The sequence below is a fragment of the Helianthus annuus genome, chromosome 1 (assembly GCF_002127325.2).
Source record: "Helianthus annuus cultivar XRQ/B chromosome 1, HanXRQr2.0-SUNRISE, whole genome shotgun sequence".
Classification (NCBI taxonomy): Eukaryota; Viridiplantae; Streptophyta; class Magnoliopsida; order Asterales; family Asteraceae; genus Helianthus; species Helianthus annuus.
Window position 1 is genome coordinate 98,632,187 of NC_035433.2, and position 72,089 is coordinate 98,704,275.

At 37.6% G+C, this 72,089-nt stretch overlaps 1 protein-coding gene and 1 long non-coding RNA gene across 2 annotated transcripts; one reads left to right on the top strand and one right to left on the bottom strand.

Moving 5' to 3' along the window:
• Positions 1 to 38,290: 38,290 nt before the first annotated feature.
• On the bottom strand, positions 38,291 to 41,906 carry LOC110927385. Its single transcript, XM_035988542.1, has 2 exons — positions 41,853 to 41,906; positions 38,291 to 39,567 (listed from the first exon to the last, which is right to left on the bottom strand). The coding sequence occupies exons 1-2, from the start codon at positions 41,904 to 41,906 to the stop codon at positions 39,178 to 39,180; spliced, it is 444 nt and encodes a 147-aa protein (XP_035844435.1). The 3' UTR covers positions 38,291 to 39,177.
• Positions 41,907 to 44,365: 2,459 nt separating this feature from the next.
• LOC118492078 lies at positions 44,366 to 53,049 on the top strand. The gene is made up of 2 exons (XR_004892511.1): positions 44,366 to 44,427; positions 52,856 to 53,049. It is a non-coding gene; the product is annotated as an uncharacterized LOC118492078 (long non-coding RNA).
• The last annotated feature ends 19,040 nt before the right edge of the window (positions 53,050 to 72,089 follow it).

The window sequence follows — 72,089 nt, forward strand, 5'->3', positions numbered from 1 at the left end:
TTATACAAGTATTCAAACTTGTCGGGTCTAAATCACATTCTATCCGGTCTTTCGCTTAATCGTGCGTAAACCGTATCATTCTTAAAACTAACCGGTCAAAGCTTAGGCTTAAATAAAAGACCCGTTAGGAATATAATAGGTTAATTATAAACCTTTGTTCCAGATTAGGAGGCCCAGTAAAAGCTACCACACTTACCGATTGTGTTACATACTTGCTCAGGTAAATACATTTTGACTTATTTTCCCTATACGGGCTTGGGGTACGGTATTTAAAATACCGCTTGATCGGGCGCACAAGTCCTGCTCCTTATGGGTGTACAGTCTTGAATAGCTTGTGCGACTTCGTTTAAACAGTCTTGTCTTACTTTAGGCTTTGGGGGGTTATTGACCGTGTCCCGGATATCCTTGGCATTATCTTACGAGATGGCCACGACCAGAGCACGGGGTGTAGGCGTACACTCGGCGTGTATAACTCTTTAATGTGGTGTGTCATTTAATTCTTAGCCCGGACAGCAGATCCCGGGCCACCAAAGATACGAGTGCATGTAAATCGTTCACAAGTTTATATTATGTAATTATCCCAAGTTAATAAAAATATTTATGCCTTGTGCATTTAAATCAATTTTCAATCATTTTCAAAATGAGTCAGTCGATTTGTATTTACCAGTGTAAACTGACGTATTTTTCCCAAAAGGTTAAGTGCAGGTACTATACGAAAATAGGCTGGCTGTTTCCTAAGAGCGTCCACTATAGTCTCGCAAGCTCGGACGACAAATATCTGTTGAACAATATTTTATCTTATTTGTATTTGATCCGCCTGTGGATCCGTTTCAACTACTGTGATATTTATTATTGCAATTTATTTAAAAGTTGAAATGTATCTATTCTGCTTCCGCTGTGCATTATTATACTGTGTTGATTGTCTATGACAATGCCAACTACGTCACTGTACCCCACACCGGGCCCACCGGTGACACGTGGAAATCGGGGTGTGACAGGTTGGTATCAGAGCCAACGCTGAGTGAATTAAACACTATCCTAATGTGTTTAATCTCAGTTACACAATTGCACATTCCTCGATTTTCGAGTCTAGACAAAGAACTTAGGAAATGTTCAACATTTCGTTTATTTTATTTTAATCTCATTATTTGCTTTGTCTTATATAATTGTTGTGCAACTTGTTTAATTTTTGACAGGATCATTATGCTGCCACGAATGAGAGGTCGAGGAGGATTCGCTACATCGCACGACCATGAGGCAGGACCCTCACACAGACGAGCTCCGTCAGCTACGCACCACACTGCAGCCAATGATCTTTGGGGATCATTCGCCGAGCCGGCTAGACACTCGGTGTCTATGAGCACTTCGCCATCACTACCCCAATCATTTGGGCCCCACTCGGAGAATGGGCCCCATGGTTCTCATGGATCTTACATACCGCTCCATCAGTCACCTCACCAGTACCCAGCACCAGTTTACCAGGGTCTGTATAACCCTGATGCTTTTGTGGATGAGCCAGTGGGTCATAACCCACTAGGACCGGAGGACCACTTTCCTGGTGATCACGAGATGGAAGTTGACGAAGACACGGACCCTTCTCTGCCACCGTCAGGTACGCCCAACCATCCCATCGAGATATCGGATGGGTCGCCATTTAGGGGATCACCCTACAATGGTGTGGACAGCTTTCAGGAGAGATTTAAGCAGTACGATTGGTATTACACCCCCAGCCGCCACAACTCTCCGATGCTCCAGTCTCGCCATGGTTCGCCGGTGCACTCGCAGCACCACTCTCAGCAGCAGCAGCTTCAGCAGCAGCCGCCTCTACAGCAGGACCTATCTGAGGCCCTATGGCGTGACGTGATCACTCCGTCACCACCGCCGCCACCAGTTTTACCTCCTCCGCCTCAGAGGCCAAGGAGGAATGCGTGCATGTCTACGCGCGGAGGGATTCGCATAGGCACCCCTCCACATGTTGGTAGCAGCCGCTACACGCCTCTTCCCGAGGAGTCCGAGACGGGGGAGTCTCAGCATCCCGTATCGGAGGTCACTTCAGTACCGATCCCGCCTCTGCCGCCGCAGAACTATGGAGAGCCGATTCCGGCTTATGCCAGCGCAGCTCAGTTTAATCCGTTCGAGCAGGTTTTCCCTCAGGGTTATGATTACACAGGAGACCCTTATTGGCAAGCTGTGAACTACAGCTCACTCCCACCTAGTGGTCCATTTGGAGACACTTGGACTGCTGGGCAGTCTACTTTTGGTTACCCTCCGGGTTACCAGCAGCCACAGCCGCCGCAGCCGCAGCAGTACCAGCCACCGCCGCCGGCGCCTATGATGTCGCCGCCGCAGGTTCAAGAAATCCTGCATGGGATTAACAGCATGCGACGTGAGTTGCAACACGAGATGCGAGCTGATCGCCGACGCAACAGTGGTATGTTCAAGAAGGTGTTTGACTTACTCAAGGGTAAGAGTAAGAAGGATCATTGAATCCTTTGATTGTTATCTCATTACTCATGTCCCTGCGTGGACATCTATTCCTGTACTCTACCCCTGCGTGGGTATATTTCCCTTATTCTACCCCTGCGAGGGTATGTCGTCCTGTTAACCCCTGCGTGGGTTTGTTTTACTTTATTTGTTGTTGTTGTTAGTTGTTTAGCCCCTGCGCGGGCATGCTATTCATGTTATTTGAATTAAAGTCCCGTTTAGGGCCAAGATGTACTAGTACTTTATTTGGGATTTGAAATGGTTAATTGGAATTTCTCATTTTTATTTATATGCATGAATATAATATTTAAATAATGGAAAATATCAATTTTTATTTGATTTGCCATTTTATAAGAATCTTAGTAAGGTATAACCTAGCTTGAATGCCTTATTAACAGGCCTGGCCATGATGGTAAAACCTGGTTGAAAGGATTCAACTCCCTGTTAACATCTGAAAACATGTTAACATTCCTGGCCAAACGTGATCTGTAAAATCACACAAGCCACCCTTTTTAATAAATTATCTACAGATTATATCTGTATACAAGTCTATTAATGACTTGATACCTACGGGTTATGACTATGTCATATAGTGACAGTTGTGGTTTATGACCCCCTGTCTAGTAAAGGATTATTTGTTTAATTATACAATTTATAATCCTGTAAAAATCTAATTTATAAATTTAGTAATTGTCCATGTGACTAGGCCTATGGTGCCAATATATATATTTTCATTCCTTGATTGCTAATAAGAGCCTGAATGAAATTTATTAAATTAACTGTTAAGGTTCTTGATACCATGGTTAATAAATCGTCTAGAACGATAATACTGTTAGGTTCTAAATTAGACCTTGTCCTTTATTGTAGCTTAAAGCTACAATGGCCAAATCGGAGGAGACCAACAGTCATTCTGGGGAACACTCAGATAATGCAAAGATTCACGTCACCGGTGCAGAGTTGCAAGCACTGATAGATAACGCTGTTGCCAAAGCTATGGATAGGCAATTCAGGGAATCTAGTGGTACTCGGAGTAGGACCCGAACAGAACCGCACGCAAAGCCCAAGACTCATTCTGAGGCTCATAGTAAGCCACCTTCTAAAAAGAGTGAGCCGAAGAAAGCTGAGGATGATAATCACTCCTCCAACCACAGCAGCATCCCAAAGCAAGAAGTTAAGATGAACCATGATACGCACAGCAGGTCCTGTACGTACAAATACTTCGTATCTTGCAAGCCCAGAGATTTCACTGGGGAAAAGGGAGCCGTCGATTGTATGACGTGGATTGATGAGATGGATACTGTGGTCGATATCAGCGGGTGTGCTGATAGGGATGTTGTGAAGTACGCGTCCCAGTCGTTCAAGGGAGACGCGTTAGCATGGTGGAAGTCGCTTCTACAAGCTACTGGAAAGACCGCTCTGTATAGCATGACTTGGGATCAGTTTGTAGCACTGATCAAGGAAAATTTCTGTCCGCAGCATGAGGTCGAGAGAATTGAATCGGATTTTGTGTCTCTAGTTATGAAGAATCTCGATTGTCAAGCGTATCTTACTACGTTCAACACCTTATCCCGGTTAGTGCCTTATCTGGTGACCCCGGAGCCGCGTAGGATTGCTCGATTTATTGGGGGTCTGGCACCGGAGATAAAGGCAAGCGTCAAGGCTTCAAGGCCTACTACATTTAGATCAGTAGCTGATCTATCCCTCTCCCTCACTCAAGATGTCATCAGACTAAGAGCTATGAAGAGCTCGGAGGAAAACAAAAGGAAACGTGAGGATGACACCTCACGAAGATCTGAGAAACGACACAAGGGAAACAACGACCATAGGAAAGGGTCGGGGTTCAAGAAAGGGGATCAGTCGGGTGAGAAACCCAAATGCAAGGTTTGTAAGAGGCATCATTTTGGGAGATGCAGGCAGGAGTCTAAGTCCCAGTCTTTCGAGAAACGTTGTGGGATCTGCAAGTCCACAGATCATAAAGCTGTGGATTGCAAGAAGATGAAGGATGCAACGTGTTTTGGTTGCAACGAGAAAGGGCACATTCGGCCCAACTGCCCAAAGAATGCGAAGAAGGCTGATGATGGGAAGAAGACTAATGCGAGAGTCTTCAGAATTGACGCAAAGGAAGCAGTCCTTGACGATAACGTCATTACCGGTACGTTTCTTGTAAATGATGTTTTTGCTAGAGTCTTGTTTGATTCAGGAGCTGATAAGTCGTTTGTAGATGATAAGTTTTGTAAATTGTTGAACCTTCCTGTTAAAACCTTAAGCGTGAAATATGAGGTGGAATTAGCCGATGGAACCATAGAAACCGCCTCGACTATTCTAGATGGATGTGTTATATCCATTAGGAATCATTCCTTCCCGTTATCCTTGCTTCCCTTTAAGCTAGCTGGATTCGATATAGTAATAGGCATGGATTGGTTGTCGAGTAACCAAGCCCAGATTCTGTGCAACAGAAAGCAAGTAATAGTTAAGACTCCGTCCGGTGAGTCACTTACTATTCAAGGAGATACCCAGCATGGATTGCCTGAGCAAGTGTCCATGCTCAAAGCATCCAGATGCATGCAGAAGGGATGTGTCATTTATATGGCACAAGTTACCATAGATGAGCCGAAGCCGAAGATTGAGGATATCCCTGTTATCTCGGAATATCCTGAAGTATTTCCTGCAGAGCTACCCGGGTTGCCACCGGATAGACAAGTGGAGTTCCGGATAGACATTATTCCAGGTGCAGCACCTGTAGCAAGAGCACCATACAGATTGGCACCAACGGAGATGAAGGAGTTGAGGACGCAGTTGGATGATTTGTTAGCTAAAGGTTTTATTAGACCTAGCTCGTCTCCTTGGGGAGCGCCAATCTTGTTCGTTAAAAAGAAGGATGGTTCGATGCGCCTGTGCATCGATTATCGTGAGCTTAACAAGGTCACTATCAAGAATAGATACCCGTTACCCAGGATCGACGATCTATTCGATCAGTTGCAAGGAGCAAGCTATTTCTCCAAGATTGACCTAAGGTCAGGTTATCATCAGTTGAAGGTCAAGGATGAAGACGTACACAAGACCGCGTTTAGGACTCGTTATGGACATTACGAGTTCCTAGTGATGCCGTTTGGGCTCACCAACGCACCAGCCGCGTTCATGGATCTCATGAATCGCGTCTGCAAGCCTTATTTAGATAAGTTCGTCATCGTCTTTATTGATGACATCCTTATCTACTCGAAGAGCCAAGCTGACCATGAGAAACACCTTCGTTGTATTCTCAAACTTCTGCATCAAGAGAAGCTTTATGCCAAATTTTCGAAGTGTGAATTTTGGCTTCGAGAAGTCCAATTCCTTGGACATGTTGTAAGCGAGCGTGGTATCCAAGTAGATCCCGCTAAAGTAGAAGCAGTCATGAACTGGCAGGAGCCGAAGACTCCTACCGAGATTCGCAGTTTCCTCGGATTGGCAGGATACTATAGGCGATTTATCGAGAACTTTTTGAGAATTGCTGCGCCCCTAACTTCATTGACCCGTAAGAAGATTAAGTTCGATTGGGGCCCTAAGCAGCAAGAATCCTTCGATATCTTGAAGAAGAAGTTGAGCAATGCGCCAGTGTTGACATTGCCTGATGGAATAGAGGAATTTGTGGTGTATTGTGACGCATCACATACGGGCATGGGTTGCGTACTCATGCAGAAAGGCAAAGTCATTGCCTACGCTTCTCGCCAGCTAAAGGTGCACGAGAAGAACTACACCACCCACGATTTGGAATTGGGTGCGGTTGTATTTGCATTGAAGCTATGGAGACACTACTTGTATGGAACCAAGTGTATAATCTATTCGGATCACAAGAGTCTTCAGCATCTGTTCAATCAGAAGGAATTGAACATGCGACAAAGGCGATGGATGGAAACTCTAAATGATTATGACTATGAGATAAGATACCATCCAGGCAAGGCAAATGTGGTTGCCGACGCCTTAAGCAGAAAAGAAAGGGTTAAACCGATCAGAATCAATGCCAAGCGCATTGAAATAAGAAATAATTTGAATGAAAGGGTGTTAGCTGCACAGAAGGAAGTTGTGCTGGAAGCTAACTATCCTGCAGAAAAGTTAGGAGTAACTGAGGAGCAGTTATCCTACGATAAAGATGGAATGCTACGCCTAAACGGACGAATATGGGTTCCAGTATATGGAGGACTTCGGGATGTTATCCTCCAGGAAGCCCACAGCTCTAAATACTTAGTTCATCCTGGAGCAGATAAGATGTACCAGAATTTGAAAACAAACTACTGGTGGATTGGTTTGAAAAAGTCAGTAGCTGAGCATGTAGCTAAATGCTTGACTTGTGCGCAAGTCAAGGCCGAGCATCAGAAGCCGTCAGGTTTGCTTCAACAACCTGAAATTCCCAAATGGAAGTGGGAAATGGTGACAATGGATTTCATCACCAAGTTGCCGAAGACGAAAAAGGGAAATGATACCATATGGGTCATCGTAGATAGACTGACTAAGTCAGCTCATTTTCTACCCATCACAGAGACGTATAGCTCAGATATGTTAGCTCAATTATACGTCGATAAAATTGTAGCATTGCATGGTATACCTGTATCTATTATCTCTGATAGAGATACGAGGTATACGTCGCATTTTTGGAAGAGTTTCCAACAATCGTTGGGCACTCGTTTGAATTTTAGTACGGCCTATCATCCTCAGACTGATGGTCAGAGTGAGCGTACTATTCAAACCTTGGAAGACATGCTTCGTGCATGTGCGATCGACTTGGGTGGTAGTTGGGATAAGAACCTACCACTGATTGAATTCTCCTACAACAACAGCTACCATTCCAGCATAAAGGCTGCGCCTTTTGAGGCCCTATACGGTAGAAAGTGTAGATCGCCCATTTGTTGGGCGGAAGTTGGAGATGTCCAGTTGTCTGGACCAGATATCGTCTTTGAGACGACAGACAAGATCGTTCAGATCCGTGATCGTTTGAAAGCTGCCAGGGATAGGCAGAAAAGTTATGCGGATCCTAAGCGCAAGGATTTTCACTTCGATGTAGGTGATAAAGTATTGCTTAAAGTATCGCCCTGGAAGGGTGTGATGCGATTTGGAAAGAAAGGCAGGCTAAGCCCGAGATACATAGGACCTTTCGAGATAATCGAACGTGTCGGGGCAGTCGCTTATAAGTTAAACTTGCCTGAAGAGCTTAGTGCTATTCATAATGTGTTCCACATCTGTAACTTGAAGAAGTGTTTCGCTGACGAATCACTGGTTATACCGCATACAGATATACACATAGACGAGAGTCTAAAATTTGTGGAAAAACCTTTGTCGATTGAGGATCGACAGGTAAAGAAGCTTCGAAGGAAGCACGTGCCTATTGTTAAGGTCAAGTGGGATGCCCGTAGAGGTCCCGAATACACGTGGGAAGTGGAATCCACGATGAAAGAAAAATATCCCCATTTGTTTGAATAAATCTCGGGGTCGAGATTTCTTTTAAGGGGTGAGGATGTAACACCTCGAAAAATTTCGTCCAATAATGTCTTGACACGTGTCATAAGGTTCCGGTATGTGAAAACATACCTTAGAGGGACTAAAAGTGACAAACAGTGAAAACTATGGAACGTAAGGGTCCAAAGTGTCAACAATGGATAAATAGGCTCTATGATAACCCTACATAATGTTTATAACCTTAAACGGATGGTTCATGGATCATACGACGCGGAAATTGCACAAAAGTGAAGTATTGCAAACTATAGGGGCCAAAAGTGTCAACATGTTTAATTTATACCTCTGAGTGAACTTTTGGCAGACCCGAAGCTTCGTAAAGCTAAAATATACTCACTAGAATGTGTGGTTAAAATTTCATGAAGTTTCGTCAACGTATGAGAAAGTTATGGCCAAAACCGTAACTATAGGGGCTAAAAGTGTCAACATGTTGAATTTATACCTCTGAGTTATCTTTTGGCAGACCCGAAGCTTTGTAAAGCTAAAATATACTCACTAGAATATGTGGTAAAAATTTCATGAAGTTTCGTTATCATATGAGAAAGTTATGGCCAAAACCGTACTTGAGGGGTTAAAAGCGTCAACGTCAAATTTTATGGCTTTTCGGGCGAGCGCAAAATCAAACGAGGACATTACCATGTTGGTAAATGTCCAAGGGTTCTTAAAAACCAGATTCGAGGGTTTACGAGTCAAGATTCATGGCCAAATCATCGCAACCAAAGTACAGGGACCAAAACTGCAACAAATGGGCAAACTTTGGAGCTGCCAATAAACCCAGGTGCAGAATCCGCGAACAGCAGCGATTTGGGTCCGAATTTAAGTGGGTAACAGCTGTTTTCACCTCCCAAAAGCTCCAATAACATTGCATGCATGCCTAGGCCACAGTAACCCCTTGCAAACATCAACAATTCAGCTTTAAATCTGATCCAAAGCTCATTTTACTAAACACTTGTGTTGTGAACAAGAACTTCCAAACTTGCAAAAGCTCTCAAGCATCTCTGAAGCATTTCTGGACATCAAGGCCGATTTCTAGTGTTAGCTTAACATCAATAGGACCTTGGTAAGCTTCTAATTCGATCTCCAATCCGTTCTTGCTTTGATTATTGCTAAAAGTCAAACTGTTTGTTCATAAGCTTTGACTTTCTGATTAAACAAGTTTCAATCAGTCATTTCTCGAATTGAAACCTGATATATGTTGGTATTTATGTGGGAAACAAACCCTCTAAAGGGTATTATCTGAATCCCACTACATGCATGCTAATTGTCGAGTCAAACGTGATTCTAAAAAGTCAACAGAAGTGATTTTTGAGAAAAATAGCTTAAATGGTAAAATAAATGACATGCAATCTGTTTGATCTTCATAGATAGCTTTATTATGAATATAAGAATGTATTTTACCACGATCAACTCGACAATCTATAGTATAAATACGAATCGGAGCCGAAAGTCCTATAAAACGACTAATTCGTAGACTATCGATTCGGATTCGTACATGCATGTTTGAGATCTGTATTGGAGAGTATTTTTGACCATTTTTATTTTGGTAAAACTTTCTGGAATTTTTGTTGATTAAGTCTATGCTTAGCCGATTCGAATGCATGTTTCCGATTTATGCATAAAGTTGACTATTTTGCCCTTTTTGATATAAAACGTGATTTTTGGAAAAGTGAAACAGTAGAAATCTTTATTTCTAATATATAAACTTGCACCGAAAATTTCGGATCAGTTGGTGGTCCAGATTTTGAGTTATGGCCATTAGCGTAAAACTATGTTCTTAATTTACATAAACGGCCCTTTTCGCATATGACCTATTTCTGGCCACGTTTTGGTATAAAACTTTTTACCAACTGATGTATTATAATATTCTGGGACTTTTGATGATTTTTAATTAATTTTTGGCTGAACGGATCCTAGATCGCCTAGTTATTTCGGGTTATGTCGGTTTTGACCGTTTAAGCCATAAAATGAGTTTTACACATCCTTTTGACCCGAAACCTTTTTCTACTGATTTTAAATGTTAAATAAATTATTTTGAGCCTTCTGGAAATATAAAAATCTCAGCTTTCATATATAAACCCGGAAACGGCTCTAAATCGCATATTTAGCGTTTTAAGCGCATAGTAAGCGTTATACTTGTTTTAAACATATAAGACTTATACCTACTGATGTAATTTGCATATTTTCATATAATAACAGTAAGTATAAGTATATGAACTCAGATTTCCAGTTTTGGCATTTTTAGCCCTTGTGAAATTACTAAAATACCCCTACGGTGCATAGTTTGGTTTTAAATGATAAATTTGATATATGGGTCATACCCTACTGATATAATATGTTATATTAAGTATATTTACTGTATGAACCAGACCCGAAACTAAGATTTCTAATTTTACTCTTTTATTATCTTTTAAATGACCAAAATGCCCTTCTAAGGCATAAATTGGGTTTAAAATTATTCCGGGCAATATAGAACATAACTTACTGATATAATATCATATTTTAAGCATATTATCTCAGGGAACTTGCATTTGACTCTTTTGGCTACCCGTAACGCCCTTATTGCATTCGGTTCGGTTTACGTAACTAGTTTGCGTAAATTGACCGAAACGGGTCAAACGTCATCATTTTTATTTCAAAATCCAGAATGTATTTAGTATACCCATATTATACAAGTATTCAAACTTGTCGGGTCTAAATCACATTCTATCCGGTCTTTCGCTTAATCGTGCGTAAACCGTATCATTCTTAAAACTAACCGGTCAAAGCTTAGGCTTAAATAAAAGACCCGTTAGGAATCTAATAGGTTAATTATAAACCTTTGTTCCAGATTAGGAGGCCCAGTAAAAGCTACCACACTTACCGATTGTGTTACATACTTGCTCAGGTAAATACATTTTGACTTATTTTCCCTATACGGGCTTGACGGTATTTAAAATACCGCTTGATCGGGCGCACAAGTCCTGCTCCTTATGGGTGTACAGTCTTGAATAGCTTGTGCGACTTCGTTTAAACAGTCTTGTCTTACTTTAGGCTTTGGGGGGTTATTGACCGTGTCCCGGATATCCTTGGCATTATCTTACGAGATGGCCACGACCAGAGCACGGGGTGTAGGCGTACACTCGGCGTGTATAACTCTTTAATGTGGTGTGTCATTTAATTCTTAGCCCGGACAGCAGATCCCGGGCCACCAAAGATACGAGTGCATGTAAATCGTTCACAAGTTTATATTATGTAATTATCCCAAGTTAATAAAAATATTTATGCCTTGTGCATTTAAATCAATTTTCAATCATTTTCAAAATGAGTCAGTCGATTTGTATTTACCAGTGTAAACTGACGTATTTTTCCCAAAAGGTTAAGTGCAGGTACTATACGAAAATAGGCTGGCTGTTTCCTAAGAGCGTCCACTATAGTCTCGCAAGCTCGGACGACAAATATCTGTTGAACAATATTTTATCTTATTTGTATTTGATCCGCCTGTGGATCCATTTCAACTACTGTGATATTTATTATTGCAATTTATTTAAAAGTTGAAATGTATCTATTCTGCTTCCGCTGTGCATTATTATATTGTGTTGATTGTCTATGACGATGCCAACTACGTCACTGTACCCCACACCGGGCCCACCGGTGACACGTGGAAATCGGGGTGTGGCATCCTGTGGGCTTAAGACTTGACAAACTCTTATTAGTCGTTATATATCAAATGGTATCAACATTACCATTTGACCTGTTTGGTCTAAATGACCAAACATTTTGCGCTTATATAAAAATGGTATTTATTTACCAATTCGTTAAGTAATTCATTTCAGATTTCTCACCATTTAGTTGTGTCTCTTAAATCAGTTTCTTACACGTTTACTCAACATGGCTTATGCCACTTGGTGTCGTTTTATACTTCAACTTTTATCCATTTATACGTGACTAAATCGTCGTTTTCACTTTTTACTTCGTTCAGGCTTACTTATAAAGTAGCCATTCAAAAACTCAATTTATATATTTCATCACATGACCAAAATACCGTTTCAACCCTTTTTACCATTAAACATGGTTTTCATCTTTTGATATGTTCCGACCCATAACAATTTGTGTCGGAACCGTATTTCGAATATAACCTTTGTTGTGTTTATAACTTATAAATAAATGTATATCATACAAAAAGGAAGTAAGCTTTACTTACCTCGCATCCAAACTATGCCTTACTTTTCCTTATTGAATTGTTTGACCCGCGTCGTCCTCAAGCTTCCACCTAGCTCGTTTAGCGTCAAACTAACATCATCATTCACAAGGTGGTTAGATTAGTCATTAACTAATACGACTATTCCACCTTACGTATTTTCTATGTCGAAATCATTATTCGACTTCGTCATTGGTTAATTTTAACTTTCTACTAGTTAACTACCTCTAATCATATGATACGTGAAATTAACTAAAATCTACATTATGATTAGATTCCGTATTATCACGTATCACCCCTAATTAAATCAATTAGGAAATTACGCGTTTCATTCATAGTTTCAACATATGAACATTGTGGGCATAATTTATAACATCAACAATCAAGTTTCGTATCACTGAAAATAGGCTGTTTTTGGTGACTTTTTACAAGTCTTCAAAAATTATGATTTTTTTTATGTGGTGTACCACTCTGAGAGTTAGACCTTGTGTTAAAATTTCAAGATCTAACCTTTACCAAAAATTCGTAAAAATTCATTAACTAAGCCGCAATCAGATTCGTCACTTCTGACTGCAGCTTACGGAAAAATTCATTTAAAATTCCTCGTTTATCCGATTGACGAAATTCCAATTGGCGATTTTTCTAATCACTTAAAACTTTCCACAGTACAAATTTGAGATCATAACTCAATTCCTAAATTGAGTTATGACATTCGTAATGGGCTGCAAATTCTGCCAGAAAACGCAGCTTAAACCTTCGATACGGAAAAATTCATAAAACACTCAATTTTCGTCAAAAAAATGCGATTCCAGTGGGGTTTTAAAAATATTTCCTGGAATTACATTTTAGACTCAAGAAACACATGTTTTTGTCATGTTTTACCCATGTTACAGCCAATACAATTCGGCTGTAAATTCTGATCAAGAGCTGTTTGAATTCAACTTTCAACTAAAACATGTTTATGACATTATAACACTATCTTTAGCAATCAAAAACCCTAACAACAATCAGCTTCAATGGTGTTCATGGATTTTACTAGGATTAGGCACGATTCAACATATACTTGTCTAGGGTTTACTCCTAAACACTACAATGTTCCTATTTCATCCATATAACAAGCATGCATCAACAATTTTGAATTCTCTAGGTTTACTCAGAAATCCAACTAGAGATTTCTTATGAAATTTACATACCTTGTGACTCCTTTTTCAGTGGAGATCACTAATACGTGCTCGGATTTTGATTTGGAACTGATTTGGACCTTCAATTTGAGAGATTTAGCAAGAACTAGGGTTGGGCTCCCATGGAGCTTTCTTCTGGTCGATCATACGCACGCCCTTGTGTGTGGGTTTTTTTATTATTAAGCTTTCATTTTATCCATCTTTAGCCCCTCGTGTTTGGTTAGTTATCAAGTAGATCACAACTCCTTTAGTTTAAACAATATTCCCTCTTATTTACTAGGTTAGACATTCCTAGTTAACATAATAGGTTCGGGGAAAATTATGACCCAGTCTGTTTTAAGTCCCGTTAATTCGGGCCTTTTATTCACTTCATTTTCCTCAAAAGGATTTACCCAACTTTTATTTAACATTAGGTTTATTTATTTAAATCCTAATGTTTACCGGGTAAGTTTTACCACTAACCGTATTTTACCCGTCCTTTAGTATTAACGTGGTTTGATTACCAAACCCGTTTTCGAGGTGTTACACTTTAACTGAACCAGACAGATCCATGTGCAACATTTGTAGGCACTGGGTTGTTTTGGACTCTTCAATGGGCTTAAATGAGCTTTTATGTTGTTTTCCTTTTAGGCAGGAAACACAATGCTCAGGACAGGTGAACAGTTTTTGAGGAAGACCTCTTACTAACCCCTGTTTTGAAATGGTTGTGATTGTCTTGAGATTTGTGTGCCCCAATCTCCTGTCCAAAGTTCTGTCTCTTTGTTAGAGGCAGCTGAGAACAGACAGGCATCAGTCCTGGGGCTCTCTTTTGACAGATCAACAACATAGACATTGCCACTCCTTTGAGCAACAAGTTGGGTTTTTCCATTTTTTATTATTTCTTCAATCTTTTTAATCATTCTGGTCCAACAATCCTACAACAATCCTTTTTGAAGAATGAGCCATAGCCCTTATCACTCATTTGAGAGACACTCGGGAGGTTGAATTTTAGATTGTCTATTAGATTGACATTTTCAAACTTAACTTTACCAGACTGAACTGTACCAGACCCCAGAACCTTCCCTTTACTATTATTACCAAAGGATATATCACCCCCTCCATGAATTTTGAAATCTTTGAGTAGGGCTCTACATCCTGTCATGTTCCTAGAGCCTCCACTATCTACATACCAAAGGCTATCTAAGCATGCAGAAGCTCCCTGCACATGAAGTAAAAGGATTAGTTCATTAGGGTCTCCAAAGCCAATAAGGCTTTGGATGGGGTCTCAACAGTGTCTGTGTTAAGTTCAGGTGGATGGACAGTGGTTAGCTCAGGGGGTGGAACAGTTTTAGGACTGTTTTTCTCTAACCACTGTTGGGGGTCTTGCCCAATCAGATGTTGGTACCCAAAAGGATGCTTGTTCACTCTTGGTTTAGAGGGCCTTCTGTAGGCTTCATAAACGTGTGGAATCCTTTGGTATGGTGGCTGACCTTTACCTCTTCAGTATTGGTTAGCAGGGGGTGCATCAGTCACCTGAACTTCTCTTTTAACAGAGGTTTAGTTCAGCTGTTTTGTTACAGCTGTTTCAACTGGCACAAACAGTGGTTGGTTCTTGGTGAATTTGACAGATGATGATGATGATGAACTCAAGGATGTTTTTGTAGTGTACTCATTCTTTTTTACATCAAAGGATTTGAGATACACACATTCCTGAGTTTTGTGGTTTGTTTTACCACAAATGGTGCAGCTCTCAGCAGGTACAATAACACTTGTTTTGTTGATATCATATGCTTTTAAATGAAAACAGTCTTTTGTTAGATGATTCTTCTTTCACAGAAATCACAAAACAAGTTTTTAACTTTTTCTCTTCTTTTCTTCTTCTCAGACTCCTTAGCAACAGAGTTTTGAACCACTGTTGGGATGTCTTTTAGAGGAATGACCTTTGCTTTAGGAGCTTTTACACCATCAGTGGTTGTGAAGTCCATTGGTTTGAATTTTTCAAGGATGTCACACTCATCAGACCATCTGGGTTTAAATTGGTATTCTTCCATCTCCTCAAAAGTTGAGGACCCAGCTGGTCTTTCCAGAGTAATTTTGTTACCAAGTTTGTCAGTTGTTTTAACCTCTTGGCCATCCTTGTTTGTGGGAATGATTTCAACAGATGTTTGAACAGATTCATTTCCAGCAGTGTTTTCAATTTGATCATGTTTTCTAAAACCAACACCAAATTTTACATTGCTTTTGATCTGTTTTTCAAGCATGACTTCATAACCTTTGCAGGATTCCACCCATTTTTCACAAGTGATTTGGGTGGATTCCAACTCCTTTTTGCAGGCTTGATATTTTTCTATCATAGTCTGGAGTTGGTCCTTGGTTATGCTTTGCTCTTGTTTGAGACTACAGATTTCATTGTCTTTTTCAGCCGATTTGTTTTTCAGTTCTTTTAAAGACTTTTCAAATTTGACTTCATCATTTAAAACTCTATCCCTAAGGTTTTCATTCACCTCTTTAATGTTAGCAAATGCTATGATGCATTTGTCTGAACACAAATTTTGAAGAACCTGAGATAATACCTTAGCTGCAGCCATCATGGCACAGTCACAGACATGCTCTTTCTCATCAGCCACTCTCTCTTCTTCTTCACCATGTTTCTTCTCTCCTTCTTCAGACCAGGGGTCAGACAGTGGTTCCAACAGGGGTTCTGGAGTTTCTTCCAACAGTATTTCACCAGCAACAGCAGTAACCACTGCTTCGGCAATTTCATCCACTATTTCAGCCTTTGCATGTCCTTCTTCAGTTTCCAGCCCTTCTGGTATTGACTCTTATGCCATAAAACAGTAATCATCATTAGAAGCATCAGTGTTAGCATAGAGTGCAAAGTGTTCATCTCCTAGGTCATCAGGTAAGCTACTCCAGTCAACAAAGCCTTGGGTGAAGAAGCTTTGCTGATATGGTTGAACCACTGCTAGGGTAGCTTGTTGTGGTGCAACTGGTTGCACTTGAACCTGTGGGACAGGGGCTTGGACATACTGAATTTGTGGGACAGTGGCTTGGACATACTGCACAGGAACATGGGTTGCAGCATAATGGGCAGTGTTTACATGGGCAACAGGGGTATAATGGGAATACTTCACAGTGTTTTGGCTATTTTGTGGTCTTAGGCTAGGGTGTGTGATAATTGGTCCACTAATTTGGCTCCTACACTCTCTAGCAAAGTGACCTAACCTGTTGCACTTGTAACATTTTATCTTTGACTTATCCAACCCTACTTTTAAATTCCCATGCAACCCTGAGAATTTTCTCCCTGTTCTTTTGTAAAACTTGCTGGTTCTAACACTCAACAATGCAATTTGGTGCAAAATGTCCATTTCTTCTAAATAAACTGGATCGAAATGTTGAAGATCATTGAGTTCAAAGCACAGATTGTCAGAGTTCTGGCTTTCTCCATTTGCTGTAAAAGCATAATTGGATGATTGAGGATCAGAGTTGTTAAAGGCTCCACCAGCAGTTATGTCAATAAAATGATTATAACTCTGATCCTTACTGCTGCCAGACTCTTCCTGACCCAACAAAGCTGTGTTGCCAAATGTATAATCATCTGCAACTTTTCCAGACTCTTGTAGCTTCTTTTTCTGGTTCAACTCCCTCTCATAGGTCAGGAGTCTACCATGAAGCTGGGTCAAGGTCAGATCTTTGAACCCAACAGAATTCCGGGTTACAAAAGCAATTGTGTCCCATTTATCAGGTAGTGACCTAAGAAACCTGCTATTTTGTCTAGCATTTGTAAATACAGTTTTAACCAATTTTAGTTCACTGATGAGACAGCTGAATCGCTCAAACTGTTGAGTCAGAGATTCACCCTTAACATGACAAAACATTTCATACTGTTGGTTTAAAATTTCCCTGTTGTTTTCAAGCACTTCTTCAGTTCCCCCGAATTGTTCTTTCAGTGCATCCCAGAGCTCTTTGGCACTGTTACAATGTAACAGTCCAGCATAGATCTCATTTGGTAGTACAGATGCAACGATGCTGAATGCCTTGGCATCTAATTCAAGTTTCTGAAAGTCCTGCTCAGTGTAGTTCTCTAATTTCTTAGGAACCAAGACTTTTAGATCCTCGGCACTCGGCACCATAGGAACGTGTGGCCATAAATGACAGATTTCCAACATCCGGTGTTCTGTTGAGCTAGGATGTAACCCATCCTTCGCTCCCAGATGTTGTACTCATTCCGTTTTAACATGGGTGGTTTGAAAAGTGAGCCGATGTTATGGTTAACATCCTGTGATTGTTACGTCATCCTGGTTGTTATACAGGCACTGATTAATCAACTTTGATCGTGATTAAACCTTGCTCTGTTTTTCAACGAAACGAACAATTCTCAGTATCAACGATTATGAGCTGAACTATTTATGTTAAAATGATTGTTAGATCAAATTTGACTGTCCGAGCTCTAATACCAATTGTTAGGATCTGAGTTTCTTTTTTATTGTGTTTTCGTTTAACAATTAAGAAGATGAACAAGTAAATGCAGCGGAATCAAAATGGAAATAAACTTTGCAATAAATCAAGCAGGAGAATTGCTTTCAACACACATTTTAACATAGAACCGAATGATTAAATTTATTTCAAGCTACGATTACAATGTATGCATGTATCACAAACTCCCCCTCAGCCTGAGCTCACAACAATTTGCTCGTACAGAATGACAAGTGGTGAAAGAGCTAATAGAACAGTACACGTTACTGTTCTATTTATAGGCACGAGCAAACCACTGAAGCATCTTGGCTGGCGTTACCATGAAAGTGACATCTAACCTCCTAACAACCTGAAACTACTGATCTAATACAAACACTGTTTAGCTAACTACTGATTACATTACAATACAAAGGAATAAACTATCTACTGCTTCTCCTTCCACTGTTGTGACTCCAACAGTACTTTGTTTCTTCAGCAGTGCTTGAACCAGGAAAGTAGATTGAGCATCAGCATTAGTCTTCATCAGTCTTTAGCAGTTGTTAGAAGAGCAGTTGTTGTATATGGATCAGTGGATACAGGCCATCAGTTGTTAGAACCACTTCCAAGGGGAGAGAATGAAATACAAACATCTGCTTATTCTGGATCCATTGCTCTGATCCGTTTTGGCTTTAATCATCTGTTCCTTTGATATGGTTCAATCCCAACAAATAGTGATTTTAATATTATAATAATATATAGCTTTTTTAATACTTTTATTATTTTAATATTATAATAATAGTTATTTTATTACTTTTTAACTTTAATCCTTTTTTTAATATCAGGGGTTGAGATAAGCTTGGTGTCAACTGGTATCGAACCAGTACTAGTATCGAAAATACCGGTACGGTCCTGTTCGGTATCAGTACATGAAGGTAAAAACCGACACTAATATAGAAAATGCCGAAAGTTGGTGCCGAATTGGTATTGGAAATCTTTTGGTTCGGGAAATTCGGTGCTGCTACCCGGTACCATTCGCTCATCCCTGATCACGGTTACCGTACGAACAACGTATCGTACAACTTTTTTTTTTGTTGATTTTCTTCAACTTTTAATTTTTTTCTTTTTTTAGTTTCAGGGGTAGGGATTAGCTCGGTGCCAATCGATACAGAATCGGTACTGATACTGAAAATACCGGTTACGGTACCGGTATATGAAGGTAAAAAACGGTAGTGAACCGGTATCAGGAACGCCAAAAGTCTGTACCGAATTGGTACTTAAGATCGTTCGGTTCGGCAAATTTGGTAGCGGTACCCAGAACAATTTGCTCATCTCAGACCAAGGGTTTCATACGAACAACATCGTTACCATACAACTTTTTTGGTTGATTTTCTTTCGGTTATCTTTTAGTGTTTTTTTCTACATTTTCTTTTTATTCTTGTCGGTAGTTCCGTTCGCAACACGCTCGTAGTGATTTCAAAACACATGTAAACACAGACTAAATAATAAAAGAAATTCGCCGCAACGCCGCGATGTTCTTTAAAACTTGTTTACATTTAAAAAAATGTGTTACTATTTTATATATTCACAAAATCTTATTCATTTGTTTGAATATGGTATATTCAAGAGGTTTATTTTTTTACTATTATGAATCGCAATAAAAATTAATTGGCATATCAAAGATCCACAAACTGTTTTGAGAAAATTAAACTTGTAGCGTTAGTTAGCTCTGAATTTTATAACTTTAGGAAAAAAATTACACCGTTACTCCTTATGGGTTTTACCAAATTTGAATGTCACACATTAATAGTTTTTTGTTGTAAAATTAGGTATTAACGTTCTAATTTATCACAATATTGAGTACTAAGGCCAAACCTTGTCACAATGTTGAGTAATAAGGTCAAACCTTGTTAGCTTTTTTAATAAGTCTTACTAAAATGACTAAAATGCCCTTTAATAATTAAAATTTTTAGTCATTTTGTAAAATTTAGAAATCGCAGGGAATATATGTGTTAAATAACCAAACTTGTTAAATCAAACAAAAAGAAAGTCCGCCTTTCAGGAGGTCTTCTCCGGCAAAGTCGTCGGATTCCGACCATATCGGATCGTAAAAATTGTCCGTTTAACGCGTTTTTTCGTTAATATTTATCTCCATCATAATTAAAACTAACAACTCGTTTATGTCACGTATAAATCCGCTAGCCCATTTAACTCTGAAATTTCCATCATCCTCTCAATCCGTTATATCTTCAATTCGAGTACAAATATACTTTTCTTGACCCGATGCGACCTCGTTCCCACACAATTTCACAACCAATTTAATCTCTACATCTAATCGGAGCTGCGTTGGCATATCAGAACTTCGGCGATGCAATTCTTGTACATAACATCGCAAACTGGTACAAATATTACATGTTATTTGTTCGTTTTATCATGCAGAAGCAAAGCCCCATATTCATTTCAACTTACAAAACTGTTATATTCTTAGAATGGAAATTTGTTTTAGTTATTTTTATAAATCTTAACTTAGTTTATTATTTAGATTAAGTTAAAAAGTTTATTTTACTAGCATATTATTTATAAACCTTATAAAAAATAAACTTGAAATCCATTTAATTTTATAAAAAAATATAACTAAAACAGAAAACATTACTTTAAATTATTTTAGTTAAATATAATTAATTAAAAAAACCCTCTAGTTATTAAAAGACATTTTAGTCATTTTAGTAAGACTTAACAAAAAATTAATAAGGCTTGGCCTTGGTACTTAACATTCTGACAAAGTTTGGTCTTAGTATTCAACATTGTGACAAATTAGAATATTAATACCTGATTTTGCAAAAAAAAATTATTAGTACCCGACATTGAAATTTAGCAGAAACCACAAGAACTAAGGATGTAATTTTTTCTAACTTTAGTAATACTTGTAACTCTACTTCATATATATATAATAGATTAATCTTTATATATTATACTCTTTTCAAAATTCAATCCTTTTACAAGTGTTGTTTGTATCAAATTTTGTTAAAATCATTATGATTTTGTAATACTTTCCATACACTTTTAACATACAAGGATGACATAAAAAGCAAAAGAGTAATCTTTATAAAAAATTGCTAACACCGATGATGATTCAAATTTTAAGATTTTCAGAGTTAATTACATAGTTAGTCCTTGTGGTTTGTACAAAATAACATACTTAGGTATTAATAGTTTAAAATCATCTTCGTAGGATATGAACTTTTCATTTTGTAACGTTTGGAGGTATTAACTTCTAGGGTACTAACATAGTTAGTCCCTGTGGTTTGCACAACATAACATACTTAGGTACTAATAGAATGTGATTTTAAACCTACAAAAAATGTTAATACCTTCAAACGTTACAAAATGAAAAGTTAATACCCTAGAATGTGATTTTAAACTATTAGTACCTAAGTTTGTGATTTTGTGTAAACCACAGGGACAAACTATGTAATTAACTCAGATTTTCATTATGTGTTATTTTTCTTTTAAATTTGATTATATCTAAAATATTTTCTTACAACTAATAACTTTGTAATTATTTTTGTAGGTGATATTCTAAGAACTCCATTGTCTGACATTTCAAATTGTATGAAACATATTACATTCTTAATTAATATAAGTTTATATATTTTAAAATGTAATACACTAGAGTTGGTTTGTATTTAAAATAAACATTTTTCACTCATGGATAGTTGGTTGTGACCTTATAAGAGTAAAGAGTATAGACTAAGTCAGATTACTAATATTAGATGTATATGATTAAATTATAATAGAACATTTATTGTTGTATACAAAAATTTTTTTTTATAAAAATTTATTATTCATTTTTAAATTTGTCTATTAAAATTTAACTTTGTCCATATTTAATGACACGCAAATGTATTTATAGATTTATAAATTTTATCACTTATTTTTTTTAACCGGTGTAATATACATGTATCTAACCTACTGTTGGTGCATACATCTGTCGACTTCGTCTTGTATCGAGTCTTAGACTAGGATTGTTAGATCAGGGCACATTGTATGAGAAAATGTTAAGGTTTAGGTTATGTTTAGGCTGATTTCGCTCCTACTGCAGATGTAGGTGATTCCGCCCGAAACGGTTTCGAGCAGAATCACGACCTTCTAATTCCGCTCCTGATGAGTTTATGTTATTTCGAGTGAAATCAGGCCCCTATATATAGGTGGCCTGGAGCGAAATCAGATATCAAGTCCTTGTATTCCATACCGAAGTGCTGCCGGTGTGAGATTGACTGTACAAGCTGTAAGATCAATCAAAAGTGTGATTTAAGAGAATTGCAAGCTGTTTCTACGTTAGTTACTTGTTTTCCGCACCTGTAACTGATCAAAACTCCTCTAAACGACTCGTTCGGGTCATCAACCGATCCTACAAGTGGTATCAGAGCTCAGGAGGAGGAGTTCTGCAGAGATTTCTTACTTCTACACCTTCTTTCATAAGTTCAGAAAGATTTAACGGTCAAAACTGGTTCAAATTTTCACAGACTGTGTATAAGTGACTATTAACAAATCCCTGAAAGTTTGAGATTAAAATTCGGACTAAAAATAGACAAAATGGACCCCCGAGTTGATTCCGCTCGAATAGACTAAGTCTGATTTCGCTCCAAACTCTTGATTCCGCTCCAAAAGTCTTGTTAATTTCGCTCCAAAGATTCATCTGATTTCGCTCCAGAAGTGCTATATCAGTGATTCCGCTCCAAAGTATCTTCTGATTCCGCTCCAAAATTACAAACTTTGATTTCGCTCCAAAATCTGTTGTGATTTCGCTCCAAACTTCAGTTAGTGATTCCGCTCCAGAAGTTGTTTTTGCTATTTCGCTCGAAAAGTTGCTGTCTTGAAAAACGTGTTGCCGTAACATGGATTCTGAGTTTTACAACGCATTTGCTACATCCCCAACTACCCCGGCTGACATTGCTAAGAATATGAATTTAGAAAACGAAACCGGAACAATGCAAAAACCCCCCGAAACTTATGGGAATGGAAGAGTATCATGTTTGGAAGAATCGGTTTGAGAATTGGGTTCAGGCAAATCATCTAAGAGCGTCGGAAAGCATTGAAACTGCATACATTAGACCACAGACTGCTATGAACGTTGATAAAATTATCTCAGATTTTTCAGATCAAGAGAGAGAGAATTACAAAGGAGAGAAAACGATGATAAGTCTGCTGCAGCAAGCTATCAAAGAGGATATATTCGTTTTACTTCAGCATGATGGAAATGCGTTTTCAATCTTGAAAGCTCTTGAAAAGAAATTTGAAGGTAGTACAGAATGTTACAAAGCAAAGCAGCATTACTGAAGAAAGAGTTTGAGTTGTTTACTAGCATGCCCGGTGAAACTACAAAAACTCTTATTGAAAGATACTGTCATCTTGTGCGTACTATGTCACAGTTGAAGATTACTAAAACTCCGGCAGAATGGGTTGAAAAGCTTGCTGATGCTTTACCACAAAAGGAATGGGGTACTTATCTTATGATTCTGAAGAATTCCGGACAGTTTAGCAGGTTGTCAATTGGACAGTTTATCGAAAAACTTGAGGCAAAGGATCTTGAACAGCAGAAGATTGCAAGAATGAACAGTTCAAGTCATCAACAAGACATCAAACTGTACTATAAAGGAAATGTTCAAACAGCTGAAGCCAGTCCAAAGATTCAAACCGCATTTAGTGCAGGAAATCAATCTGGAATAGGAAATCAAAGTTCAGTCAACACTGGTGGTTTTTCAAATGTGAATCCTCCAAGTATTCAGAGTGCAAATGTTGGAAACGGGCATATGATTCAGTGCAATGTAGCTTTACATCTTCAAAATGGACAAAACTTTTCTGAAGAAGTTGTGAAGAGTCATATGGGATTATTGGTTACTGCTTTGGAAGCTTATGAAGGTTTGATAGCCAGGAAGATTGGTAACCCAATGCTAACGAAGGAAGATTACGACCAAATAGATGCAGAAGAGTTGGAACTTATGGATATAAAATGGACTTTGGCGAGTGTTTAGAGGAGAGCAGAAAAATTTAGAATGATTACAGGAAGAAATGATTTCTTGGATGCAAATCTTTCTAATCTAGGATTTGATAAATCTAAAGTTGTCTGTTTTCGTTGCAGGGAAAAAGGTCACTTCAAAAGAGAGCGCAAAAATCAGGAGCCTAGTGGAGCAAAGAATCATTTTGGCAAAGATGATTACTATCGGAAGTCTATATATCAGCAAATCACTCATCAACCACATCAACAAAAGGAAACTCAAACTGCACATGGAAAAATGATCGAGGATGCAAACAAGAAAGCTTACTATGGCATTATTGATCAAGATGATGAGAAAATGGCTGAAGGTTTTAGATGGGATAAGTACATTCCAGCTGATTCAAATGTTCAGGCTTTCATTGCTCAGATTGTTCAAACGCCAGAAATGTTGAAGGAGTGGATAGAAGTGTTATCTGATGAAGAGAAAAGTGATAATGAAGGATCTGTTTCATCTGAAAACATTTCATCAGAGACAAGTGATGATGAAGAGATTGAACAGATAAATCTTGGAAAAACACATTTATCTTCTGATACTTTTGAATTTTATTTTGCAGAAAAATTGAAAAAACTGAAAGAGAGAAAAGCTGAAAAAAGGATGAAGGAAGTCAAGATTGTTGAGAAGATAGTTGAAGTGGAAAAGATAGTCGAAGTTGAGAAGATTGTGGAGATAGAAAAGATTGTTGAAGTCACAAAACCTTGTCTCACATGTTTAGAATCTTGCAAACAGTGTGAAGAAAAAGACGCAAGGTTTAGTGAATCAGAAAAGTTGAAAGAAAAGCTGTTGTTCGATGTGAAGAATTTGAAAGAATCTTACGATGTGTTGAATAGAACAGTAAATAGTTTGCAAACAACAAACACTGAAAGAGAAAAAGCGTTGAAAATGTTTAATGCAACGATGATGTCGAAGCAGAAAGAGATAAATTTTTACATTGAAGAATATGCGAAATGGAAGCAAGAGTTGGATGGTGAAAAAGTTGAAAATGAAAGAATCAGACGTTTGCTGAGAAGTTATACAAGTTCTGATTACTTAATTGATAGAATTTACCCTACTGTTGCAGGTTTCGAGGCGTTTAAAGATGAAGATAAAGACAAGAAGTCAAAGAAGAAAACGGATACTGGTAAGAAACAGAGTGTCTGTTATAATAGGTGTCCGCCTCTGATTTGGGAAGGGTATTCGCCTAGAAAACCGAATGAGGAATAAGTCGAAAAGGCAGTTAATCTAAAGTTAGAGTCCGAGTTAACTGATGTATTGCCAGATAACATTGATGTCACGTTTACAGCGTCCGACACAGATCATGAGTCCGAATTAATAAAAAGAATGGTCGATCAGGTGTTGGATAAGGTTGAGGAGTCAGATTTAAAATCCGAGTCCGAAAGTTCGTGTCAGTCCGTCGGCAGTTCGAGTTCGTCTGTCAGGAATTCGAAAACATCGGGAAAACGGGTTTATAGTACAAAGTTTTTGTTGTCAAAATCTAATTTGAATGACGAAACGTTTGAAGTTGCATATACTTTGAATGATTCTGACAAATTATATTTTGATAAAAAGTTTCCTATAAGAAGTGTTAGATTTGAAATGATCAAAAAGGTTTTCAAAATGACAGAAATTAATATTTCTGAAATAAAAGATTTAAATCTTAAAGAAAAACCTAAAAAATACACTTCAAGAGTACAACAACGGTTAAACAAGAAAAAGGGTTACAATTCTGGTTCGGGTTTCCAAAAGAAATCAAACCATAATGGTAAATTCAGAAAGAAAGGTCTTGGATTTGTTCCACCAGAAAACTATAAAAATGAGAAAATTTCTAAAAATACAAAATTTGTTTCAGGTCCGTCTGCTGAAGAAGAAAAGAAGAGCTCATCCTGGAGACAATCAAATCAAGAATTTCTTGCTGAGAAAAAGAAAAATGAAGTTCAGAGAAAAGAAACCAGAACCTGTTTTAGATGCAATGAAATTGGTCATATTGCATGGAACTGTCCTAAATCAACCAAGACAAAAACAGGGAGTTTCTGGAAAACTGAAAGAAGTTGTTGTTGATAAAACCGAACCACCAACTGAAAAATTTAAAGTTTTCAAAAATTCAACATTTGAAGTTGGTGAGTGTTCGAAAAGATTTTACAAGCGAAGTGTGAAACTTGACAACCAAAAATGGGTTGTTAAAAAATCTGAAGTAAAATCTGGTGATGAATCTGATTCCACAAAATCAGAAGAGCCACAATTTGATGAGAGTGATGAAAACTCAGTTCCTTCAATGGATAATGAGAACTTTCCACCATTGAGAACTGAGAATTTTAAACGAAAAGTTGGAAAGGATAATTTTGATGTCAAGAAGGCTTTTAATGGGAATGTAAAGAAAATTTTCGGAAAGATGGTCGATAAAAAGGTTAAAGGGGTTAAAGATTTTTACGCTACAAAGAAAGCAACTTACACTCCAACCAAATCTGAATTGAAATCACCCAGGGCTGGTCAGGCTTGGGTGGACATTTTCTTTGAGTAAACACCTGACTTGCCGGAGATCCCAAGTTTGTAATCGTGGATTAGGAATTGACATCTTTTTTAAAAACTGATTATGTAAATGAATCTTAAAGTTCGTTAAAATTTTACAGATTGTGGACTTGCCGAAGCTTCCAGGTAGGTAAGCGTGAAGCAAGAATCGGCATCTTGATTGGTAACATGTATTTGTGTAGATGTTTATTCCTACATGTGGTTAAATGTTTTGGAAATACTTACAAGTGGTAAGAAGTTGATTCTGATAAAATGATTAACTCAAGGTCATTAGTTTGAACTTGATGTAATCCTGATACGAATGATTGAATGGATAAGATGATGAACCAATCCCTACAAGTGGTTTTCTATCAAACCTACAAGTGGTAAAAACAAAGTTATTTTCCGGAAAAATCATTTTGATTAAAACAAACTTAAGTGTTTTGAAATCATAATGAGAAAATAGTTTGTTGAAAGGGGGAGTTCTGATTGTCTATGCCAAGTGGATGGCGAATTGAGGCGATTTGATATCGGTTGTCAATTTTCTGTACAGTTTGTTTTCAATTTTTCTTTAATGTGTTTGCATTTTAGGGGGAGTAAGAAATTTCAGATTTCAGAAAATCTAAAAACATTAGAAAATTTGAAAAAGCCAAAAACATGATAAAATTCAAAAATGACTTTTGTTGAATAAAAGAGGAAATGATAGTACATCAGTGGACTGTCACAACATGCTAAAGAATTGGAAAGTTAACATATGATAAACAATCTCACTGCGGATATGCCAGTAGGTTTTTGCACATTTAGTAGATTGTGACGAGATATAAACCTAAAATTCAAACTTGCTTATTTCGTGGGTAACAACTTCTTGGATATATGGGTAACCCCCGAAATCTTGTTTGAAAGGTCCCTCTTTCTAAGATACTAGGTCTTTATGCTCAGTGATATCTGGGGTATTATCCCGGGACTTCTACTGTATGGAAATACTGACCTAGTCCCCGTATAATACTTTCCGCAAATGCTTGAAATACAGCGCCGCCCTTAGCAACTTGATGAAACAATAAAATTGATAGTCATTGCTGTTGTAAAAAAGATCCTCTAAAGGGGACTCACCTAAAGTCGAGCCGTCATCTCTCTGCTGAACGGAAGTTCTGACCTGAGCTCTCACGGCCCTCGCATTTTACCCCTTTACAGATATCATCTAGGTATACTCACCTGTAAGACTGAATATTGGGATCTGGATACGGGAGTATATACAAGTAGTGGGACACACGGATAAGTTTAAGTTCTTAAAACATTAATATCGTATCTCGAAACAGTTGAACTTTGTGTGAAAATTTAAGTGGACTAATATACTGACAATCTAGGTGAATCGTTTAGAACTTAAAATGAAGTAAAGCTTAACGGTATTGGTGACTTGTCTCAAAACTGATATGATCCTCTTACACAAACTCACAAAAATATTGTCTGTAAATATTACTTTACTGCATTACATTTCTTGCATTACAAAATCTAAAAAGATTTTTAGTGTGTTTTAGAATAGATTTTTGAAAAAGTCAAAAAGATTTTCGACAACTGGTGTTGGAGAGCTGATTTTCAAAATTCCAAGTGCTAGACATAATGACCATGTGGTGAGGGGAAGACTATGATTTTAATCTAAAATGTTTAAATCCTAACTTTTACAAGTGGTTCATCATGAGTGTATTGAGAGAAAGTCTGTGTTAGTGTATGCCTCAATACTTGAAATGTGTAAATATGTAAAACTGATTTTGAGGTAGAGATCGTGCAGGAATATAGCTAAGACAGGTTGATCGATCCTGAGAGGCTTATGTGATAGAGAGGCAGGTTACGATACCTGAGGACTCTGATTGAAGAAAGCCAGGCAACGATCTTGAACCTGTGAAAGTCAAACTATGATCCTGAAACAGATGATGCTGAAGAACTAAAGGAATGCCAGCATACTGTTAGGGGGAGTCTGTTGATGCTGATAGAGATAGTGAAGCCCAGAGACTGATCAGGATTGAAGATGCGAAGACTCGACACTGAAGACTCGTCAACATCTGAGGAGGAGTCTCTTGGTGCATACATCTGTCGACTTCGTCTTGTATCGAGTCTTAGACTAGGATTGTTAGATCAGGGCACATTGTATGAGAAAATGTTAAGGTTTAGGTTATGTTTAGGCTGATTTCGCTCCTACTGCATATGTAGGTGATTCCGCCCGAAACGGTTTCGAGCGGAATCACGACCTTCTAATTCCGCTCCTGATGAGTTTATGTTATTTCGAGCGAAATCAGGCCCCTATATATAGGTGGCCTGGAGCGAAATCAGATATCAAGTCCTTGTATTCCATACCGAAGTGCTGCCGGTGTGAGATTTGACTGTACAAGCTGTAAAATCAATCAAAAGTGTGATTTAAGAAAATTGCAAGCTGTTTCTACGTTAGTTACTTGTTTTCCGCACCTGTAACTGATCAAAACTCCTCTGAACGACTCGTTCGGGTCATCAACCGATCCTACACCTACTAATCGATAAGTTAATATAGGGTGTGTTAACTTTTTTTTTCGAAAAGAAGGAAATATAATTCAGAGAAATAAAAAGGGGAATTGGCTTTTAATTAGCCCAACTAGAGGTTTTTGGCCATTGATAGTCCCACCTTTAAATATTCATCCCACCAGTCCCACCTTTCACCTATTTTTCCTACACCGGTTCCCCGTTAAAAAAACTTAACGGAGTTATGTTTTTTTCCAAATTACAAACACTTTTTTCCGGCTTTTGATCAGAACGGAGATACGAGTCCATTGATGCAAAACTTACCTCGAAACGGTGCTCTAAACGATGAAAACGGCGCTTTGATTCGGGTGTTTAAATTTCCAATTAACAAAAATCAAGTCATTTGGAGCACCATTTCGAGCTAAGTTTTACATCAATGGACTTGTATCGTCGTTCTGATCAAAAGCCTAAAAATCTGTTTGTAATTTGGAAAAAAAATTTAACTCTATTAAGTGTTTTTTAACGGGGGACCGGTGTAGGAAAAATAGGTGAAATGTGAGACCAGTGTAGGAAAAATAAGTCAATGACCAATAACCTCTAATTGAGATTATTACAGGTCAATTCCACAAATAAAAAAAGACTTAAAAAAGGTAATTTATTCTGAATTTTGACAATTAAAATTTTTAAATACTAAACTTTTATTTGAGTTTTTTCCCAAAGTAGTATTGAGGAAAAAACTATTTACCATTTTGGTGTTTCCTACAAACTATTTACCAAAATAGTATTTTCATTACTTTTTATTAACTTTTTCATTCTCTATTATAGGATTAATGAATTAAACAAAAGGCATATTCCCTCTCACGTTTCAAGTTTCAGTGGGTTCAAATTTTTTACTTTTTATTCAATTATTCATATATTTATTTATTTATGTACTGTTTTTATCTTTATTTTATTTTCTGACAAACCTATTATATTTCAGTTTCATTTTTCTATCTACTAAACTCATTATATTTCATTTCTTTAATAAACACAGTGCATTTTATTTTATTTTATTTTCTTAGCAACTCACTATATTTCAACTTTTTTTGATCAACTGATATCAAATATAAATCATCTCAAATAAATTTGAAGAATGAAATACGAATCATAACAAAGATAATCGAATATTAAAAATGTCAAATACAAACGAAAATAAAAATGTCAAATAAAGTCAATAAAGTCGAGTCACTATTGATCTCATTGCCAAAAAATTAAAAGAAAACATGTCAAAAATATCAACCCGCTTGATGATCATTATTTATTCTTCTAGGTATTGCTTAAGGCATTTTATCAACAACTTTAATAATAAGTTTTGCAAGTCACAACTAAAACCTTTAGCTAACCGTGCCGGGGGTCACTAAGTGGTCTGATTTGTTTACATGCTTTCGTTTAATTTTTTGGCATTTGAGATCAATAAAAATCACCCAGTTGATCGAAAAAGAAAATGAAATATAATGAGTTTAGTTGATCGAAAATTGAAACATAATGAGTTTGTAAGAAAATAAGACAAAGATAAAAAAAAAACAGTATAATGCGTTGATGGGAAAAAAAAACTAAATATATGATTAATTGAATAAAATTAATTTGAACAACAAATTTGAGAGGGATTGTGTTTTTCTTAATTTATTGATCCAATAAATAAATAAATAAATGAGACAATGAAAAAGTTAATAAAAAGCAATGAAAACACTATTTTGGTAAATAGTTTTTAGAGAACACCAAAATGATAAATAGTTTTTGCCCTAAGACAAATTTAGGAAAAAACTCCTTTTATTTTTTCGGAGTTTATTAATCATGTCTCAATTTACATATTTCTATCAAGTGGATCGCTGTTGGGATCTAAGGCTGTCTGTGATTGTGTTTGTTTGCATAAAACGAATAAGTGCAGCGGAAATGAGTAGCAAACTTTGTAAACACAAACAAAGGAAAGTGTAGATTGATAAACAATTGCTTTTCATTGAGTCAAAAGATTTACATAAAAGCAAAAGGTTACAGTGCAGGCTTACAATCTAAACTCCCCCTCAGCCTGATACACCAGAGTTGGTTGCACAAGATGAAAGAATGAATTGAGGAGAAAAACTCACTCAAAACGATCAAGTGTAACAGTACAGAGTACTGTCATACTTATAGGCAAACCAAACTACTGATATGCTTCAGCTGACGTCACCATGATAGTGACATCTAACGACCTAACAAACTATAAATACTGTTCTATACAAACTATTGTTATGTAACATCTGATAATCACTAAAGTACAAAACATAAGGAAACTACTGCTTCACGTTCCACTGTTGTAGCCTTAGCACAGATGTTGAGTCTTCCGTGCTTTCTTCAAAGGTGATCAGTCTTTGAGAGGGCAGTGCATGAGTCTTCAGCAGTACTTAGGACACAGCAGTAGATAGAGCAACAGAGTTTGTCTTCAGCAGTTGTTAGATAATCATCAGAGTTTGGTTTATCAATCGTTGTAGTTGAGCAGCACTTAACATCCATCAGCTGTTAGATAACCACTGTCAAGGGGAGAGATTAGAGTAAACTGCTGCTTATTAAGTGTCCACTGATGGGATCCGGTTTTGGCTTTACATTATCTGTTCCTCTGTTAGGGTTCAATCCCAACAATCTCCCCCTGGAACAGATAATGCCAAAACCCTTCCTTATTCAGGACCTTTATTACTCATCAAGAGTGCCTTAGCTTGTTCTTTGAATTCAGCTTCAAATTCTTTGGCACTCTGGTCATCTTCATCCCTGCACAGTGAGAGCTCAAGGAGATCCTGCAAATCTTTAACACTAAGGCCTAGTGCTTCTTTCCTTGATATATGCTTCACCTCACCATTGGCTCTGACCAGGGTCAATACGTGGGTCTTTTGATCAGACATCCACTTTAGTATTTTAAAGCCTAATGGGTTTCTTGAGAGAGATTTATCTTCTGGTGAGTTGAGGGATAATGGCCTTGAAAACACATGCAAACTCTCAGACATTCTTTTGAAAGCTTCTTCTATGACTTTGTTTGCTGCAGCTATGTCTTCTGCAGTTTCTTGTCCAGTAAGCTCTTGTTTTTCATTGTCTATCATGCCTGTTGCAGTGTTTGAGGATGCAGGGCTGTTTAATAATTTCACAAAAAGGCTTTGAAGCTTTGATGAGCTATCTTCTTTCAGACCCATTTTCATGATGGTGTCTTTGAAGAACTCTGCTTCTTTTTCCTTGACCTCTTCTTCAGTCAGCTGTTTGCCTTCATCTTGTTTTGACCCAAGTGTAGGACTGTCTGCTGATTTTAGCATTGTCTTGAGGTTTTCAATTTGTTGTTCCATTTTCACCATTTGTTCTTTCTTCTTCCTTTTCTTCAGCCTTTCATAGGCTTCATCAGTTTGCTGCCTAGACCATTTTGATATGGCTTCAGCAGTGTCTACTTTAGCATCCACTAACTCCTTCTTCTTTCCTTTATATTCAGCAGTGAGATCAGCAATGAGTCTTTTGTACTTACTCTAGTTTGGAGCAGTTTTCTTCTTTGAAGGACCATTCTTGATTTTTTGGATCCTTTCAGCCTCATGCTTCAAAGCTACTAAAGGCCATTCTTTAAACTGGGATTCTTCAGCAGGATAGAACTTTTCTTTCATGATGAAGGCTAGAAGCTGTTCTCTCAATTTCTTCTTTTGATCAGCCTTTTCTTTCTCTAGTTCCTGTGCAAATTCTTCCATCTGCTTTACCTTTGCAAGGTAGAACTCCAGTCTATTAGCAATGCCTACTTTGCTTAGCCTTTCCTTTTCACTGTCAACCTTAGCTTTAACTTTAGCTTGCCTAGCCTTTAACTTGAGATAATCAGTTATATCTTCTGGAGCTATGTAGCCAATGAGTGAGGAGAATTTTCTTTTTGAAGGATCTGTTTCTGTATGAAACTGCCTCATCTCATTTTTTTATGGCATCAAGCTCTAGTGGATATTTTTCAGCATTCGGATCATGTATCCCTTCATCGGCAATGATAGGCTTTCTTTTTCTGCTAAATAGCCTTGGTTGAGATATAGGGAAGGATGGAGCCGTGGTGGATGGTTGACTAACAACTGTTGAAACAACTGATGTCTCAACTACTGCTGTTATTACAACTAATGATGTGTCAGCAGATGTCTTCTGCTTTTGAGCAGGGAATGAAGGATTTGATGGTGGTGATGGTGGTGGTGACTCATCATCAGGAATGAAAACCCTTCTCCTTTTTAATGGAGGGGATGCTGATGATGTTTTGGGTGGATCAGTGGTTTGTGACTGTGACTGACTGACAGTAGTTGAAACAACTGGTGTTTCAACCACTGTTGTCATTACAACAGATGTTATAACATCTGCTGTCTTCTGCTTTATGGCAGGAGGCAGTGGTGGTGATGTGATTGTAGATGATGATAGTGGTGGTTTTTGTGTTATAGACACAGATGATGATGGAGGTGGTGGTGGAACAGTAGTTGTGGTGGTGTGTGATGAAGTGGTGTGTGTTGGAGGTGTGTGTGTTGAAGAGATAGCAGCTGTTTGGCTACTGACATCAGTTTTTGTAACTACTGTTGTATCAGCTGTTGAAGTTTTTGTGGTTTTGGGTTTTTCTGGTTCAAAGTATATCCCATCTTCTATACCTTTCTTTTTCAGCTTGGTTTTCTCCCCCTTTTTGGCATTATCTGCCAGGGGTGTATCCATGAAGAAAATGGTAGATGGAGCTTTTTCACTCTGAGCAATCTTTTGGATACTAGCCTTTATAGCTTTGATATCTGCTTGAGTGTCTTTGAACCTTGATTCCACCATGTTTGTCAGCATTTTTACTTGAAGAGCATGCTTTTTATCAGCCATTTGTTGTTGTTGTTCAAGCATGGGTTAGAAAACATTCCATAGCTCATTTGCAACAAATGCTTGTGGAGCAGGTGCTTGAGCAGGAGGAGCAGTAGATTGGGCTATTTGAGCTTCTAACAGCTGCTGCACCATATCTTTTATTTCTGCAACTGTAGATTCCAGATTTTCAACTCTGGCCGTCAATTCATTGTATTTTGAATCATCACCTGTATTAACAGGATCATCTGAATCCCCACCAGCAGTGGTTGTATCAATGTGTGACTTAGGAGCTGTAGCCCAAAAGTCATCCATTGATGCCCCTTTTTCTTGGTACTGGGGACTTCTTTCTTCAGCAACCGATGAACCTTTGATGTTACCAGCAACTAAAGATAACTTGCTGGTGGTTACCGATGTTGCCATGGAAGAAATTGCCTTCAAGGGAGTCTTAGTAATGTAACAACTGTCCAACTGAAGATCTGTTGATCCATCAGTTGTAGTTGCTGCTCCACTCGAACTACCACCGAGAGTTACTTGTAACTCATGGGGTGTAACCTCCTCAGCTGTTGCTGGGATAGCAGAGGTATGAGCATCAGACCCAGTCACTTGTGGAGGTATACTCTCAGTAACAGGTGATAGAGAGGAACTGGTTTGTGTCTGTGCCATATCAACTGCATGCAACAGGGGTATTATTGATTGTGGTAATGTGATTGGTGAGGGTATGGGTGTTGAAAGAGACATGTCCTTGGGATCAGGACTGTGGAAGATGGATCCGAGTGGATACAGAGCTTCATAATTTGGTGTCCCTGTGCTTACAACCTGATCCTTTTGTGAGGATGTAGGAGGAGTTTTAGGCTGGGGTTGAGATCTTTCTTCCATCTGCTGTGAGGAAGTAGCAGCAGTGGTTTTTGGTGACTTTTGTGTTGTCACTGGCAGTTGCTCTGGGATTTCATCTTCCAGAGTTGCCTTTGTTTTGGGTTTGGTGGGTTTTCTGGATGGTTTTCTTTTGGTCTTTTTGGTGGTGGCAGGTGTGGGTTTCAGAGCAGTGGGTGTGCTACTCTGATCACCTGGAGCAGTGGGCTCAGCAGTGGTTTCTTGAGGGTCAGTGGCAGTTTCTAAAACCTGCTCACCCTCTTTTGTTTTTAATTTTATTTGTGCCATCATTCTTGAAAAAGTTTCTGTTGTTAAACTGTTTATTTTGAATGAGACACCTTGTTTGGGCACTTCTGCCTCTTTCTCAACAAATTTTTGTTCAAAATAGTAACTTAGAAACCTCGGAAAGAGCAGAAATGCCTTATTATCAACGTTCTTTACCAAATCATCAAATATTTCCTGGGAGTAGTTATAGTTTTCATTGTTCAAAATTGCATACCCCAGGCATTGGATTTTTGTTGGTATCTCATTGAAGGACGTTGTTTTATTTGAAACACACATGAGCAGTGTGTGGAATAAAAATCTGGGTGCAGAAGGGAAGTAACCCTTTTGTAGGGTGTCCCTGTTTGGTTGTTCTGCATAGCCCCTTTTCATGAAATCCTTTACCAACTCGTCTTTTGTAAAAGAGGTTTTTCCATTTAAATCATCGAGTTTAAAGGTTTCAGAAATGAATTTTGGTGAGATATTTACCTTCTTACCCTGTATCGAGGAGTTGATTGCGGCGATGATATCTCCTTGTTTTTCAAGGGTGGTATTTTTCCAGAACTCTCTCTGGGTGTCAAGGTAAATAGGAGAATCTGCTGTTATCAAAGTTTTGTACTTTGATGCAGAAAGGATGTCAAGGATGGAATCGAAGGTATGGTTATCGGTAGGTTTTGTGAGTATACCTACATAGTTGTGTGGAGATTTGTAGCGAATCTCCGGTGTTTCAGCAGCCATTTGAGTGGCATCTGCTGTTGTGGAAGAAGATGCTGGTTTTGATTTTGACTTCGATTTTGGTTTCGTCATTTTGGATGAAGAAGATCGAAGAAGTTTTTGGAGTTATGAGAGGGAAACTGTTATGAGAAGAGAACTTTTGGAATTCAATTCGACAGTAAAACCCTGTTTGGATTTAATCAGGGTTTTATTTAGGGAAAAAGTGATTGCTGATGTGGCAGCGGTTATTTTGATCTGAAGGCTAAAAACTGACCACGTGTCAAACATCTGATGGAATGGTAAATGATGGAGGACAGTTGTTTTGACAACTACTGATGGATCAAGTATCAGTAGTTACAACGGTAATAAAATGAACTGGTGGGTGTAACAGTGGATGGAACAAAGATTTTAAACATCAGTGTTTTTGAAGAGCAGAGGTTGACACTTTAGCAGTGGATAGACTTTAGAGAGCAGATGTTATGGCACAACAGCATTTTAGGAACAACAGTGGATAAAAACCAATGAGGATCATATGTTTAACAACTGTTTGTGCGGCAGTGTTTTGACTTTTGACAAATTCTTTTAGCACCTGTTTGTTCAGATGTAGAAAATGATTTGTTCTTGTAAAAGCACAATCTCTTGTCTATCATCTGTTGAGTACCAGAAATGCTATTCTTAACAATACACATTTTAGATGCATAATATCAAGATTAAATTGTCAGCAGTGATTCTCAGAAATTTTGTTCAAGGTTTTGCCATCTGTCTATTTTTCAGACAGTGGTTTAGCATCCCAGATGATGAAGACATTTCTACTTGAGCTGCTCATTTTGTGTCTGATTACTTGAACTAGAACATGAGTATCTCAGTAGTCTAAGTCAATTTGCAATCAATTTATGATCAGTGGAAACCTAACTTGAGCTTAATATGATCTCGATATGTGTGCCATTTCCTTTTGATTAAATTTAAGGATAGTAATTACACACAAAAAAAAGGTAATTACATCCAGACCAGAGATGAACTTTTACTATAAAAAAAGAGTAAAAGATCATAATATATTTTAAAAGATAAAATACATCTGGTGTTTATTCAAGAGGAAAACTCCTTAAAAAAATTAAAGGAAGTTTTGAAAATAATCAAAAGGATCTGATAATTTTCCAGTAAATACATGATCATATTATTCTCAAGTTATTTTGACCATTGTTTTGGTCATTTTCTTCTGAATTGATTGTAAATTCCTTTTAAGCACCATCACTGAAGATGCTATTGTTACCAGAACAATTCCTGTATTGATGAATGCACACAGTTGCAAAATGATCACTGATGATCTAATTTGAACCTCAAGAGTGTTTTATGCTCATACTCTTTTACTTTTGATTTCAAAAGTTTTTGAGATAGCTACACTTTGAGATTTGTTCCTTTTTCCTTTTCCCGTTTTACCCTTTTTATTCATATGTTTAGAAATACTCACTAGGAGATTATATTTTGAACATACTTTGTCCATAATCGTTTTGAAGCAATGTTTTGAGAGATCTGACCATGTTTGAGCATGTTTTATTACAGATCTCACATTACTTATGATTAGGACTGTTTTGACATCTTATTTTCTCAATGTCTTTTTGACAAAGTTGATTTGATCCTTTTGAAGTTACTCAACCTGCCTTTTAGCACATGAGAAATCTTGACTAAAGCTTTATTCCCTCTTTTCTTTTTCAGTAATATTCTAGTGTTTTAGATGAACACAAGTTTTGCTGAACTGAGGTACATACTTTAGTTGTTTATTGAAAACATCACAAATATCAAAGCAACAATTGAAGTCAATTTTGAAAACATTGAACGATCCCATAATTTATCAGATATTTTACAGATCTGAAAACTATGAGTGACATATGCATGAAAACACTTGTTGTGTGAGATTTGTGTGCCATATGACATCTTGGTTGATTTACAGAGTTTTTGAATAACCATTTTGACCATGATTCACTCGTTACTCTGTTTTTCAACTGGATACAACCAACCCTTTAGTATCAATAACTTTTGAGCTGAACTGTTATGTCAAATTGATTGTTAGATCGAATTTGACTGTCCAGGCTCTGATACCAATTGTTGGGATCTAAGGCTGTCTGTGATTGTGTTTGTTTGCATAAAACGAATAAGTGCATCGGAAATGAGTAGCAAACTTTGTAAACACAAACAAAGGAAAGTGTAGATTGATAAACAATTGCTTTTCATTGAGTCAAAAGATTTACATAAAAGCAAAAGAGTACAGTGCAGGCTTACAATCTAAACTCCCCCTCAGCCTGATACACCAGAGTTGGTTGCATAAGATGAAAGGATGAATTGAGGAGAAAAACTCACTCAAAACAATCAAGTGTAACAGTACAGAGTACTGTCATACTTATAGGCAAACCAAACTACTGATATGCTTCAGCTGACGTCACCATGATAGTGACATCTAACGACCTAACAAACTATAAATACTGTTCTATACAAACTACTGTTATGTAACATCTGATAATCACTAAAGTACAAAACATAAGGAAACTACTGCTTCACGTTCCACTGTTGTAGCCTTAGCACAGATGTTGAGTCTTCAGTGCTTTCTTCAAAGGTGATCAGTCTTTGAGAGGGCAGTGCATGAGTCTTTAGCAGTACTTAGGACACAACAGTAGATAGAGCAACAGAGTTTGTCTTCAGCAGTTGTTAGATAATCATCAGAGTTTGGTTTATCAGTCGTTGTAGTTGAGCAGCACTTAACATCCATCAGCTGTTAGATAACCACTGTCAAGGGGAGAGATTAGAGTAAACTGCTGCTTATTAAGTGTCCACTGATGGGATCCGGTTTTGGCTTTACATTATCTGTTCCTCTGTTAGGGTTCAATCCCAACAATCGCTAGACCAACTCGGGTCATAAAAATTTCGTGATAATGTACACTTTAGGATCTATGCAATTATTACATAATGGTGATTATATTAAGAGTAAACTGTAATTTTACCCTCTGGAGTTATATGTGACTGACACTCTTACCTCCTAATATGAAAATCTTGTTGTCTTACCTCTCAACTATTGAAAAACGCTACAATATTACCCCCCGATGTTAAAAAACTTAACAGCTCTGTTAACTGGGATGTTAAATGACTATATTATCCTTTCTTATTACCCCCTATGCTTTGTTGTAAGAAAATGTATTACCCCCCGGTGTTAAATGACTATATTATTCTTACTTATTACCCCCTATGCTTTGTTGTAAGAAAACGTATTACCCCCGGTGTTAAATATTTCTTTGCTTTCTTCAACAAAAAAAAAATTGTTTTAATAGGTATACACACATGAATTCAAAAGATTTCATTACTAGATGTGAAAACATGTCATATTCATCAAAACAACATAAAAGCTACATTAAATTTATAAAAACCTAATCTTCAAACAAGTCTATCCTTCCTCCAAAAACTCATACTTCTATAGATTTCAAAAAAAAAAGCTTTCTAATTTGCTAAAAAAACTTAAACACCGGAGATGCTCCGGATCCGATAGATCTACTTTTTTATGTGAAAATTGCCTTGGGCAAGGTTTGGCTCTGTACAACAAGAACAATAATGGCGAACAACACTAAATTGTATCCAAACAGACGAATTAATTGCCCTTTTTTTGGAAATTTACAAAAAACAGGTAATAAGCGTCTCTTAATTATGACTAAAACTAGTACAAAAATCAAACACCCCAAACACCCCAAATCCTTTCCCCAATAAAGTTAACAATCTTTCTTACAGACTCTTTTTCCGACGACCCAGTGACCACTTCATTTTCACCCTCAATCGTACTTTGCTCCATTGTTAACGGCTCACAACTCATGTTCTCCGCCGCAGCCGGTGGCGCGTGTAAACCACTTGAGGAACTAGAACAAGAACTTGAAGAAGAAGAAGAAGATGATGAAGATAAACACTTGTTATTCTTTCTTTCTTTTTTGTTCTTACCATTTTTCTTGTTGTGAACTAACCCATCTTCATAAGCGTCTATGATTTCATGGATAACTTTTCGGTTTGGTGAAGCATCCCAACGGACCCAGAAACTTGTATAACATCTGAAGCAGTTGCAGTTGAACTATGGAGGGTGGTCTGCGTCGGTGGAGGGTTTTCCGATGGTGGTGGTGGTGGAGAGAAGAAAGGGTGTTGTGTTGAGTAAGCGATCAAACACAAGTGGAAAAGACTATATTATCCTTTGACCGTTAATAAGTGACGTTGACTTTAAACAGATTTTAACACCAGGGGGTAATATTGTAGCGTTTTTCAATAGTTGAGGGGTAAAACAACAAGATTTTCGTATTAGGGGGTAAGAGTGCCAATCACATATAACTTCAGGGGGTAAAATTGCAGTTTACTCTTATATTAATTAAGGGTTTTTTACATATTTCTCCCTCTTAAGCTAGCTAATTACGTATTTCAAAAAAAAAAAAAAACAGTTACATATTTCTTCTTCCTAACCCATATATATTACATATTTCTCATTTTCATTAAAATTTTACCCTTAATTAACTATTAAATGAATATTTATATATTTTCCTTTTCTAAAATCATCAAGCAATTACATATTTCCCCAATTTTTTTTGAACGACAAATTTCATTACTCCCATCTTCTGTGAGACTTGAACCCAAGATCTCCCTATCCCAAGGTGTTTAAAGACTTTGGGGTTGTTTGTTTACCTCTTAATGAATAATGAGTCTTTTAATGGTTCAGACCTCTTACTGGTTCAACATTTAATGGTTCAGACTGTTTGTTCCACAAACAGATGTCTAAATGGTTCAGACATTTGTTTTTGAATGGTTAAGATTTATACAGAGTCTGAATGGTTAAGACCTATACTCTAAATTGTTCAGACATTTGCCTCTGAACGGTTAAGCATTATACAAGCTCCTAATAGTTCAGACCTCTTATTGGTTCAGACCTCTTACTGGTTCAGCACTTAACCATTCAGATGTTGCTAAACATCCTCTTTGTCTTTGCCAATGGACCACCACCTCATTGGTACCATTTTGGTAAAAATGTGTATAGTTGAGCATATCATGTTAATTGGTGGTTTTAAACAAGAAAATCATGATCAACCTACAAATCGATCATGTTCCCTCTAGAGAAAGCTCCTTCAAAAAAGTTTAAAGATGGATTTTGTGCTTTTGGGTTATGAACCTCATATTTGACTTAGCGTTTTACGCTAACACGTGTGTAATGCATATCTTTAGGTGAAGAAACATTACGAGATAATGAAAAAGAAAATGGCCAACAGAAATATATGCACGGGTGAAGCACAACACATTATAAAATATAGTATAGTTATACATTATGAACTATAATATAACGTGTGTAACAACATCTTTACTTCTTTGTACACCTTGTTTGTAATGTTTAATAAATTACTTTTAGCTAGGATATAGTTATATCTTTAGAATTAAACCTATATTAGATTAAGAACTCAATTACTTAAAGTTTCTTAAAAAACCAGTCTCATATTGAATCACTGTATATTAAATTCAAATGCGGTTATTTCTTGAAAATATTAAATAAAATAAAACTAGTTAAAATATAAGAGTGTTAACAGAAGTATGTATGGTTCAATCATTTTTACTCGTTACAATTCTTCAAATAAAACAATATGTTAATAATAGTGACAAGAGTATTAATGTCAGATGAAAATGCATATAACCTGTATGAAAAAATAGAGTAAAATAGAACAATAACACGTGCATAAAGAGGAAAAAGGATAGCCAGGAAAAAGACAGTACATGAAAAAGACAATGCCGACTCAAGTATTGACTTGTCTTTTTTGAGTTCTGGCTCGTCCCTGTCTACCCTCACATCTCTATATGTATGTTAATTGTACCTTAACTTTCAAGCCTTAATGTTGCTAACCGCTGGCCTCCATAGATATGGATTGGTTTGATTACTAGGTCTAGGTGGTTTAGAATCATACATGAAAAGTGTTATTTAGGTTAAACGTAGTGGGGCGCGAGCATGGGCCATAGCGCCAATATAGCGCCGCCCACACCGCCCCCCCCTCCCCCCGGCGCCATGACCAAAAAAAAAAGAATGGCGTGAAATTTATCGCGGCGCGAGAAGGAGAAGTTTTTAATTTTTTGACCGTTGAATAACGGTCATATATAAAAAAAAATCAATTTTTTATACTTTTCACACTATAAATACCCTCATATTCTTCCATTTTTTTTACAACTCAATACATTTTCATTCTCATTCTCTATATATTTTTAAAAAACCTAGTGTCACCTTATAAAAAAAATGGGTTCCCCGTCGGAAGACTCTTTCACCGAAATTTACCGAAAATATTTTTCGCCCGACGAAGACGCGGCCGAGGAAGAAGCGGTTACGAGTGCATGTACTTTTGTGCTACAAGCATTTGAGCACATTCGGCCTACTCTCCCTCCACGACCCATCTTGCGACGCACCTATATCTTGCGAGATCGTGAAGCCGCGAACGAGCGTTTGATGAAAGACTATTTTGATGCGGCACCGGTCCACGGACCGAATGTTTTTAGACGACGTTTTCGGATGAGCCAAAGGTTATTTTTGCGCATTAATAATGACTTGGAAAATAGGTATGATTTCTTTAAGCAAAGAATGGACGCACGAGGATATCTAGGCTTCACCTCAATTCAAAAGGTCACATCCGCCTTACGCGTATTATCATACGGAAACACGTACGACATCAACGACGAGTATTTGAAGATGGCGGAGAAAACAACCCGAGATACCTTGGAACATTTTTGCTATGGTAATTTTTATTGTCTTTTATTTATTTACTTTTATATATTTATTTTTTGGTAACTTATTAGTAAAACTTTTGTATATTAAATTATATTTTAGGAATATGCCAGTTATATGGAAAACGTTATTTGAGAAACCTCACTTGGAACGACCTTCAAAAAATATATGAGGTGCATCTAGAAAAGCATGGAATACCCGGCATGATTGGTAGCTTGGATTGTCGTCAATGGCGTTGGTATAATTGTCCAACCGCATGGCGAGGTCAACATACACGGGGTGATCAAAAAGGGCCAACTTTGGTATTACAAGGTGTTGCGTCATACGACCTTTGGGTTTGGTCGGCCTTCTTTGGTGTAGCCGGGTGTTTTAACGATATTAATACGTTAGAGGCTTCACCATTAATAGAGGGCTACATTTCTGGAACTATACCAAAGGCCGGTTTCCATGCAAACGGGAACGATTACGAGCATGGCTACTACTTGGCCGATGGTATCTACCCTGAGTATTCGATTATTGTTAAAACGTTTTCTGAAACTTTCGATGAAAAAAGAAAGTATTTTAAAAAATTACAAGAGTCTTCGAGAAAGGACATCGAGAGGTGTTTTGGGGTTCTACAGCAACGATGACATTTTATCAGAAATCCTTGTCGCATGTGGCATAAGGATAAAATACGAATGGCCATGTATGCTTGCATCATTTTGCATAATATGATCATTGAGGATGATGGAAAAGCGATATGCCAAAACTATATTTCCGAAGATTTGGTCGAAGTAGCCCAAGCGACAACGGAAGAGAGACTCGCAAATGCTCAACTACTGCGATCTAGAGAAATACATAACACGTTGAAGGCGGATTTGGTTGAGCATGCTTGGGCGATTCGCCCAATTCGATTAAACAATGATCACGACGAAGATTCCGAGGAAGAAGTGGTTGAGGAATTCGAAGACGGGAACTTTGAAGACGTAGGTTTGGATGCTGGAGAAAACGAAGAGGAAGAAGGAGAGAACGAAGATGACACCGAAGAATAAATTTATTTTTTAGGTGTAATTTTTTTTTAGTGTAACTTTTTTTTTAATTTTAATGTAGTGTTTTTTATTTAATGAAATGTTTTTTTATTTTATAAAACTTATAAATTATTTAAAAAATTGAAAATTAAATTAATTGAGTAATGATTACACAGGGGCTTTATGACTACGGCCTCAAATTGCATAACGCCCATAAAACCCTTGCTAACGTAGCATGCCACATATCGCATAACGCCTCTTTAAGGGCTTTATGACTACACATCATGCCCTTATAGACATAAAATTTGTTTGTAGTACATTTGCCAAACTTCTTAGTACATCGTCCTAGTGTCCTACCTAGTACCTTATATTGCTTTGACCTCCATGTATGGAAAATATGCAACAAAGAACCCTTTTCTATTGTTCCATTACTAATAAGCTCCTATTAGTAAAGCATGGGAAAAAGAGGTTTTTTTTTTTTTTTACTGATACGCACATTCCTAACCATATACTATCCAACAACAAAATAAAAAAAAATCAAAAAAACGTAATAAAGGTCCTAACCATTGTATTATATATTTTTTTTTGAACGACAAACTTTTTTTATTCTCTGTTGTCTATGGGACTTGAACCCAAAGTGTTTAAAGTCTTTGCCTTTGCCAATAGACCACCACTCCATTGGTAGCATTCTATTATACTACTTAATCATTTGATTATTATGTTATTTTCAAAAATGTATTGATTCATCATATGAAACGTACCTTTTGATACATAAATCTAACGTATCGCTAACACAGATTGGGAAAATTATTTATGTGTTTTTATTTATGTGCTTTTGAAATTAGACGATTACATTGTATAAATCTGGAAATTGACAAATCAAGTCGAAAATAAAGAGAGGTGTGGAGATCTTGAAGTTGTTTTAGTTTTTTTTTTTTTTTACATTAGAAAAGGGTTCTTTGTTGCATATTTTCCATATATGGAGGTCAAAGCAATATAAGTTAGGACGATGTACTAAGAAGTTAGGACGATGTACTAAGAAGTTTGGCAAATGTACTACAAACAAAATGTCATGTCTATAAATAACACTCTTCATGTATGATTCTAAACCACCTAGACTTAGTAACCAAACCAATCCATATTTATGGAGGCCAGTGGTTAGCAACATTAAGGCTTGAAAGTTAAGGTACAATTAACATACAGATGGAGATGTGAGGGTAGACAGGGACGAGCCAGAGCTCGAAAAAGACAAGTCAATACTTGAGTCAGTATTTTCTTTTTCATGCACTGTCTCTTCCCTGGCTATCCTTTTTCCTCTTTCTGCACGTGTTATTATTCTGTTTTACTCTATTTTTTCATACAAGTTATATGCATTTTCATCTGACATTAATACTCTTGTCACTATTATTAACATAATGTTTTATTTGGAGAATTGTAACGAGTAAAAATGATTGAACCATACATGTTTCTTTTAACACTCTTATATTTTAACTAGTTTTATTTTAGGGGTGGGCTAAATATACCCCCCTTTGTAAGTTTAAAAGTTTTCAAATTTCATCATTTTAAAAATATTATTTTTTTATGAATGGTTTTATTTTGAAAGAAAAAAGAATCAAATTATTTTCTGTATGGTCGAGTCGGAAACATCATAAAGTACGAAACCAAATCAATATATATATAGATAAATATTGCGAGAACCGTGAGAACGAATGAAAAAAGCAATCAAAACCAATTTTTTTAATACAAACCTCATTGTAATTAAGATACATCATCAAAACAAGAATTTATAACATCAAATAATTCATTTCTCCTTTCAAAATCAATCTTTTTAGATTTTTTACACATGTGTAAATATAATAGATTTACACATGTGTAAATGGCAAACTTACACATGTGTAAATTTTCTTTATTTACGAATTCACGTAAATTTAAACGTGTAAATTGAATTTCTAACAATGTATTCGAATAATAATGATAAGTGTAGAAAAAAAATTTGAATTTGAATTGTTTTTGACCAAGTTCTCATGGTTTTTTTATTTGTTCTCACGGTTCTCACAATATTTAGCGTTCTCATTTAAACCCTCCCCTATATATATATATATATATACATATATATATATATATACATATATATATATATATATATAACAATTTTAATAAGACCTTGTATGGTATGTCTAGCCTCAACTATTATAAAATTAAAACTTAGAAAAAAACAAATTTTGGCTCATAAATTTACTAACACACCGGTTACATCATTATAATCACTTAGATATGGATCTATGCATTTATTACAGCTTATTTGGTTTTAGAAACATTTGGGCTGGGACTGTTTCATATTGTGTAGGGCCCAAGTTAGGACTTATTGGGCTTAGCTTTTTGAGCTCAATTGTTAGGCCTAATGATAGATATTCTTTTAGGATTAGTTGATCCTTAAGGAAATATTACAGGTTGGAGTGTTGGACTAATTGCCTACAATATTGTATCCTTTATTATTATTTCTATTAATTAAATTTGCTAGGTACATTCACTTTATACTAATTTATCACATGGAATACAGCTAATACACTTGCATGTACTAATTTATCACATGGAATACAGCTATTATACAGTTGCAAGTAAATTACTAACACATTATCCATAGGGCTAGTATACCACAAATTCACATGTTATACACCTATTCAAGATTTACCACTAGAATTCACAATTTGTCATATACATCAAAACGGAACTTGTATAAGTTAACAAAAAGATACTTAATGAAAAATAGGTTTTGATATATACCAACTCTATGGAGTTACCTTGCCCTCCAATGCATTTCACTATCACTATCAAAACGCTTTCCATACCTAAATTTCACGTGATCTTATAACCCCGTGTATTATACGAGTCGATTAAATGAATTTTATATACTAAACAATAAAACAATATATCTTTAAAAATCTCCTTTATTGCATGGGTTAAATAAATATAATTTTATATACCAAATAAAAAAGTTATATCTTTAAAACCAAGTGTATTACACGGGTTGAATAAATGTAATATTGTTTACCAAATAATAAGATAATATATCTTTAAAAAACCTCATTTATTACACGGGTTGAATAAATGTAATTTTATATACCAAATAATAAAAAAGTTACATCTTTAAAAATATATGTATTACACGGGTTGAATAAATGTAATTTTCTATACTAAATAATAAAAAATATATATCCTTAAAAAAACCCGTGTATTGTATGAATTGAATAAATCTAATATATCAAATAATAAAAAGTTATATCTTAAAAAACCTCATGTATTACACGGGTCGAATAAATGTAATTTTGTATAGTAAATAATAATAAAAAGGTATATCTTTAAAAAACCACGTGTATTACGCGGGCTTAATAAATCTAATTTTATATACCAATAATAAAAAATCATATCTCTCGATATACTAATGGATAATACTCGATGCGCGATAGCTATGGTGATTGTGAAGATGGTTCTTTAAAAGAAAATATGTTATTCAAGAAGCAAATTAGCATCTGTTTGAGTGATAAAATGTTGGTACCAATTCCGACAAATTGATTTATAAATTATGTAATAAAATTGATATAATAATTTTTTAGTAATGAAAATAAAAATATTTCATATATTAATACAAAGTTTGGTTTTCATGTTAAATAATTTGTTTTATTTAAAAATATCTTAAATTAACAATTTAAATTTTAGAATAATATTTTATTAGAAAAATAGAAGAATGGTATTGGAAATTTAAAGTAGGATGAAATTTAATATTAGCTCATTACTCATTTATTTATTTAATTAATATAAGATAAGTTTGGAAGTGAGGCGAGAAAATCATAAAATAAATGCTTACAATGAATGATAGGTGTCACATGTTAATGTTTTATTATATATATAGTATAGATATATATATATATATATATATATATATATTTAGATTGATATAAATAGATTATTATATGGTAGTAAAATTTGTTAACGAAGTCTCAATAAATTTAACTCTTTATTTAAAACTTGTAAATGTAACGAAGTCTCAATAAATTTAACCATTTATTTAAAACTTGTAAATGTAAAAATGATAAATAATATTAGTTAATTTTATTTTAAGTTTCGTAAAATCTATTTGATACCAAACTAAACAAAACATTCAAATATATAGTAATATCAAGAGTGAATTACGATTTTGGCCCCTGTGGTTATATACTTTTACCCTTTTAGCCAAAAAAATGAATCTTTTAACATCTGAGCCCCCAACGTCTTTTCTTTTTAACCCTTTGGCCCCTAACACTAAGCCCATCCATTTACTTTTAGGGACCAAAAGAGTTAGAAAAAAGACTTTGGGGTCCAAAAGGGTTAGAAAACAAGACTTTGAGGGCTCAGATGTTAAAAAATCCCTTTTGGGCTAAAAGGGTAAAAGTGATATAACCACAGGGGCTAATATCATAATTTACTCTAATATCAAAATAGATAACTAAGTTTGAATTTGAAGTAAATAGATAAATATAAAAGTAATAATTAAACTAAATAATATTTAGTAGAAGGATTATCTATAATTAATTAGAAGAGATTAAACTAAAATAATAATTATCCATAAGACATGGCCTAATATGATGACAAGTGTCCCCAAAATGGTTTCTTTTATTATATAGTATAGACTATATGGGCACATAGACTAGTAGGGATAGAAATGAGTCTGGTATTTGTAATTCTAATATCTGTTGATTGTAAAATTGTGTCCCACACCTGACCTAATACATATTAAGTATCTATCGGGTAATTATCCCTCATGTAGCTTAAGAATTTTTTGATGCCAACTCGAAAAACATGTAGTTAATCGATTGACGAGTAAAAGATCAGAAAATAGATTTCTTTGCCACAAATAGAAATCAATCTGTCACGCGAGACTTGGGGACATGATGGCTACCAACCCGGTCCCACCGACCCATCCATTGCCATCCTTCACCGCGAACACTATCGCCACATACGAGTCAAGGATGAGCCCACACAACACAACGTCGTATGTGGTAAATGCTAACATGGCCATCCGTAGACTCCCACCAATGTCCCTTGGGGGATGGTAAATTAATGTGATAACATATCGAGTTAAAAAGTAGGCAAATCTTCAATGCTTTTATAACCGTATTGGTCATTGAAGCAGCCGTCTTACATGTTCATTGCCCAGGTTTGTTTCAAAATATAAGGAAGGAAAACTAGATTTTTTCTGTTGATTACGTATGCATATTTATAATTGACATTTTTGTATATAAATTCAGGTTAATTGGGTTAACCTTATTAACCTTTATAAACCCAATTTCCGAACGAATACTACCATCGGGTTTTGGGTTCCATCTTAATCAGGTTCGGGTTGTTTGGATTCCATCTTAATCGGGTTCGGGTTAATTCGGGTCTAGTTTGGTATTCGGGTTAACATAAAAACGACACCCCTAAATTGTATAATCTTATTTTGACGAATATTATGAGTAATGAGTAGTTATATATTAGTAGTACACGTGTTCTTGACAAATGTAGAAACTTTAATATAGCAAATATGGGTCGGAGACTTTTTATTTTATGTTTTTTTTACACATGCATGTGCTTTTATACACCAATGTTGTGGGAAATTTTTGTGAAAAATAAGTGTTGATGCATATTTCGTACATCTGCCACTGTGCGAATAGCTAGATAGAGTGTGTGTTGAATATTGTATAGAGTAGGATCAGTTGGACACGGTTTTGATACTGTCAAGGTCCATCCGGACGGATGGACAACATTCTAGTCCAAACCCCATCCGAATGTAGGTATTGCATTGTAAAAGTCCATCCGGACAGATAGAGTTCATCCAGACAGATGGACATAGGTTCATTCGGACATAGGCTTTGCCTATAAATAGGAAGTTGGGGTTCCCATTTGAAAAAGCTTTTTGGATCCCTGAGGGGACATGTTGTCCGACTGGTCTCACGGTGCTGTAACTTTCAGATATGAATAAGAGACCAGGTTATAAGTGATTGCTCGGTGTTGTTACTATCTTCTACTCATTTCTTGTCACCGAACCGATTATCTCGGGACCAAAGCTCCGTCAAACTCGCCGGATCCTGGAATCATAATTGGTATCAGAGCAACGGTACCGATTCAATCGATCTAACAGTTGATTGAATCACCTACGCTCATAGATTTTGGACGTGTAAGGGGGTTTTGACGTTAAAACATAGAAAAACAATAAATTGAAGGTCAATTCATAGATTGAATTTGAAATTGAAGACATCATCATGTTCGGAATTGATTTTCGCACAATCCTGTGAAGTTTCATCATGAAATTCGTAGAAATAAAGATTTTGGATCGAAAAATGTGATTTGGAATGTTCTTGAGATGTTTGAACATGTTTGGACGGATAGAGTCCATCTGGACGGATGGACATAGGCACATCCGGATGGATGGAGTAAATCCGGACGGATAGGGACATTCAGGGTTAAAATGTCAACTCGTTCCAAAATCAGTACATCCGGACGGATGGACCTCAAGTTTTTATTTCTTTTTATGTTTCAATAATTACACAATGACCCCTCAAGTTAACTTGGTTATTAAAATGACCTAAAAACTCATGTTATCCAACACTTTATGAGATTTTGAATTTTTATAATTATGGTAGTAATATAATATATTTAAAAAAATTATAGGATAACATTATCATTAAAAATAAGAATAATAATAATAACATGTTATAACTAATATAATCTAGTTAACTTTAATAACTTGTTATTTAACCAAAACTAACTAGATTAGTTTTATATAAGTAAAATAACAAAACTTTTAATTGTAATATTAATTAATTTGATTAACTAAACAAATAAATAAATAACTAACCATGTTTATATATAAAATAATTAACCGTATTCATAACCGACTTAAATTAGGGTAAAAATCTTTCAACGACTAGTCAATTCGCGAAAAATTTCCGTTGGTTCAAAGGTTAGGATCCAAAATTCAAAACGGATCAGATTTTAGATTTCCGTTTTTGACGGATGTTACATTACCCTAGGGGTGGTGCTGTGCCACACCAAAACCCCTCTGCCGTCGCGCGACGCGACGGCCTAAATGGACAGAAATCCTGCACAGGTGCAGGTTCAGCAGTGTTTCTTCTCCATTTCAGCTTTAACTCGAATCTAGGGACTGTTTGCTGGTATTGTAAAACCTCTAGGACACCTGTATGCATCAGATTTCACTTGGGGACATCTGTATTGATCTTAGAACCATCCAAAATCCTATATAAAGGGCCATGTTTGGAGCTCTTGAACTTGCACACTTCAATCTTTCATACTCTCAAAGTTTCTCAAGCTTTGGAGCTTCCACTAAAGCATCCTAGTCATCTAGGAAGCTTTCTCAAGTCTCATTTTCGTGCTAAGGACTCTTGTAAGCGCTCTTAGCTTCTGTAGTTAAGGTTTTATTAGCTTAATGACCGAAAGTCAAAGATATCGTAATGATGCTTTGACTTTGTGATTAATCACTAACGGTCCAGCCATTATTCGTTTTGAAAGTGGCTATGTGTTGGTAATTATGTAGGTGTTAAACCCTTAAGAACATGTTTAGGCATGTTCAACCCGACAATTCTGAGTTTAGGCTCGGTTCGTAACCGAAAGTCGCAAAAGTAGACTTTTGCTTTGACTTTCAGTTCTGACCCGAATTAACTTAGTTTAGTTATGCCTTAGGGTTCCTTTGTGACCATATTATATGTTAGTATAACCCTCTGAGGTTATACTACGTGGTCCCTTAGAAATCCGAATCATTTACATGTTTCCGTTAAATGCTTAAAAGTTGACCATTTTGCCCTTATGTTATAAAAACGATATTTTTGAAAATGTGAGAGAACAAAAATCTTTATTACTGATTTTTAAGTATGACATAAAAATTTGACATCCGTTTCTGGTCTCAAATAAGAGTTATGCAAGATATCGTAAAACAAAACCTTTTTGTTAATTAAAAGGCATTTTCAGCATAAATCACATTTAAACCCAATTTTGGCACCAGAACTTTCTATACACTGTTACATATAATATTTAGGGATTTTTGGAAATTTTTGTCAAATTTTATACTGATCATAACATAGAGTTCTCGTATAATTCAGTAATTGACGATAATGCCCTTTTCATTGATAAAATGAGTTTAACATATGATTTGCATACCAAACCTTTTCCTACTGATATCATATGTTAAATAAAATATTTTAAGCATTTGAGACTGATCAAAACTTCAGAATTGTATAAACATCTTGAATACCGTCAATTACCGACTTTTACGCTTATTAAGCGCATAGTATGGTTTAAAACCATATTTAACGCTTAAGACTTGTTACCTACTGATTTTAAAAATAAGTTTTTATACTTTAACAGTAAGTATAAGTCTTGAACTCAGATTTCCAAATTTAACTATAAAAGCATATGTGAAATGACCAAAATGCCCCTACGGCGCATAGTTTGGCCATAAATGGTAAACCTCACATATGTATGATATCTTACTTATGTAACTTGATAAAATAAATATTTTTACTGAATATTTTAGACCAGAACCTCAGTTTGCTATTTAACTTCTTTTATAAACTTTAAAATGACCAAAATACCCTTACGGGGCTTAAATTGGTTTTAAATTCGTTTTGGGCATAATGGAAGATATCCTACTGATATCCTAACATATTTTAAGCATAATAACTATTGGAACTTGTTCTTGACTCATCCGATTACCCGTTGTGCTTATACGCATTCGGTGCGGTTTATGTAACTAAATTGCATAAATAAGCCGAAGCGGGTCAAACCTTATCAGTTTTATTTCAAAATCCAGAATGTATTTAGTTTACCCATTATAAACAAGTCTTCATACTTGTCAGGTCTAAATCACATTCCAATCCGGTCACCGCTTAATCTTGCCTTTCGTACCGTAAACCTTTCTTTAAAACTAACCGGTCTAAGTTACAACTTAAATAAGACCCGTTAGGAATCTAATAGGTTAATAAAACCTTCATTCCAGATTGAGAGCCCCGGTAGAAGTACTTGCACTTGCTGATTAGAATATATGACTGAGAATAAATTACATTTAGCTCAGGTAAATACTTTTACCTTATTTTCCCTTATACGGGCTTGGGATACGGTAAATTATTATCGCTTGGTCGGGTGTAGAAAACTTTTAATCGAATATGGTTAAATTGTATAATCCCGTTTTAATCAGTGTTGCTTGATAACAAATAACATTGGGGGTTAACGACCGTGTCCTGGATATCCTTGGCTCATTCAAAAAGCGTGAATGGCCACGACTTAAGCACGGGGTGTAGGCATACACCTGTCTGTTATGTATGTAATAGATATACTCACTCGTGAGGAAACTTCTTGTGAGTTTATATTCGTGGTGTGTCGATTAATCTTGTTCGGCTTTTATACCGGCCCTAAATGTTGGACAAACATGTAAATCTGATACAAGATTGTTATTAATATAATTGTCCCAAGTTATAAAATGTTTGTGCCTTGTGCATTCAAATCAATTTTCATAAATGTTTTCAAAAGAGCAGGTTAATTGTATTTACCAGTGTAAACTGACGTATTTTTCAAAAAAAACTAAGTGACAGGTAGTGTACGAAATTGGCTGGGAGCTCGGGGCGTTAATAAAGAATCTTGCAAGTTTTGAACGTTTAAAGTCTGTTGAACAATATTTATATATCTGTTTTAAGATCCGCCTGTGGATCCACATACAACCGTTTGTGTAATATTTAAATTATACTTTAAATTTCAGTTTTGTAATATTATTTTCATCTAAGACTTCCGCTGTGCATTAATCTGTATACATTTGACTATGACGATATCAACTACGTTACGATACTCCCCACCGGGCCCATCGATAATACGTGGAAATATCGGTGTGTGACAGGTTGGTATCAGAGCCAATATTGAGTGAATTAAACACTAGCCTTTTGTGTTTAATCTCAATGACACAGTTGCACATTCCTTGACTTCCGAGTCTAGACATGAACTAGGAATGATCTCATCCTTGTTATATGTATACATTGTTTTCGATATTTGTTTATTTCAGGAACATGCCGCCGAGTAAAGCTACCATTGGTGGAAACTCTCCAAACCCAAGGACTAAGAATGTTAAGCTTCGTATCACAGCTCGAATAAACGTACGACCAGTATGGAGAAAGGACCTTTTTGGACCCATTCCTAAAATCAAACCAGTTGAAACCATTAACCATATTTCAGATTTTGTACCTAAGACTTTTGAAACTTCAAATGAGAAGCCAACATCAGAGGAGTCCATACCAACTGTCCCTGAGGCTCCCACTCCAAGGATGATACCTATGGATCCTAATGATCCATATTTCCTAACTCCAAGTCTTGGAATCACAAACTTGGATTATACCAGTCCTGACCCTATTCGTGATCCATATTATTCATTAACCATAGAATCGTTGGATTCCACTTTTGCAAAGGTTCCTAATATGGAAGATTTTGACTACCCGCCAAAACCTTCAGTATCCGTACCGCACACTGTGAACCAAGGAGAAAACTTTCAGAAATAAAACGAAGAAGAAACTCCTTTTGTTGTATTTCATTTCTCTAGTAGTCCCTATAAGGATATATTTATCTCTTTAGTCCCTGCGTGGACGAGTTTATTTGTTTAAGACCCGTTTAGGGCAATTATTGTAATTTTTAGGACTTTCTATGAAAAGTTTCCTTTTTGAAATTTACTTTGGCATTAAACATATACATATATAATATGTCCTAAATCAAAACATCATTTTAATTTGTGATTGCTCTGCCATTAAATCTCAAAAGAAAATTTTAAAGGTATTGTCACACCCCAACCGATGGCAGAAACATCGGGGCGCGGCACTGAGCGAAACAGATTGTCCAGAAGTTTCCATAACGACTACGATTACCAATTATTTAAAGCATCATGTCCCATACCATGACATAATAAGTAGCATAGTTATTACAAATGAAATCAAGACAAATAGTTCTGTTTCGACAACTCAGAATTTAATTACAAACGATTCATTTATTTGTTTCTAGACCTTTCCTAGCCTCGATTTCACAGAAAGCCAAGCATTTAAACATCTTAAGCACCTGCCACATACGTTAAAGTAAAAGTCAATACACATAGTGTAAAAGTGAGCATACAAGTTTAATAGATATAATAGAGTTCGAAATTCGTTTACGCATAACCAACACGTACAATGAGTGAAATGAAGCACGTAAGTTATCGACATGATCCTATCAATACCAATGACTGCGGGTTGACTGCGCAAGGCAGTTCGTAATACATATTCACCACTGTGAATCATGTGATTAATTGTCCTTAATAACCCCTGAGTGAACAGGTGCTGAGTTCAAACTATAGTACTATCGTTGCTAAGGCAGGTAGACAACAATCCATGTGTAAACATAACAAACAAGCATCCACTGAGTCACGTATAACATGCAGTAGTGGTTAGCGTTAAAGTATTGCGTAGTGTGTTCGATGTGATTTAAAATAAGTAACGTATGTAACACCCAAAAGTGCATAAAGCAAAAAGGGTTCGAGTATACTCACATCGATGATGGATTGAAGGGAGCGCTACAGTGAGTTTAGCCTGATCAGAACGATAACATAAACAATAAGCGGCGCGTAAAATGGATACAAGTGTCAAAGGATCGGGCGGTAATCCGACCGGATGGCTATTCGATTGGATTATCACCTCGTTTGGTGAGGATATGTTTGTGTTTGTGTATGATGGTTTGCCTTTTGAGATTTCCGTTGTAGCATTTTGAAGACAAAGAAGTATCTCTACCTTTCAGGTCGGTCGATCGAACAGCCGTTTGATCGTACGGCGATCCGATTGGCGAGGCTTTTCAGTTTGAGAACAAGTTCACCGCAGGACGGTCACTTGATCGGATGGCTATCCTATCGGGTGGCAATCCGTATGTATTGAACATGTTGAAAATTGTTTAAGTGTGGAAGTCCTAAACGTCACATGGTCAGATGGTCGCTCGATCGGGTGGCAACCCGATCGGACGAAAATCCGTTCGACGTTCAGTCCCTCTAAAGTTGGAAAAAGGTTGAAGTGTGGGACCAAGGTGCAAGCCGATTGGGTGGCTGTCCGATCGGGTGGCAATCCTATCGGATGGCTGTCCAATCAGATGGCAATCCGTCCCAATCGACCTGATCGTCTTTACACTTGGTGGTTTTGATAGTTTGCGTCATGGCTCAAGTAACCCGATCGGACAGGAATCACCCTAGTCCGACCAGCTAACGGTCCGAGACGATGGTTCATGTTTAACCCAAAATCGGTGGTCTCTTGGATAGAATTCAGATCTGGAACTAACACACCACTAAGAATGAGTAGGAGGTCAGAACAAGCTCCGAATCTATCGGTTTTGAGTGCACTGAGTGTAAAAGAGTTGAAAGAAAGTTAGAAAACCATCTTTCAATCCTTTTCTCCATGAATATGTTCAGATCTATGCAAGATCTTTGTTTATTCATGTGGAAATCGTTCAGATCTTAGTTGTTCTTGGTGGATTGAAGCCAAAACATGAAGTTCATAAGAACCCCATGATAACATCATCCTAAAACACCTCAAATCTAGTAATTTCACGGTTAAGAGTTAAGATTCAAAAGATAGAAAGATGTAGGAGTGCATGTAGATCAAGAAAGTACAAGATTTAGGTTGAAAACTTACAAGAATCGCGAGAAATCGTAAGAAAAGTGGGCTGGAGCGAGTTGGGTCGAGTGAGAGCTGTCAAATCAAGTGATGTGACATATGAGGGGTATTTATAGGGTTTCCATAAAATGAAAGTGGGGAAAGTGGCTGGTCGATCGGGTGGCAACTTGATCGGATGTCAACCTGATCGGATGGCAATCCGATCGGGTGGCAACTCGATCAGTTGGCCACTCGATTCTAGTGTTCGGTGCGGTGAGTTTTGCTGTTTCGATTCGCGTGTTGAGCGTTGCGATGCGATAGAGTTTCCCCTTTAAATTACTTTTAATCCCAACAACTATATCTAACATACAATCATCATAATTAACTTGCGTTTAACGTTAGCGATTCGATTGCGATTGAGTTGCGATTGCGTTTCGATTAATCACCACAACATAAATATAAATAAACATGCACAAGTAACACATAAGAGGCACACACACACGTATAACAATATCCAGAACACGTAATTCGAGTTGTGAATGCGATTCCGATTTGATAAGCGTTAAAACATGCGATAATATCGATTAAACCTCGATTATAGCAAGTACTCCACATAATACAACTAACGTAAAGGCATAAATATACTATCTACAAGTCAAAGAAGTCAAAACAGTAGTTGAGCAAAGAGTGACAGATCGCAATTAGCAATCTTTTCTTCCTTTGACTTCAATCTTGACTTTGAAGTTGACTTTCGAAACACGGGGTGTTACAGCCTCCCCTACTTAAGGGAATTTCGTCCCGAAATTAGGTCGAAGCCGTAACGAACAACTGCAGGTACTTCGCCTTCATGTCGCTTTCGAGTTCCCAAGTGAACTCTGCACCTCGTTTGCCTTCCCATCGAACCTTCAAAATGGGAATGCGCGAGCGTCTGAGCTGCTTGGTTTGGCGATCCATGATCTCGACAGGCTTCTCCACGAAGTGTAGTGTTTCGTTCACTTGAAGATCCTCTAGTGGTACGTACAAATCATGCTCAGCCAGGCACTTCTAAGGTTCGAAACATGGAAAGTCGGGTGGACATTATTAAGTTCCTCCGGTAGTTCGAGTCTGTAAGCCACCTTTCCGATCCTTTCCAGAATCTTAAAGGGTCCAACATATCGAGGCGTGAGTTTCCCTTTCTTGCCGAATCTGACCACACCCTTCCAAGGTGATACCTTTAGGAGTACGTGATCGCCAACGTCAAATTCAAGGGGCTTGCGTCGTCTATCGGCATAACTTTTCTGACGACTCTGAGCTTTCAGCAGATTGTCTCGAATTTGGAGGATTTTGTCAGTCGTTTCTTGCAACAGCTTGGGACCGGTTAATTGCGAGTGTCCGATCACGTGCCACACAATAGGCGATCGGCATTTTCTTCCATATAATGCCTCAAATGGTTCCATTTGAATGCTGGAATGATAACTGTTATTGTAGGAGAATTCGACTAAAGGTAAGTATGCATCCCAATTACCACCGAAATCTATGACACACGAACGGAGCATGTCTTCAAGGGTACGAATCGTTCTTTCAGTTTGACCGTCGGTTTGGGGATGAAAAGCGGTACTTAGATTAAGCGTAGTACCGAGAGCTGTTTGAAACGTTTCCCATAGACGCGAGGTAAACCGAGCATCACGGTCAGAAATGATGTCGCGAGGCGTCCCATGTCGATAAATGATCTCATTGGTGTAGATTCGGGCTAATCTTTCTACCTTGTAGTCTTCTCGTATCGGCGGAAAATGAGCAGATTTGGTCAAACGGTCAACAATAACCCAGATGCTGTCCTGACTTGATGGCGTGCGCGGAAGTTTCGTTATGAAGTCCATAGCTATACTTTCCCACTTCCACATAGGGATCGCGGGTTGTTCAAGCAAGCCAGAGGGTCTTTGGTGCTCAGCCTTGACTTTCGAGCAAGTCAGGCACTTCGAAACATAGAGGGCGATATCCCTCTTCATGCCCGGCCACCAGTACTTGTAGCGCAGGTCCTGGTACATCTTATCAGCACCGGGATGAATAGAATATCGGGATTTGTGGGCTTCGTCCATCAAAATCTGTCGTAAATCGGTCCGCTTAGGGATCCAAATCCGGTCCATATAATGGAATATCCCATTCGACTTATTCACTAGCTGGGCTCCATCATTGAGAATCCTTTCCTTCTTCAAAGTGTGTTCAGTAAAACAAGCATGTTGGGCTTCGCGGATAAGGGTTTCGAGGTGATGCTGGGCGGGAACATTATGAGTGCTATGCTAATAGCTTCGTCGGCTTAGAGCATCGGCAACGACATTTGCTTTGCCAAGATGATAACGAATCTCACAGTCATAATCATTGAGAAGTTTTACCCACCGGCGTTGACGCATATTTAGGTCTTTCTGGTCAAAGATATGTTGTAGGCTCCTATGATCAGTGAAGATCGTACACTTGGTACCATACAGGTAGTGTCGCCAAATCTTTAACACAAAAATAACTGCGCCTAGCTCGAGGTCGTGGGTTGTATAGTTCTTCTCGTGGATCTTGAGCTGACGAGATGCGTAGGCGATAACCTCGTCTCGTTGCATGAGAACACAACCAAGACCAAGGTTCAAGGCATCACAATAGACGATAAAGTCGTCGTTTCCGTCGGGTAAAATGAGGACGGGAGCATTGCAAAGCATATGCTTGAGGGTTTGAAAAGCAGACTCTTGTTCAGTTCCCCAAACAAAGGATCTGTCTTTATGCGTAAGGGAGGTAAGCGGCACAGCAATTTTAGAGAATCCTTCGATAAATCGGCGATAATAGCCCGCTAGTCCGAGAAAAGAACGGACTTCAGACGGGTTCTTGGGTGTAACCCAACTCTTAACAGCTTCGATCTTCGCGGGGTCGATGTGAATACCTTGACTATTGACAATATGACTGAGGAATTGAACCTCCTCCAGCCAAAATTCGCGCTTGGAGAACTTGGCATAGAGTCGATTCCCTTGGAGCAATTCGAGAACCAAACGTAGATGTTGCGCGTGTTCGGTTTTCGACTTGGAATAGATCAGGATATCATCGATGAACACGATGATGAAGCGGTCAAGAAATGGTTTACACACGCGATTCATCAGATCCATGAAAACCGCGGGTGCGTTGGTTAGACCAAAAGGCATAACAACGAACTCATAATGGCTGTATCGAGTGCAAAAAGCGGTTTTGGGTATATCCACCTCTTGGATACGTAACTGGTGGTAGCCTGAGCGTAGATCGATCTTGGAGAAACACATAGCACCTTGTAGCTGGTCAAACAAATCATCGATTTGAGGCAGGGGATAGCGATTCTTGATTGTCAGCTTATTCAATTCCCGATAGTCGATGCACATTCGGAACGACCCATCCTTCTTTTTGACGAAAAGGACTGGTGCGCCCTAAGGAGAGGTGCTTGGGTGAATGAAGCCTTTATCAAGCAGTTCCTGGAGCTGACTCGAGAGTTCACGTATTTCGGACGGAGCGAGTCGATAAGGAGCTCTAGCAATACGGTTGGTTCCAAGAACGAGGTCGATACGAAAGTCGATATCACGACTTGGTGGCAGACCTGGAAGATCATCAGGGAATACATTCGGAAATTCACGCACCACAGGGACATCATTTACTCCTGGATTACCTTTCTTTTCCTTCTCTGCTACTACAATGTAAGCCAAGAAAGCTCTGTATTCCTTGTGGAGATACTTGCTAGCTTGGACACACGACATGAGTTTGAGATCTTTCGAGGGAGTTTTGCCATACACACACAGTTGGTCACCATTCGCGAGCGAAAATCGAATCATCTTATCAAAGCACACCACTTCAGCATGGTTTTCACGAAGAAAGTCCATGCCTACTATGATGTCAAAACTTCCGAGTTGCATCGAAATAAGGTCGATAGGAAAGATGTGATTGTTGAGTTCAAGAGTACAATCACGAAGAACAGAGTTGACGGCGACGGTTCTTCCGGTGGCAACTTCAACATCGAATGTCGAGGGGAGATGGGAGCGCTTACGATTAAGGAGCTTTTCGAACTCAAACGATACAAAACAGTTATCGACTTCAGTATCAAACAAACACGAAGCATAAATACCATTCACAAGGACCGTACCATTGACCACGTTGTTGTCAGCCTGAGCCAGGCGGACATTAATATTGAAAGTTCGAGCATGAGCGGCTTGTTGCTGTTGCTGCTGCTGCTGCTGTTGCGGCTCTTGCTTCACAACCCGATTGGGGCACATGTTTGCGAAGTGGTTGGGATCACCACACGCAAAGCAGACTCTGGCGTTGACCGCGGGTGCCAGAGCCGCTTGTTGGCCTTGAGGAGCTGGAAGTAGAGCTTGATGAGCAGTAGCTTGAGCTGGGCGAGGACCTGTACGGCAGTTGGCGGTGAAGTGGCCGTACATGTTGCAATGCACGTAAAATCGGCAGGCGATTCCCACTGGATGATGGTAGGTACATGTCGGACAAGCAGGGTGAGGACCAGTGTAAGCACGCTTTGCAGGCGGTGCTTGAGTAACTGGTGCTGGAGCTGATCGGTGTTGAGTCTGCTGCGAAGCTGGTACAGCTTGAAGCGGGGCAGTAGTGGTGACAACACAGTTCTTGTTGCTGGAGTTGCTGTTCTTCCTCTGGCGACGAGAGGACTTTGATGACTGAGGAGCGGCGGTGGTTTCGGCAGTTGGTGAGGCGGTAGCTTGATGCAGATTCTTGGTGGCTTTATCCCAGACACCATCCTTGACTCGCTTGTCGTTGATTTCAGCGGCGAGCAGATAAGCTTCCTCAATTGTTGCTGGTTTCGCAGCTTACACAAAACCTGCGACACAATCCGGCAGAGCTCGGATATACTTCAGTAGTCTTGACTTGATCAGGACAAATTATACTGAGTTGCTTGAAGCGAGCAGTTAAAGCAGCATTGTCACCATCCTTCTGCTTTATATGCCAGAATTCGTCCTCCAACTTTTGGCGTTCATGGGGAGGGCAAAACTCTTCCAACATGACGTTCTTCAACTCATCCCATGTCAGACCATAAGCTGCATCATTTCCGCGTTTGTTCCTCTCGGCCGTCCAACAGTCTAAAGCGCGGGACTGGAAGATGCCGGTAGCATTCAGAGTGCGGAGATTGTCAGGACAGCCACTCTGGCGCAGGGTGACTTCGATCGAATCAAACCATTGAAACAAAGCCGTAGGGCCATCTTCGCCAGTGAATTCTTTTGGTCCGCAAGCTTTAAACTGCTTGAAGCTGAAAGCAGCTTTAGGGGTTTCAGTCCTGGACTCTTCAGACGATTTGCTCACATTCTCGTATAGTTCACTCACGATCTGAGGGACAACCTTCACCATTTGCTTAGCGACGAGAGCAGCAAGGCGTTTGTCTTTCTGGTTTTGGCGAGCAGCACGCGAGTGACGGGATCCAGATGACGACATTGTCTACAACAGACATCGCCATAGGACTCAGACACAATATAATCGAATCTCACCTCACACGCCTAATACTACTAAAGCTCAGGAACATGATCACGTAACATATAAACACATAGGCACAAAATCACAGATTCACATAAGCACAGAAGCACATATGCATGTAGAGCACAGAATCACAAGAGGCAGTCAGAATACAGAAACCTATCATTCAAAGTCCACGCGCGTTCGAGAATAGCGATTGCGATTAGCGAGCACACAGCGAGTAGTATAGCACCAACGAGTAACATAGCATGCGATCGTCCACAAGTAGCGATTTGTTAGCGTGTTGAGATAGATGTGCAGTGCGGGTCGTGTGTGTCGATCAAAGCGGAGAGCGAAAAGCGAATGAATCACCAAAAAGCGTAACACATAAACAGGTAAAATCACATAAAACACATAAAATCTACATAAAAGCGATGAATATCAAAGTCGGCAGTTGTGAGCTTAGAATCGAAATCACATAAAAATCGAGAATAGATTGTCTGCGGCTTGTTAGACGTCGACTATCCAAAGTGGTTCGACTATTCACAAGGACTTTTGGTACACACTTTGGCCTTCGGGACTGTGCTCTCGCCTCGATTTTGGGCGAATGGCATGCATCCTTCCAGTTATCGTGCAACTTCAAGTCGTTGGAGTCCGTCGAGACTTTGTGAGAGTTTTACAAAAAACCATAATAGAGACTGGAACAAATCGTTAAGGTTCGGGTTTCATCCCTGACTTAACAACTTCGTTCCTGTTTTGATAAAATAAGGAAGAATAATGCGTCAAAGTATGGATTTCACTCCTGATTCTACGCAAATTCTCCTGTTTATAGATAAAAATGCGGGTCGAGCAAGCAATTTAGTCGAGAGTTTGTGGCTTTCACACCTAATCTCGACCTTATCGCTCGTTCATTTCGAAAATTAGAGTGCAGTGATAGTGTAGTGTAGGCGAGAATAGGGAGAAATAGCAAGCAAGCTCGTACATAACCCCTACAGGGTATGCACAAGTCGGTCTGTTGGTACCTAACTATAGACTAGGTCGTTGCTAAGACATTGACCTAGACTAGGTCGAGTCTTGCCTAATTCCCTATAGTTATGGCTCTGATACCAATCTGTCACACTCCAACCGATGGCGGAAACATCGGGGCGCGACACTGAGCGAAACAGATTGTCCTGAAGTTTCCATAACGACTACGATTACCAATTATTTAAAGCATCACGTTCCATACCATGACATAATAAGTAGCATAGTTATTACAGACGAAATCAAGACAAATAGTTATGTTTCGACAACTCAGAATTTCATTACAGACAATTCGTTTATTTGTTTCTAGACCTTTCCTAGCCTCGATTTCACAGCAAGCCAAGCATTTAAACATCTTAAGCACCTACCACATATGTTAAAGTAAAAGTCAATACACATAGTGTAAAGGTGAGCATACAAGTTTAATAGATATAATAGAGTTCGAAATTCGTTTACGCATAACCAGCACGTACAATGAGTGAAATGAAGCACGTAAGTTATCGACATGATCCTATCAATACTAATGACTGCGGGTTGACTGCGTAAGGCAGTTCGTAATACATATTCACCACTGTGAATCATGTGATTAATTGTCCTTAACAACCCCTGAGTGAGCAGGTGCTGAGTCCAAACTATAGTACTATCGTTGCTAAGGCAGGTAGACAACAATCCATGTGTAAACATAACAAACAAGCATCCATTGAGTCATTTATAACATGCAGTAGCGGTTAGCATTAAAGTATTGCGTAGTGTGTTCGATGTGATTTAGAATAAGTAACGTATGTAACACCCAATAGTGCATAAAGCAAAAAGGGTTCGAGTATACTCACAGCGATGATGGATTGAAGGGAGCGCTAGAGTGAGTTTAGCCTGATCAGAACGATAGCATAAACGATAAGCGGCGCGTAAAATGGATACAAGTGTCAAAGGATCGGACGGTAATCCGATCGGATGGCCATTCGATTGGATTGTCACCTTGTTTGGTGAGGATGTGTTTGTGTATGATGGTTTGCCTTTTGAAGTTTTCATTGTAGCATTTTGAAAAAAGAGAAGTATCTCTACCTTTCAGGTCGGTCGATCGAACGGCCGTTCGATCGGACGATGATCCGATTGGCGAGGCTTCTCAGTTTGAGAACAAGTTCACCGCAGGATGGTCACTCGATCGGATGGCTATCCTATCGGGTGGCAATCCGTATGTATTGAACATGTTGAAAATTGCGGTGGAGTTTGCCCTTCTTGACTTGAGATGGTTTCTTGTCACCCTTGCGGTGGAGTTTACCCTTCTTTCCCTTCTTCTTCTTTGTCTTGTCAGATGGTTTCTTGTCACCCTTGCGGTGGAGTTTACCCTTCTTGACTTGAGACTCGGTCAAAGTCGCAGCTAGCTCAATGGCTTGTCTAACAGTGGTAGGGTTGCTGCCGGTGACAATATCCTGAACAGGATCAGGAAAACCATCTATGTACTTTTCAATCGCCTTGTCCAAAGGCGTGACCATGGTGGGACACAGCAGGCTCAATTCTTCGTATCGGTCTGTGTAGGCATGGTGCTCTCCACTATCTTGCTTGAGATCATGGAATTCATCTTCCAGTGCCCGCAGTTCATTGACGAGGACAAAATTCCTTCGTCATAAGAGCGCGAACCTCTTCCCAAGTTTGAGCCATTGTCACGTCGGCACCTCTATCCCTCATCACACCATTCCACCAAGTAAGCACCCTTTTCTGAAACACACTTGGCGCGAACTCAACCTTTCGCTCATTCGGGCATTGAACGTGACGAAACGTGTTCTCGAGACTCTCGAACCACTGTAGGAGCCCAGTTGCTCCTTCTGACCCAGAAAACTGAAGCGGTTTAGCCGAATTGAAAGTCTTAAAGTTGCACAGAACTGGTGCGTTGTTATTGATGTTGTTGTTTGCTTGGTTTAACTGAGTTTCTAGGTTCGGGAGTACTGCAGCGATTTGCTGAGCGATCATGGCTTCCATAGCGGCATCTTGAGTTTGATCACGTCAAGGAGGCATTCTAAAAGAAAAGGAACACAAGGAAAATGTGTGAGATTGACATAGGACAATCAAAAGGAGTATTGGAAAAATCGACAACACAAAGGAAGGTGGTCATTAATTCGTTACTTAAAACAAACAAATGACACACAGTGACTAATCAAAGTAAATGGGTCTATATAATGCATAATGAAGAAATGTTTGAGCCTATAAGTGGACACTCACCCCAAGAGTTCCCAGGTAAGAGTGGCTGGTCCGATTATGTGGATTTGTACGAACACTCCAGCCTTAGACAGAAAACTCAGGGTACAGGCACCCACCCTTCCAGATTGCACGTGTTCACATTATTAAGACCCAAACTTTAACGTGATTTGAAAACTTTAAAGGCATAAAGCCTAAGAATAAATCATATAAGGATAGATGATTGATTTTCAAATGGAATTGAGATTTGTGTACTTGTTTTGGTAATCACCTAAGGATAGGTGATGGTATTGTTTTAAAATCTAAACACAAGGTAACTTGTGTGAGGGTCCTAGAAAGGTTATAGTCTAGGTCAAAATTTTACTAATAACCTAATTCTCTATAACCATGAGCTCTGATACCAACTCTTCTGTCACACCCCGACCGGGTAAAACAACAAACCGCGGCGAAAACGTCGGGGAGTCGTGTGGCAGAATTATTGTTTCAAAACACATGATAATTAAAGTTAAGTTTTACAAGTTTAAATTATTACATTGTCTTAGATCAAACAAAACACATAACATAAAAGATGATATCTTTCTTGATTTTAGATTGCTAAGGCCCAAGTCGCCCTAAGTGAAGCCCGCTCACATCAAACATTCGCTCCTGAAATATATGTGAAAGTAAATACGTCAGCATAAAAATGCCTGTGAGTAACATAGGTTTAGTGTTGAAGATTCATGACTTTGAGTGTTAAAAGAAATGTTTAACGAAAAGTAGTCATGAACCTTATAAAATATTTTCTTTTATAAAATCATATGAAAATCAAATGATATAAAAGAATGACGTATGGTTAAGTAAATAACCAAATGAAAATAATATGTATAAAATATGTCATGTCTTGTCCTTGTTGAAGTGGCTTAGATAACGCCACGATATGTAACATAATAAAAACACTTATATATAGGAAGTACCAGCGGCGTATCCATCATGCTTTTATCATATTACACACGTCTCGTTATTTAAATCACTTATTAATAACCATGAAATAATGACTTGTTTAAATGTCAATGTCATGTTTAACCAATGTCCAATGTCAAATGTCCAGTATAAACCATGTCTTGTATGGCGAATAAATAGTATTTACTCAAGCCAAATGCATAATGTCATGTATAAACAAATGTCTTATGTATTCAAATGTCATGTACAAAAAAAAGTCTTTGAATAAACAAAAGTTTAAAACAAAATTTATTTTTTGAAAACCATTGCTTTTATCGATATGAACATTTATACGGTTTGTCTATCGCATACACTCAAGCCTTGAGACTGTTGGATAAACCCTTATCAGGATCAATGTTTATCAAAAATGTATTCGGATTCTGTCATTCCCCTTCCAAAATTCCTAGAAAGCGGGAACGAGATTTGTCAAGTCCTATAGCGCTATTACATACTACCGAGCGGCGTGATCAATGTTAATGAATGTACTACTAACCCGTTAAACATACCAAATGTCCTTTTCAATGTAAGCATGTCATGAAAATGTCTTTGTAAAACCATGTAATAGGCATACTAAGTCAATATGCCAATAAAATGTCTTTGAAACCAAATGCAGGGTATACTAAGTCAATATACCATAAAAATGTCTTGAAAATTTGTATTATGTGTACAATGTAACAAAATATGTATAAAGTCATGAAAACGGAAAGTAAAGTTATGCACATATGCTTCACCCCAAAACATTTGAAAAACGTAAAATTGGGGAACTATGTACTTACCTTTGGGTGCGTTTTTATATGTTAACACAATCCCTCAAATTGTTCATTCGTCCTAAATTAAGTAAGAATGATTTAATAATCAAAAACTCACAAAAATACCTAAGTTTCTCCGATACTTAGAATTTTCACATAACTTTGAGATTTTCTCAAAAAGTTATTATTTTGATTATATTGGTGTAATTATATATATATGAGCTCATATATATATTTTAAGAACTTTGCGACTTGAACGATTTTATTGGTGACCCTCATCATGTTATAAGCAATATATCTACGATTTGCGCGTCGTAATATATATACTTAAACGTCACATATAGTAAATATCATAATACACATAATTTTGTCAAGTCTTAGCATATCATCATACACATATTGTAATTCACATAACACATTGTAACACATAAAATTTACCCATGAACAACCCATTCTAGTGTACATTGAAAAATGCTTATTTTGGTGATTCGGTAACGTTTTTGGGCGTCGGAAGTCACGTATGACTAACCAAACACCAAGTAAACTTAATATAAGTTAAAATACTTATTTTTATATCAAAAATATCTGTTTGGTTACTGATCTAAAATAGTTTTATAAAAATCCTCCGAAAAGCCGATTTTAAACCGTTTTACCGCATAGTTTTGCATCAAACGTTACCATAACCAACCCAAATCGTAACGACTTGATATTTTAACATAACCCATGTTATTTACTAAATAAAATAGTGGTTATACTCATGATAGTGCAGGTCTCACATAAACCACATAAATCATGCAAATTTCACATATTTTACAACTTTCTAAGCTATATGTACAACATGCGAAGCTACCAAACCTATGACAAAGTTTCATGCCATTATAATATACCAAATAATGTAATTTTTAAGGTTTATGATCTGTTCTAAAACACTTTTGTCATACAATCATTTTTCATCATTTCATGAGCATTTATTCAACATGCATGCTTATGTACAAGTATCTAAAGCACACTTATCATATCATCATCATTTCATATGAATCTAAATGCATCAAACATGTAATTTATTCATGTTTATTTACTAATTTGATTGAACATTCATCATATCATGCACAAATCATCAAACACTTGCATTTTAACTATCATTCAAGAACATGCAACAACTTAAAAATTCTCAAACATTTCTAATAAATTTTCGGTCATTTACATGTCAATATACTAACATTATTTCAAATTATAACTCATGATTCAATCATTTCTTTAATCCCTAACATATTTGCACATAATTTTGTTCATGCAAGCAAACATCTTAAACAAGTATTTATCAAAAAAATCAAACTAAATCACAAATACATACACACATACATACATACATACGGTTATATATATATACACACATATACTTTCATTTTATTCTGTATCAAAACCCATTTCCTTTTAGTTTCAAGTTAATGAAAAATCCAAGAACCATGAGAAACTTCTATCATCATCATCATCATCAAAATGAAAGAACATAATCTCTAAAGTAAGTTTATACCTTTAAGAAAATTAGTAGGTTTTGATGAGATTTTTGATGATTTGAGCTTGCAAATGCTTGGAATCTTGAAAAACACCCTTGGATCTTAAAACACCTTAGAAACTAGATTGGAATGAACATGGATCTTGAAGAAGATGATGAAAAAACGAAAATGTGTAGGTGTGTGTGTGTTTTCGGTTTTGAGGAGAGAGAGAAGTGTAATTATGATTTCTTGGTTTGAAGATGAATATGTAAGAGATGGGGGGGGGGACAAGGTGAGTTTTCCAAGCTAGCATGCATTATGCATGGTATACACATGGCAAGAAGGTGTGAGAGGTGGATGTCTCTCTCTCTCTTACACGAATACACACTTCCACATATGCATATCATACATATATATGGTATATATAGGTTAAAAACGGGTGTTTAACTGGATACCGGGTAGTTTATCTAGCGTTTTAGTCCCGTTTTATGGCGTTTCAAATTATTTATGTTATTCTATAGAAATAAACTTGCCAAATTATTACTGAAATAAATATCAGTTGCCGAGACTGGCTGCGTTGTCCGTGTTTTGTAGTAGAAGCACTGTGTTACGCAGTAACACGCGGTACGCGCTTAAACTTGAAAAATAACGTTTTTAAGCGTTTTAATTTATTTTTCAACACGAACATGATTAAAAATAAAATTTTAATCATAACAAAATATTTTTAGGATTTAAATATTATCCGGGCGGTCACCAACGTTCGTTTCGCAGTTTTGTCGCAAATAGTTCTAAAGTTCAAACAAACACGTTTTTGCCATACTGAAACCTTTGAAACTTATTTCTAAGTTACATAAAGGGTATTTATGGTATGTTTGGCTTATGTCATTGTTTCGGAGTGTACGTCGCGTACATATTGATTACGTTTACGTAACAGTTTATGATTTCACTTCTAGAACAGGTTTGAGAGTTCGGAATTGAACAATGATTGAAAACGTACAAATGTCACAAATAATTAAACAAAAATTGGAATTAAAACACCATATTTTATTGAATACAGAATTGTTCGGAATTGTACAGGGATTAAAATACACAGATGTCACAGTCTCCCCTACTTTAGGAAATTTCGTCCCGAAATTTATTTAGAGGAAACTTGTGGGAATAGGTGTGGATATTTCGCCTTCATTTGATCCTCTCGTTCCCAAGTAAACTCTGGGCCACGTTTGGATTCCCAGCGAACTTTGACTATCGGTATGCACTTGCGCTTGAGTTTCTTGACTTCACGGTCCAAAATTTCCATGGGTTTCTCGACGAAGTGCATTGTGTTATCGACACGAATTTCATCAAGGGGGATGTGGAGGTTTTTGTCAGCCAAACACTTTTTAAGATTGGACACGTGGAAAGTTGGATGAACATTTCCAAGTTCAGGAGGTAGCTCAAGTCTGTAGGCTACTTTTCCGATTCTTTCAACGATCTTGAATGGTCCAACATATCGCGGTGCTAGTTTTCCTTTCTTTCCAAATCTGATTACATCTTTCCAAGGAGATACCTTGAGTAGGACAAGATCACCGACTTGGAATTCCAAAGGCTTGCGTCGTCTATCCGCATAACTCTTTTGACGGCTTCTAGCTGTTAAGAGGTTGTCGCGAATTTTCTTGACTTTGTCTGTAGTCTCCAGAATAAGTTCAGGTCCAGTGAGCTGAGCTTCACCAATCTCATTCCAGCAGACCGGTGAACGACATTTTCGACCGTATAAAGCTTCGAAAGGAGCCATGTTGATGCTGGAGTGATAACTATTGTTGTAGGAGAATTCAATCAATGGAAGATGCGAATCCTAACTACCACCAAAATCGATCACACAAGCTCTAAGCATATCCTCCAATGTCTGGATTGTTCTTTCGGATTGTCCATCCGTTTGAGGATGATAAGCTGTGCTCAAATTGAGTTGGGTTCCCATAGCAGACTGCATGGTTCTCCAAAAGTGAGATGAGAATCGAGTGTCTCGGTCTGATATGATATTCAAAGGAACACCATGTCGGGATACAATCTCATCTACATAGATCTTGGCAAGCTTGTCAGCAGATAGATCCTCACGGATTGGCAAGAAATGCGCTGATTTTGTTAGACGATCAACGACTACCAAAATGGCATCATGACCTCTACTAGTGCGCGGTAGTTTGGTAATGAGATCTACGACAATGTTTTCCCATTTCCAGACTGGTATCTCCGGTTGTTCTAATAAACCAGAGGGATGTTGATGTTCCACCTTAACCTTCAGACAAGTAAGGCATTTGGATACGTATAAGGCAATGTCTTTCTTCATTCCCGGCCACCAATACTGGGTTCGAAGATCCTTATACATTTTATCACCAGGATGAATTGAATAACAAGACTTATGAGCTTCATCCATCAATAAGGTGCGGAGATTGTCTTGAATTGGAACCCACAAACGGTCTATGAAATAATATAACCTATCGCCCTTTAGTTCAAGATAAGGCGTAAGATGATATGGTAATTCCTTACCCATCAAGTTCTGTGTAATACAAGTATGTTGAGTTTGAGAAATATAGGTTTGAATATCAGATCGAACTTGAACACAGAGAAGCTTGACACGTTCCTTACGACTTAGCGCATCGGCTACGACATTCGCCTTCCCTGGATGGTAGCGAATCTCGCAGTCGTAGTCGTTTAGAAGTTCTACCCAACGCCGTTGCCTCATGTTTAGTTCTTTCTGATTGAAGATGTGTTGGAGACTTTTGTGGTCAGTGAAAACCACACATTTTGCTCCGTAAAGGTAGTGTCTCCAAATCTTGAGAGCAAAAACCCCAGCGCCTAACTCTAGATCATGAGTTGTGTAGTTTTTCTCGTGGATTTTCAATTGTCTTGACGCATAGGCTATGACTTTGTTTCTTTGCATGAGAACGCAACCAAGGCCTAGATTTGAGGCATCACAATATACGACAAAGTCATCGTTTCCCTCAGGTAAAGATAACACAGGAGCATCGCAGAGTTTTTGTTTCAAGGTCTGAAAAGCTTCTTCTTGTTTGGGTCCCCACTCAAAAGGTTTATTCTTTTGAGTTAAGGCTGTGAGAGGAACCGCAATCTTGGAGAAGTTGGCAATAAAGCGGCGGTAATAACCCGCGAGACCCAGAAATGAACGAACCTCAGTAGGAGTAGTAGGTGTATCCCAATCCTTAATCGCACTGATTTTGGCGGGATCTACATGTATACCTTGTTCGTTGACAATGTGTCCCAAAAATTGAACTTCCTTAAGACAAAATTCACACTTGGAGATTTTAGTGAAAAGTTGTTCCTTCTTTAGGAGCTCCATTGTTAGACGGAGATGTTGTTCATGGTCAGCTCGTGTCTTGGAATAGATCAAAATGTCATCAATGAAGACGATGATGAACTTATCTAAATAAGGCTTATAAACCCTATTCATTAAGTCCATGAAGACGACATGAGCATTCGTTAAACCGAAAGGCATAATAGTGAACTCATAGTGGCCGTATCGTGTACGGAAAGCAGTCTTGGGAATATCTTCTTCGGATACGCGAAACTGATGATACCCAGAACGCAGATCGATCTTTGAAAAGCAGGTAGCACCCTGAAGCTGATCAAAGAGATCAGCAATGCGAGGTAGGGGATATCGATTTTTGATAGTGAGTTTGTTAAGCTCACGATAATCGATACACATTCGGAAAGATCCATCCTTCTTCTTTACAAATAGGACAGGCGCGCCCCAAGGTGAAAAGCGCGGACGAATAAATCCTTTGTCAGATAACTCCTACAGTTGCTTCGACAACTCTTGCATCTCAGACGGTATGGAGATTTAGCAATCGGGTTAGCACCAGGTACAAGGTCAATACAGAACTCGATTTGACGCGCTGGGGGTAAACCAGGTAAGTCTTCAGGAAAAACCTCAGGATAATCCCGAACGATAGGGATGTCTTGAACAGTTTTACACTTGTCTTTCTCTTCTATGACACGTGCCAAGAAAGCCACATAATTCTTTCGTAGATATCTATGGGCTTGGGTGCTGGTCATGAGTTTAAGGCTACTAGTCGGTTTCTCTCCACGAACCTCTAAGACTTCACCAGACGAAAGAGGCACATGAACAATCTTGTCAAAACAAACCACCTCTGCATGATATTTGGTCAACCAATCCATCCCTACTATAACGTCGAAACTCCCAAGTTGCATTGGCGCGAGGTCAATGGGAAAAAGATGATTGTTGAGGTTCAACTGGTAATTTCGAATGACGGAATCAAATACAAGGGATTCACCACTGGCTAA

Coding starts and splice junctions, on each gene's coding strand:
- LOC110927385 (XM_035988542.1), bottom strand. CDS start 41,906: ATGGGTCGTGGAGGGAGAGTAGGCCGAATGTGCTCAAATGCTTGTAGC. Junction 39,568..41,852: donor CAAATGCTTGTAGCACAAAA/GTACATGCACTC, acceptor CACCCTCCATAG/TTCAACTGCAACTGCTTCAG.